The 72,089-nt window shown below is 40.1% G+C and overlaps 2 protein-coding genes, 1 long non-coding RNA gene and 1 pseudogene across 4 annotated transcripts; 2 read left to right on the top strand and 2 right to left on the bottom strand.

Annotated features, from left to right (window-relative positions):
• The first annotated feature begins 12,520 nt into the window (after positions 1–12,520).
• On the top strand, positions 12,521–15,282 carry LOC125246340. 2 transcript variants are annotated; one of them, XM_048157306.1, is made up of 4 exons: positions 12,521–13,170; positions 13,782–13,862; positions 14,086–14,166; positions 14,907–15,282. In XM_048157306.1, exons 1-4 carry the CDS (start codon positions 13,019–13,021, stop codon positions 15,241–15,243), a joined length of 651 nt encoding a protein of 216 aa, XP_048013263.1. In that variant the 5' UTR covers positions 12,521–13,018; the 3' UTR covers positions 15,244–15,282. The 2 variants fall into 2 exon arrangements, with proteins under 2 accessions (XP_048013263.1, XP_048013264.1); XM_048157307.1 differs by lacking the exon at positions 13,782–13,862.
• Positions 15,283–17,548: 2,266 nt separating this feature from the next.
• LOC125246364 lies at positions 17,549–42,175 on the bottom strand (annotated as a pseudogene).
• A 10,381-nt stretch (positions 42,176–52,556) lies between these two features.
• On the top strand, positions 52,557–58,710 carry LOC125246386. Its single transcript, XR_007179833.1, has 3 exons — positions 52,557–52,648; positions 57,864–57,867; positions 58,698–58,710. It is a non-coding gene; the product is annotated as an uncharacterized LOC125246386 (long non-coding RNA).
• On the bottom strand, positions 52,759–62,007 carry LOC125246296 (tripartite motif-containing protein 16-like). The gene is made up of 6 exons (XM_048157242.1): positions 61,361–62,007; positions 56,941–57,036; positions 56,621–56,854; positions 54,586–54,745; positions 54,385–54,432; positions 52,759–54,149 (listed from the first exon to the last, which is right to left on the bottom strand). Exons 1-6 carry the CDS (start codon positions 61,931–61,933, stop codon positions 53,623–53,625), a joined length of 1,638 nt encoding a protein of 545 aa, XP_048013199.1. The 5' UTR covers positions 61,934–62,007; the 3' UTR covers positions 52,759–53,622.
• Between the last annotated feature and the right edge of the window lie 10,082 nt (positions 62,008–72,089).

The raw sequence follows: 72,089 nt of genomic DNA, 5'->3' as shown, positions 1-72,089 counted from the left end.
TTTCATCCCAGGGTGCTTTTCCTTTTTTAATGTGAGACGCTTAATGAAAATATTCTTTATTAAAAGCATGATTCTCTCTCGAATGTCGCCATCATATCTCTAGATGCTGAAAAGGCATTCGACCAAATCGAATGGAATTATATTATTTCAGTGCTCCAGGAGTTTGAACTAGGTGAAACATTCTCTCTGGGTGAAAATGCTTTATGCTAAACCCAGGGCCTCAGTGCTCACTAATTTCGATAAATCATCACAATTCACGCTGCATAGAGGCACTAGGCAGAGGTGTCCACTTTCACCCCTGCTTTTTGCCATTGCTATAGAACCCCTCGCGGCTGCTATAAGAAGTAACCCACTTATTTTATTTCCCAAGATAGGTCAATTAGACCATCTCTCTATGCCGACCACATTATTCTTTACCTTGTTAATCCAGGGCGGTCTATCCCACCCCTATTAGATTTGTTGGAGACTTTTGGAAAGTTCTCTGGTTACTCTATAAATTGGCAAAAGAGTGAATTTATGCCCGTAACGAACAATATTGACCCAGGATTTATACAAAACCTTCCTTTTAAAATCGCAGCGGACAGTTTGAAATATCTGGGGATCATTATACCAAAAAATGCAAAGGATATATATAAATTAAATTACTTAACTATGAAAAAACTATGAAAGTTGGAGGACCTTCCCACTGTCTATGGTAGGGCGCGTGAACACCATCAAGATGGTGACATTGCCCAGATTTCTGGACCTTTTTCAAAACCTGCCAGTTTCCCTGCCCAAAAGTTTTTTTTAACCCTCAGGGGTCTGAGGCTGATTTGGGGCCTGGAGAATTTTTGACATGCCCTGACATTTGGGCTTTTTTCAGTTGTTCATAAACATATTAATGGAAAAAGTGTCATTACACTGTATTCAGCACAAACTAGGCTACAATAATATGTAAGGAACATGTATGTACATGTTTGTATTTTTGAAGGAATAACGTTTATGCGTGGTTATTGAAAAAGCAAAAAACTTAAGTCACTGAAATAAAGCCAAAAAATATATATTAAATCTGTGTTCACAAGACTTCTGGGTATTGGAGGTTGTAGACTAGTTTTTACTTCAAAATTATGTAAAAATTATCATTCCTACTCCTTCATATAAAACAATAGAGAGATTTAAATTTTCTAAAACATCTTTGGTCAAGAAACACAGTATGTGTGGAGGTGTGAATAATCATGAATAATGGGTGATTCTCACCTGAGAAGACAAAAGAATCGCATAAAAGAGCTCTAATGACCTGCATAAATAATGAGGCCTTTCAGTCAAATAGGCTGTGAAAAAACCCTCTGTTGATCATGTCTCAAGCTCATCATAATGTAAATCAAACATACAGAAAAAACAGCAATACTGTGAAATATTATTACAATTTAAAATAATGGTATTCTATTATTAAAATATAATGCATTTCTATGATAAAAAGTGTCTGAACAGTTATGTTACCTCTATGGCATTTCATATAGGCTTTTAGCTTAAAAGCATGCACATTTGGAGAAATATTGATGGATTCTCATGTTTATGTCAATTTTCTATACAGAGGAGTATTTATTCATTATTTATTGTTATCACTGTGAACGCTGGATACTGTGTTACATACTTGCAGCCGGAGGGCGCTCTGTGCACTTTTAGTCCACAAATGCCAATGCTAAAGAAGAATAGGCAATCCAGGAAATAACTGAACTAACAGAGGCCAGAGATCGCTAACTATGGCTATTCAAAACACTTTTCAAGACAATAAATACACGATTGAGACAATGTATGCATGTATTGACTGAATTTGCCTCTGAATAGTGCTGGCTCCGTGGGCATGGCCGCATTAGCGGATAATGAGCTGAATCAAGGACTTCTGACATGGCTCTCTTTTCATACAGATTACATAAACACAGAATGTTTGTTTTCGATTTGACTTACACGATTTAAAACCTGACATTTCAACGTTTCTCCAGACACAAGTCTAATTTTTTTGTGATTAGTATTCACTAAGTTACAGTTCATTTTCTGAGAACTATCAGATTGGACTTCATTCAGAGGGAGACGAGAGATCACGCATCATGTTAGTTTTCTTTATTTTACAAAAAGCACAACATGTTGTTTTTACTCTGAGTGTACACAAATAAAAGAAGATATTCCAGAGATTAAAATGGTGTATAGCTCTTAATTGTATGTGCAACATTGACGGAGTATTTTGAGTCTCTTTCACACTGGTTCGAAAAAAAAACGCGGTGATCACGCCGGCGTGACCGCCGACCCGAGGGAGTTAACACTCTGAGGTCTGAAAACGCGCCGGCGCGTTTTGCAGGTTTTTTTTCACATTGCAGCAAAACAGACTTAAAATACTCCGTCATTTTTTGTCATAGAGACATAAGTAATATATCAATTGAAACTATAGAATATCTTCTTTTATTTGTATACACTCAGAGTAAAAACACAATGTTGTGCTTTTTGTAAAATAAAGAAAACTAACATGATGCGTGATTTCTCCTCTCCCTCTGAACGAAGTCCAATCTGATAGTTCTCAGAAAATGAACTGTAACTTAGTGAATACTAATCACAGAAAAGTTAAACTTATGTCTAAAAAAACGTTAAGATGTCAGGTTTTAAATCATTTAAGTCAAATCGAAAACAAACCTTCTGTGTTTATGTAATCTGTATGAAAAAAGAGCCATGTCAGAAGTCCGTGATTCAGCTCTATCCGCTAATGCGGCCACGCCCACGGAGCCATCGCTATTCAGACGCAAATTCAGAGGCAATACATGCATTCATCGTCTCAATCGTGTATTTATTGTCTTGAAAAGTGTTTATCTGGATGTAAAAGTCATGGTTAGGGAGCTCTAGAAGACATGCAGTTAGTTCCTGTTTTCTTTTCTTCTACAGATGAATTTTAGATGAGTTTTTGTTTCTTTAGCGCCCTCCGGCTGCAGTATGAATTGGAAACTCCATTCATGGAATAGCCTCTTCTTCTTTTAGATGAATTTGTGGACTAAAAATGCACAGAGAGCGCCCTCCGACTTCAAGGATGAATTGAAAACACCAGCGCTCATAGTAATGACAATGAATATTAAATAAATATAACTTCTCTGTATAGAAAATTGACATAAGCATATGAGAATCCAATATTTCTCCAAATGTGCATGCTTTTAAACTAAAAGCCTATATTCAGACTCTTTGCATCACAGAAATACATTATATTTTAAAGTATAATATAAAACCATTACTTTATATTGTAATAATATTTTTCTGTATGTTTCATATATCATGATGAGCTTGAGACATCACAGAAGGTTTTTTTCACAGCCTACCTGACTGAAATGCCTCATTAATATGCAAGTAATTTCAGCTCATTACTATCCAATTCTTTTGTCTTCTCAGGTGAGAATGGCCCATTTTTCAGTGGTGATTCACGCCTCCATGCATACTGTGTTTCTTGGCAAAAAGTGTCTTACAAAAACTAAATCAATATATTGTTTTATATGAAGGAGTAGGCAGCATAATTTTTACATAATTTTGAAGCAAAAACTCTAGTCTACAACCTCCAATACCCAAAAGTCTTGTGAACACAGATTTAATATACTTATTTTGGCCTTATTTCAGTGACTTAAGTTTTTTGTTTTTTCAGTAACCACGCATAAACATTATTCCTTCAAAAACACAAACATGTACATACATGTTCCTCACATATTATTGTAGCCTAGTTTGTGCTGAATACAGTGTAATGACACTTTTGTCATTTATATGTTTATGAACAACTGAAAAAAGCACAAATGTCAGAGCATGTCAAATCTTCTCCAGGCCCCAAATCAGCCTCAGACTCCAGAGGGTTAAAGCCTTGGATTCGATTATATGGCCATTTGCGTGGGGCTTTAAACCGTACCGGATTTCTAAACTACATGTATGTAAACCAAGGTCAGTGCGTGAATGCAGCGCTGGCTCCTCTGAGACTCCAGGGCATTCGCGTACTAAATTATATCGACAATTGGTTGATTCTAGCTCAATCAGAAAGCATGGCGGTTCAAAAGCGAGATGTAGTTCTTGCCCATATGAGAAGGTTGAGTTCAGGCTCAACGGCAAAAAGAGTGTCCTTGTCCCATCACAGACAACCACTTTTCTAGGTGTGGTGTGGGACTCGAACATGCGGGCTGTTCGAGGTCAGAACAGAGACTGTTAGGTCTCATGGCAGCAGCGTCCAATGTGATACCTTTTGGCCTACTGTACATGAGACCTTTGCAGTGGTGGCTCAGGACCAAGGGGAAATCTTTTTTGCATAATCAAGGTCACGCGGCGATGCCTTCGTGCCTTAGTCATGTGGAAAAATCCTTGGTTCCTGTCCCAAGGGCCTGTGTTGGGAGCTCCTTGTCATCGCGTAATGCTAATGACGGACGCTTCCCTCAAGGGTTGGGGAGCGATCATGTGTGTTCATTCAGCTCAGGGTCTGTGGAAGGACCATCTACTTTCCTGGCACATAAACCGTCATAACCCAGACGGACAACACAATGGTTGTCTCTTATATCAACCATCAGGGGGGTCTGAGGTCACGTCACCTATGCAAGCTGGCCCATCAGATCCTCCTGGGTCTCAGAATCAGGGAGCAGACGTCCTGTTGAGGCAGGAGCCGAGGCCCCGGGATTGGAGACTCCACCCCAAGGTGGTCATTCAGAAGTTTTGGTCATGCAGAAGTAGACCTATTTGCATCTCGGGAAATGACTCAGTGTCAGTTATGATTCTCCCTCACTTATCCAGCTCCACTGTGGCTGGATGCTATGGTACAGACATGGCCGAGATGGCATCTGTATGCAATTTCCCCCGATCGCTCTGCTCCCAGGAGTTCTGGAGAGGGTTCAACGGGATGGGATTCTGGCCAACCAGAATATGGTTTTCTGACCTGACGTCCCTTCTAGATGGTTCCCTTATGGAGATTCCAGTCAGACAAGACCTCCTGTCACAGGCAGGAGGTACGATATTTCACCCTCACCTGGAGTTGTGGAAGCTGTGGGTGTGGCCCCCGAGGGGGCTCAGCTAATAGATTCAGGTCTCTCCACTGAGGTGGTAGAGACCATTGTAGGGAAAACACCCTAGGAAGTAAAATTAGCTCAAATGAAATAATTTATTAGGGAATTATAAAGAGTTGTAAGTTTACAACAGAGCAACTGAGTCATCCAGCGTTCATTTGCTCGAGCCGTAATAAGCTCTTGTAGCAGATATAAATATCCAAGAATCGTGAAAACACTGATTAAAGCATGGCAACTTAAGATCACAGTTTCAGATATTAAATTTTAGAAGCACATAATACAAGACACGTTCTTTTAAAAATCTACAAGAGACTTTATTATAACACAAACTAATCTAACACAAACACACACAATTATACGCGTTGCAGTAAGAAGGAAATGAGAGAGAGAGTTTTAAGAGAGAGAGTGATATGATTAACAGAATTCCTAGCAATGCGCTTCAAAGACCTGAACGAACCATGAATCATTAATTTAAATGCACCAGTTCAGTTTTAATCTGGAGGTACTTGCCTGCGTCGACTTTAAAGGTTAATCTTCCCGTCGGCGTGCAGAGAAAGGTTTTCCAAGTCAATGATTTGTCCAGGGTCTTAAAGGTCTGTGTGGAACAATGAAAGGAAGTCTCTTTGTCACTGGAGTTAAAGTTGAAGCGGCAGAAGTCGTTGGTTGAACTTTGCGGAAAAACTTAGAACACAAGACTTTCAGCGGAAAAGAAAATTAAGTAAAAGCAAAGAAAAGTGTGAAGAGTGAAAACGTCTCAGGTTACGTATGTAACCATGGTTCCCTGAGAACAGGGAACGAGACTCTGCGCTGACTGCGCTAGGGGAACGTCCTCCGTGACCCGTGCTTGAAATGCCAAAAATCACCACACTCCAATCCTATTGGCCGGCGACAGCCTATCACGTCAGACGGCGCGAACCATGACGTATTAAGGGAGCGCCTGGGGAAACAGCCGACATCTTCTTGTCTTTGAGCGACTGTAGCAGGCATCCCGCAGCATGGCATGAAAGAGTCTCGTTCCCTGTTCTCAGGGAACCATGGTTACATACGTAACCTGAGACGTTCCCTTTCGAAAGGGAACTTCTACTCTGCACTGACTGCGCTAGGGGAACGATATACCCACGCCGCCATGCTAGAGGAGAATGCCAGTCCAAATGTCTGGACACATATCTGGCAGTTCCAAGGAAAAACCGGGGGCAGAACTCCAAGGCTGTCAGTGACAGCATTCCCTACGGCCAACAGCCCAAGCTGAGCCTAAAAGAGGCCTTCCGAAAAAAGCCTACCAAGGCTGCTCGAGCATCTGGAACCAACACCCCGAGAGGGGGTGGTCCCTTTAAGGGAATGTGGCCAAGGAACCAAAGGAACCTCGGCCAGTCACTCGGGGGGAAAATCCATCCCGCTGCCACCAAGGAGGCCTAGCCAGATCCAGCGAAGCTAAATCTGGCCTAGCCAACCTTGTCTGATATACAGAATCTCCAAGCGCAAACTCCAAAGAGGAGAGCAGGAAAGAGCGACTGCGAAAGGCAGTAAGCAACTCAAACCCACACGCAGAGATGGGCATCCTGGAGAGCGGAACTCAGCTAAATGCTATGGACCCTCGAATGAGGGGAGTACAACCACTCATCCAAGGATCTACTCAGCCGTTAACAAGGTACTGAGGAGGCTGTGCGCTAAAGACCCCTGACCCAGGGGAGCACAAACCAGCCTGGGGGCCGGTCTAAGGGAGACTTCATAGAAGTCTACAACCAAACCAGCTTAGGGAGCTAAGCACAATTATGCAGTTAACCCCGAAGGGAAGTACAAAGCTCAACCTAACAGACAGACCATAAAGCGGGCACATAGTCATGGAGGCCGGGAAAAAGGGCCTGCAACATAACCAGAGTTCACCAGAGAACTGAATGCAGACGGCGGTAGCCCAGGATGGCCTGTAGGGCCACACCCTATTGCATATCAAGGTGGAGCAAACACCAAGACATAACAGCTGCAAGTGCCCACGAGACAGCCCGTCCAACACAAACCAACGAGCAGTGCACTCGGTGAAGTACCTTTCTACTCTTTAAGCAAGAGGAGTACAACATACGCCATCATGCGCTAAGGAAAGGCCCCGTGGGCCTATAATCCCAGCAGGCACGTGGCATCAGCTTGTGGCAGTGTTATCAGGGTTCAGGCAGAACAGACCGACTACACAGGAGGTCATAGTCAACCCGAGACCCGGCCAGCCGGCGAAACCATCCCTTTTGCTGTCGAAGGTCAGCACGCTCCACAGGAGGCCTTTACGGCCTACCCGTCACACGCGACATCAGGAGTATCAAGCTAAACTCCGACATGCTAGCAAAGGAAGGCCTGAAAGCGGCCTGTAACCTTAAAAGCGCGCTGCGATAGCTAGTGCATTTATTCAATCATGGAATGATGCCCGTACACGACCAGCGTAGCTGGGCCAACAGGAAGCTATAAGAGAAGCCTGGAGAGGCCTGCTGCTTAAAGAACCACGTGGCACCGTCCCGTGGTCATGACAGGGCCCTAGCTACAAGGATGGGCCAGTATAACCTAAAATGACAAATTTAAGGGAACTAGCTACACAACCTGAGCCTAGGCATACACATTCCAGCAGGCAATGTAAATCATGCTAAACAGCGTGAGCGTAACCAGGATCGTAGACCAACAGCGCTGTATCCAAACAAGCTAAATACAGAGAGGCTAAAAACAAATAGCCAACAATCAAACAGCAATGAACCCCAGATGCTGTGGTGCAAACGACCGGGAGAGGTCGGGTAAACAAAATTCCCTACACTCATCCTGAGTGTGCGATCCAACAGGTGATGCACTCAGTGAAACACAAACCCTAACCGGGGAGCAGCGCAAGCGACAGCATTAGGTGGCCGAAAAACCGGCCAACACATAACTGACAATAGTGAAAGCTAGTTCTAGCTATACACAGTATCAGCCACGAAACTACACCAACGCTAAACAACAAAGCGGCCATAAAGGGCCTGCCTGTAACAGTCAGCCTAACATACAGTTATTTGCCCAAATAACCCCTTAAAAACATGAACAGATGACAACTATATGCACGGGAAGCTATACAGGAAAAGCAAGGTCTATATTGAGAATGAAAAATGGACCTGGCTTATCTCCTGCGGCTCGTAGAACGCAGATTCCTCCCCGATTCGTCACACGGAGGGGAAAATCCAAAGTCCCATAAGCCCAAAAGCACTTTCACTATCAAGCCAGACGGCGGGCCGTCAGGAATAAGTTCATCATAGGCCCGCAACATCAGCCCGACTGTAAAGCCCGCAGCATATAGATGTCACAAACGCTACTGGGAGGCGAAGGAAGAGCGAGGGCAAGAAAAAGCCCTCGCAAGAGAGGGGATCGTTTACCGGCGCTGCTGGCGCCGCTCCTCGATCACCTCCCTCAGGTCTTGCTTCTTCCTTCTAGCGTCTCGCCGTCTCTGCGACTTACTCCGAGGAGGAGGAGGCGCACGAGCGGCAACACTTTCCCTCTGGGCCTGCCTCTGAGCCTCGGCTCGAGACGGCCCGGGATCTCCCGGCTGTCTGGGCCCAGAGCTGGATCTGAGCGGGATTCAAGATCTAAACGCCGCGGAGCGCGTCTTCGCCTCCCTGATCAAGATCCATAAGCAGATCAGCCTGGTACACCAGAAGCACCGTCATAGTGTGCAACGCCGCACCAGCCTGACCTGCAGCGGCGTAAGCCCTGCCATTCAAACATGACGTCACCTTCAACGTTTTGGATGGCAGGGCCCTCGCCGGAGTTGCCGGGCCATGGGTAGAGAGAAAACGATCGTCTAACCTGCTGCGAGCGGGTTCCCTCCTCACGCGCTCCCAGGGCAGCTGCAGTCTGCTCGAGGCACATTCCATAACCTCCAGCAACTCCGAAAAACGCCGCGCAGAGAGGCCGAGCGGGAGCCGCAGGCTCGCCCGCTTCTCCCACCTCGGCCATCTTCTGCTCTCCGGGGCTTTGGACCAAGAGAGCGCTCGCTCCTGGGTCCGAGGATGATAAAGATAAAACATCATCGTCATCCACCAGAAGTGCATCCTCGTCAGTCGCTTCAGCTTGAGAAAGATAGACACCCCTCTCAAATTCTTCAGCGAGTTCCACCTGCGAGCCCCATGATTTCAATCGCTGCTAAGCCTCAACACGAGCGGGGCCGGAACCACCAGGCAGCGGTGGTGGCACTTCTCCCCTCGAGAAGAGGGCCAAACGAGAACAGAGCGTTTTCATAGAAAACGCTCACAGTTAGCACAGGCAGCACCCTCGAGTACTGACCATGCGTGCTCCTTGCCCAGACAGAAAACGCACAAGTTGTGTGTGTCCTCCGGTGTCAAAAAACCTGGGACAAGGATCAGCACACTTCCTGAACGATTTAGCACATATTTTCTTTTGGCAGAGTGAAAAAGGCACGAGCAAAAGCAGTCGCGAAAAGACAAAAGGATATCGGCTGTTTCCCCAGGCGCTCCCTTTATACGTCACGGTTTGCGCCGTTTGACGTGATAGGCTGTCGCCGGCCAATAGGATTGGAGTGTGGTGATTTTTGGCATTTCGAGCACGGGTCACAGAGGATGTTCCCCTAGCGCAGTCAGCGCAGAGTAGAAGAACTGAATGGCTTGAATGATCTGCTTGTCTGTTCTTCTTGTTACTCCATAGTTGTTGGTACGTGTCTTTTTCTTGGTTCTATCTAGAACTCGGTTCTTTCTTCAACTTTGTCTTGACTTGACTGTCTTCTTAAACTTAGTTGTTTGTCACATCTCAGAGGAGTTTTGGCCAATCAGATATTGTCCTGTTTCAAAAGGTGTTCACATAGGTGTTACATCCCGTTTCTGCTTTAGCAGAGAGTGCCATTTTAACATTATTTCTATTAAATGGAATACGATACATTTTAAACAGATTTCTTTCAAGTCAGGATTTAGAAAAGAGAAAAAGAAATAAATAAAAGTCCAAATAAGGCATACTTTCAGTCAGTCATTCAAGAGTTATCACATTTACATGGATTGTGTGTGTCCTAAAGCATAATTGGTTACAGGTACTATTTGTGAACACATAATGCAAAATGTATGTAGTTAAATTGTTTTATAAGTCAATTTAAAATAGTTTGGAACAATTTTGATGCAGTTTTATTTGTAGAACAGTCTCCGTTGGCTTTTCTGTGAAGTAAGGAAACAAAAGGTCTGCATTGTCTCTCTGTTTCTTTGATCTGGTGATCAAAGAATCTTTATCTTCTTGGGTGACCATTTGGTTTGTCACTTCTCCTGCTATCAGGAAGCATAGGGTGTCGTAAAAGTAATCAGCATTGGTTTCTCTGTAGATGAGCTGGAGTCGGAATTTCAATTCTGAATTAGAATTATGTTTTGAAAGAATCATCTGAATGATTCATTTGTCTGATTCGTCCATGGTTCCCACACCATTCTCCAATCCAGAGCTCCTTCCACGAGGAGATTGCATGCCATTAAGTGGAGGTTATTTTCTTCATGGTGTGAAGAACGACATTTAGACCCAGCTGTTTGTGCTGTGGGTCCTATTCTTGAGTTCTTGCAAGAATGATTCTCCACTGGATTATCCCCTTCAACTCTAAAAGTATATGTTGCAGCTATTTCTACTTATCATTTACCCATTGATGATACATCTGTGGGGAAGAATCCTTTGGTTACATGATTTACCTCACATTGAGGCTGAGGCTTGCTCAGCGCACGAGAACACCGACTTTTGGTTCTAGCCATCGTACTAGAGGGTCTGACCCTGGCTCATGTGTTGGCTTGGTTTTCCATAAAAGCAACAACATGCAACTTTTCAGTTGTCTCCCGATTGTCTCTCGATTACCTCGTGCACGTCTCTCCCGGACGTCTCAGGTGACCGCGCTTCCATCACGCGCACAGCTTCTTTCAGGACCACCATCTCCGGCGAAACAAACTTTCTTGTTCAAGTCCTCAGTTCAAACCTTCCTGTGGAAACGGAAAAAGCTGTGCTGGCTCTCAAGGACTGTTAGTAAGTTTTGCTACTTGTCTTCTCTCTTTTCCTGCCTTTACTTTCGCTCTTGTATATATGTGTATATCCTGAATTTAGATGTATAACCTCTGTAGTAGTAGTTTTCATATATTAAACACATTATATCCATGCTTGATTGTTCTTTTGCTCATTCACTAAAACCCAGGTCACTTTAACGTTTTTCTATCCGGCACCATTGCTTTATGCTTTGATGCTGGAATATGAGTCTATTCTCTTGGCCAGAGAACAACCTTCCTTTTATAATCTGTGAAAACTAACGGTTTGCTGGACAAACTCAGATAGTTTCTCTAAACAGCTAAAACTGGTCATATACGTAATTGATTATAATTCGTTGTAATTGATTCACATATATGTGCATAATTTCCTCTTGGGTCGATATATGCATCATAATTAATCATAAGGCTTTATGATTTATTATATTCATATATTTCACCCATAAATTGATTAAATAACTGTAAAATCGCTTCAAAGAGATACTAAGTTCACGAAAATCATAGAGAAATAGAATGCCGATGATTCTAAGGCAATTCCTGCAGCGAAAGAAGAGGAGCAGGGACTTTACAAATGTCTCTGTTATAGGAGCTGTCAACGTGGACAATTATTTGTATGTACTTTTAGTTTAAAAACAAAAGATCCTCAAGCAAAATGGACGCTACCTGGAGTTGCGCTGAAGTAGAACACACCACTTCCCAGAACCTCACTGCTGACATTATTGGTGCAAAATTTAACGTGCTGCATATTTGTTCGCTCAAACACACCATTCCAAACATGCCACTATCCATGTCCAAAGTACACTGTGAAAAATGTGACACATTTTACAAATCATCATCTATAAAGTACACACACAGCAAAACACAGGAAAAGGAATGGAACAACAAACATTAAATAGACGAGGACAGACAAGTAAGTGCAGGAGGAGTGAGTCTTTTAAAGGGAGTGCTGATGAGGAAGTGCAGGTGCAGGGAATCCATGATGATGAGCGGACTGGGTGCAGGTGTGGATACAGAGGGATGCTGGGAAATTGAGTCCGGGGAAGGTGAGACAGACGGTGACTGTGACAGGATTAGGACTGTTTGTGATTTGGTCTTAGTGACTTAGGAGTTCTCTTGACTACTCCTAACGTTTCACAGATTTTTAGCACTTTTTTTTAGCAGTTTTAGCACTAAAATGCTTTGTGAAATACTCTTAGAGCAAAAATTTAGGACTCCTAAAATTATGACTGAGACGCCCATTATTTTTAAGAGTTTCTCCTAAATCGGCAAAAGCTACTTTCAGCCTTAAGATGTTTTCTGAATACGGCCCCAGATCTCAGGTGTTTTGTGTCAAATACCCCCACAAAACCCTCATAAACATCCATAATTCCATACTTAATTTAACACTCTGAGGTCTAAAAACGCGCCGGCGCGTTTTGCAGTTTTTTTTTCACATTGCAGCAAAACAGACTTAAAATACTCCGTCATTTTTTATCATAGAGACATAAGTAATATATCAAATGAAACTATAGAATGTCTTCTTTTTTTTGTGTACACTCACAATCAAAATAAAACTTTGTGCTTTTTAAAAATAAATAAAATATACAGGGTGTGCTGTCCTGCCATCTCCGTCTCTGCAAACATCATTCTAAAACGTCACTAAAAGTAACTAAAATAGACGGCTTATACATGCTACATGGAGATGAGAGATATGTCTTTGCAAAGCTTTAAGTGTCTACTTTTAAACGAAACAAATAAATTCTAAAAAAAATATTCTCCCTTTATGTAATCAGTATAAAAGTAAAGAGAGGTACTGTTTCTCCTGTCTTACCTAATTATCTTTAATGTGTGCCCGCCCACGCGCAGAGCGCTCTATTCATAATATAATGTGCTAAGGCGATCTATGCAAACTGTAAACGCCCCTAACAGCGTCTTAAAAAGCATCAAGTTTCATCAGATTCATTCGCTTTCCTGCGCGTTTGGAAGATGGCACGCTACTCAGGTGAGCAGGCTCTTCAGATGGTCCTGGACAGTGAGGAAGAGTTCACTTTTTCCTCGGAAGAAGAACACGACTCTGACGATGAACGTCTGTATTTTGAAGAGCGACTTGATCCAGCTGAAGATACAGTTTCTGATGAGTAAGTGATTTAGTTTTACTTAAATTATTTGACGTGTTTTTTCTATATAAGCGTACATATATATTTGCCTTATATTTACATCTAGGCCTATCTATATAACTCTATATAACTTTATCTCATAAAAATGCTTATAAATAGAATGCTTTTCTGTTGATATAACGTTACTTAAATTATTTGACGTGTTTTTTTATATAAGCGTACATATATATTTGCCTTATATTTACATCTATCTATATAACTTTATCTCATAAAAATGCTTATAAATAGAATGCTTTTCTGTTGATATTCGACTTGTTATTAATATGCATAGATACGTTGGATACACGCGTTAGATCGATTAACTGCATGCAGTTGAATAGCATATTATGATGAATGTGCTAAAATATGCTTGGTTGTGAAATGCGCGAACGTGTTGCTATTCACTAAATGTGCTAACTGATATAGCAGACTGTAACGTTTACACATTCGCACACTTTGTCCGGTAATGGCCAATTGACAGACATATACAGCATGCTTGTATACCTGTTATTTTCCTGTCAGTTATGCATAGCTAATGGTATGAGAGTAGTATCTTATATGCTAATAATAACAGTTTTTTTGTTTTGTTTTAGAAATGTGGATCCATCACTCTCGCATTCACCTGCAATTCTCACTAAGAGGGCACGCAGCAACACAGGCGATAATGAGAAAGAGTAAGTACATGTTCACCCACTATATGTGCAAACTGATATAGCAGACTGTAACGTTTACACATTCGCACACTTTGTCCGGTAATGGCCAGTTGACAGACATATACAGCATGCTTGTATACCTGTTACTTTCCTGTCCGTTATGCATAGGTAATGGTATGAGAGTAGTATCTTATATGCTAATAATAACAGGTTTTTTTTTTTTTTTACAATTTGTTTTTTTTAGGAATGTGGATCCATCACTCTCACATTCACCTGCAATTCCCACTAAGAGGGCACCCAGCAACACAGGCGGAAATGAGAAAGAGTAAGTACATGTTCACCCACTATATGGTAGGCCTATGTACACTACCGTTCAATAGTTTGAAATCGGTATGATTTTTCATGTTTTTAAAATAAGTTTTGTCTGCTCACCAAGGCTACATTTATTCAATTAAAAATACAGTAAAAACAGTAATATTGTGAAATATTATTCCAATTTAAAATAACTGTGTACTATTTAGTCTACAGTGTCACATGATCCTTCAGAAATCATTCTAATATGAGGATTTGCTACTCAAGAGACATTTATTGTTTACAATTGTTCAGAAATGTTTCTTGAGCTGCAAATCATCATATTAGAATGATTTCTGAAGGATCATGTGACACTGAAGACTGGAGTAATGATGCTGAATATTCAGCTTTGACATCACAAGAATAAATGACTTTGTGAAATATATTTAAATAGTACACAGTTATTTTAAATTGGAATAATATTTCACAATATTCCTGTTTTTACTGTATTTTTAATTAAATAAATGTAGCCTTGGTGAGCAGAACGTATTTTAAAAACATTAAAAATCTTAGTGATCCCAAACTTTTGAACGGTAGTGTATGTATATATGTGTCTGTATGGCTTTCTTTCTTATGCGTGCACAATATATTAGCATTAGTGCTTGGTAATGTTAATATATACAATAATAAACATTATATTAGTATTAGTTATTGATGATGCAAATAGTATAGCTCCTTGTGTAATAACCATCTCACTGTTTTTTTTTTCTCCAGCTATAGCCCTAATGAGAGTGCTCCAAAACCCCTTGCAAAAAAGGCCAAGAAAAACATTCAGACAAGCAACAGGCATTCAGCTCTGTCATGGAAAACAGATAATGACACTGACATGGTTCCACAGACTCTGAGATTCCTACCTGCACGGGAACCTGGACCACAGCTGCGTCCTGCTGATGAACACACTCCTAAGAGTCTCTTCAAAATGTTCAAAATGCAAGGAATAATGCCACCGCTGGTCGTCGGAACTGCATGCTTTGCAAAGTACAGCTTGGTAAAAGGCAAGACACACCTTGGAAATGCCAGGCATGTGACATTTACTTGTGTCTTCAGTTGAAAAGGAACTGTGTTCAAAAATGGCACACAGATGTGTGACTGTTCAGATTCTCTGCAGCCCAATGGTCAGTGAGAGGTGGTGAACAAAGATTATCTATATGTGATCAAGCAGGTTATGTATAGGGTGTAAAAGTGGGCTTTTTTTATAAACCTTACCTTTATTTGCCTGTATACACAAAATGTGCCTTTGACCCTAGTTTATATGTGGATTATATTGTTAACTTTATTTTAAATAAAAAAGAAAAAAAAACAATGATATGTCTTGTCTTTGCATTTTCTTAGTTGACTCAGTCACATTCCTGACTGAATGGCTCATTATGCGGCTCATTAGGGGCAGGGTCTTAATCTCCCCAGGTGTAAATCACTTCATTATTCATGAAGAGTCACACCTCTTCGCATATGCCCTACCTAAACAAAAAGTGTCTTAGAAATTTAAAATCAATACAATGTTTTATGTGTCAGAGTAGGGAGGATCATTTCCACATCATTTTGAAGCAAAAACTCTACACTAAAATATACAATTCTCAAAAGTCTTGTGAAAAAACATTTAGTATGCATTTTGAGGTATTGTTTCAGTTACTTTTTGTTTTTGTTTTTTCAATAACCACGCATAAACATTATTCCTTTAAAAACACAAACATGTACATACATGTTCCTCACATATTATGGTAGCCTAGTTTGTGCTGAATACAGTGTAATGACACTTTTGTCATTAATATGTTTATAATCAACTGATAAAAGCACAAATGTCAGAGCATGTCAAAACTTCTCCAGGGCCCAAAATCAGCCTCAGACTCCAGAGGGTTAATTTGCACACAAAGATCATGACATGAGATGTTTGATGATGTTTGAAGAACTGGCTGATTCAGGGCTTCTCCTCATGTACTATCCCCCAAACCATCACTTTTCTGAAGAGTGGAATGTCACACTACAGAGAAAGAGACGGATGAATCAAGATCATAATAAAATGTTTGAGAATTAATGGTGTGAACCGGAGTACTGTTGCTTGATCATGTGCCTGTCTGAAAGTGAGTGGCTTTCCTTGAGAAAGGAATTCTGCATAATTACAGGCAAAAACACCACAGTCATTGCCATTCAACTGATTAGGAATTGCCTAGACACAATTTTAAGCTGAGCATTTAGTCTTGAAAATGACACTTAATTCAGAGAAGATCCATATAATTCATTATATGGTGTCATACATAAGTTCTCATTCGGCCAATGGTCCACCTGGAAGCCTCCAAGATGCAGCCTTTCTTGACCTCTGTGAGGTAATTTCTGTAAAGGATTAGTTCACTTTCAAATGAAAATAACCCAAGATTTACTCACCCTCAAGCCATCCTAGGTGTATATATCTTCTTTCTGATGAACACAATCAAAGAAATATTAATGAATACCCAGACACATCTGAGCTTTATAATGGCAGAATGCGTAACCAAACGAGTATGGGCTGAAGAAAGTGTCTCCATCCACATCCATCCATCATAAACATAAAGGCCTTCTGACGCGAAGCAATGAATTTTTGTGTAAAAATGGCGATGAAACACTATAGACTGAACATGTAATACGCATGTGTATGACATCATCGTTTCCACAGTTTCACATTTTTGTTGTTTACACTGAGACCATATTCAAAAACTTGCACTTTGAAACCCGTTTTTAAAAGTTTGCATTTTCAGGCACCCAAACACCATTGTTCTGTAAATGAATGGCCAAAATGCATAAAAAGTTTTATGAAAAAAACATGTAGTAAGAAATACAGACAGAGGTCATAATTGAGTGTGATTGGCTCATCTTTCAGGAAGGTTCAAAGGTCATGGTTTAGATCACATGAGTCTCATCTCTGAAGGTGCTGCTAGATGCAGTAGAAGCTCATGAGAGTGTTTGACATCCTCTATTGAAACACTTCATCATTGACTCTCTTTGCTCTGATGAAAGTGAAGTATATTAATATATTGAATTATTTGTGTTCATTACAGCACTGAGAGCAGCAGCGGGACGATCACATGACAGATATAGAAAGAAAACACTGACATTATTCACCACAACACTACATGATGAATTCAGAGCATGGTATTACCACAGTTCATGTAGAAAAACATGGTTTATCATGTCAGGATACTTTCTAGATCAGGACAAGCAGCATGAACCACTGAACAAAGAAACTCCAACAATTCTGACATTTACAGTAATGATGAGATTCATCTGGACTGATTTCAGAGTTCAGCTCACAGTTTTCCTTCTTTCATATCTAATATATTTCTGAGTTATCTGGATTGAACTGATGATGATTGACTCGATCCTTGTTCTTCAATAGCAACTTTATTTATATAGCACAATTAAAACAACACAAGTTGACTCATGTGCTTTACAATATCACACAGAAAAACAAGCATCACACAGGCAACACTGATTTTAAGCTATGAAAACGTGATTTGAGTTGTGCTAATACCCATTAAGAGTCTAGCAGCTGAGTTTTGAACATTTTGCAAATGAGAAATAAATGACTGACTAATTACCTTATATATGGCATTGCAATAGTCAAGTCTTGATGATATCAAAGCATGGATAGCAATTTCAAGACCTTTAAATGTCAAAAACATGATTTCATCTTAGATAGATTGCAAAAGTGAAAGAAACAGAACAAAATTACAACAGAATGTATCTGTTTGTCAAGTTTAACATAGCTGTCAATATACACACCTTCATTTTGAACACATGTATGACAAAGAGCCAAAATCTAGATTTTGCTGTACTGAAGGTAGCTATGGATGTAGATATCCAAGTTTATTTGTTTTATGAGCCTTTTAAGCCATGATTTTTTTTTCTCAGATTTGTCAGAGCATCTGTGGCCTGTTGCATGAAGCTAGTTGAACAAACTCTGAGTTTCATAGTAAGTTTAGAGTTGACAAATCCAGATAAATCCAACCTGGTTTAGATCAGGATCAACTGTTGCACAACGCTCTGTATAAACTTTCTCTGTCAACTCAGGTTTAATCCAGAGTTTGCGGTTAATTCTGAAGAGCGTGTACCTGAAAGTGTGACACGTGCAGCAAACAGCCAATCACACAGAACATGCAGAGTGTCCGTTTGATTCACTTCTCGCGAGAGAGCCACTCAATTCACTTCTGAAGATTAAGAGATCGTTATGAAAAATATCATGAAATTAAATGCATTAAAAGCTTTATATATCGATGCATGCATATTTATATCAATTTTAAAAGCAAAGTTAAATATTAATTGCCAATTAATATAATAATTATATGAATATACGTAATTCATATAATATAAATATAATGAATAATTAACAGCAAATGTTGAGCAGTTTGGCTCTAAAAATGTTTTCCCTATAAACTGCTTTAATTTGGAGCAAAAGATACAGGGGGAGTGGCTTTATTGCATCAGATGCCTCACATCTGATTGGTCCAGTTTGAGTTTGTGATCTCTAACTCAGAATAAAAACTGCTCCAGAGCAGGTTAGCCGTGTAGCGTAAGTTACCACAGCAATGAACCCCTGCTAAAAACCAATCCAACTTCATGAGCCTGAAAAAACAGAGTTTGCTCAAACTAATCTTGAACAGAGTTTGCTCAAACTAATCTTGATTGATTTTGTGATCTAATCTGATTTCAGAATCTGTTTTTTCCTTTTGAACAACGCATTTTCATGATTTGATCCAATTCAATAGCCGAAATCTGATCAGATTACTTTTGTGTACACATGGTATTCAACCAGTTGTGATTTATGGCAGGAAATTCAGTTCAGTTCAGGAGGAGGTTTATTTAAATTAAACTGGATTAGATTAGAATAATTGTGCTAATTCTTTCACTGATGAAGAGTTACAGTATGATCACAACAGAGTTTCACTGATGATCCAGCAATATAAACCCCAAACCCAGGATAGAGCGGTTGAGTGAATGTGGTCTGGACTGTGTGGATGAGGATCATTGTGTCTCCAGAGACGCTGTAGAAGGACAGAGTTCCTGCTCTGTGATCCACATACACTCCTATTCTACTGCTAATGGACATTACTGGGAGATTAGACTCTATGTTATTGTGTCTGAATGAGGAACTGGAGGAGAGCAGAACAAACTCCAGGACTGATCATTATATCCAAACCAACACTCTTTACCCTCACCCTTCCTGCTGATGCTCTTATATGAAACTGATATATCCACATTCCCTCTCCACTCAATCTCCCAGTAACAGCGTCCACACACACTCTCTACACACAACACCTGCTCCCAATAATCAAATCTGTCTGGATGATCAGGATACGACTGGACTTTGTTAGTGTAAGTAATCACAGTGCTCCTCTCAGACAGACGGAGGCGTTTATGTGCTGTGTTCAGATCCAGAGTGAACTGATGGGAATCTGATGGAGATAAAACACATTACAATCAGGAATTATCAAACTGTCTGATCTTTTAGGGCCAGTTGTTCAAAAATTCAATTTCTATTTATTTATATCTATATAGTTATAAAACACAATTAAACACAACTACCATTAACAGAATAAAACAACAACAAAATCACAGATAAAAACTACAAAACATCAAAACAGGACAACTGCATCAACCATCATATATTATAAGACAGATCAAATAAAAAAGTTTTTAACTTAGATTTAAAAATGGACAGAGTAGGAGCAATTCTAATTTCCGTAGGCAGAAGAGTTTAATCAAGATCAGATTAACGCATAGTTCATAGAAAAAGTAGTTTAGAAACAGTGATTTAAAAAAAAAACCACTTTAAATCAAATATAATATTTTTGACTGATATTTACAGCTGTTTAGGGATTATTTTATGCAACCAAAATTTGTCTTTTTACTTTACAGTAGGCTATCAAATGTCCAAATATGTAGCCTAATGTCTGTTTCTAATTTATTACTTTTACAGATAAACTAAACAAGACCATAATAAAAAATGTGTGTATATTATGTGATAACATTTTTTTTAGTTTTTTTAATAGTAATTTTTTTGTTTTATTTTTTGCTGCGATCAATATAATCATCCCAATCGTACAAATTTTGTGATCTAATCTGATTTCAGAATCTGTTTTTTCCTTTTGAACAACGCATTTTCATGATTTGATCCAATTCAATAGCCGAAATCTGATCAGATTACTTTTGTGTACACATGGTATTCAACCAGTTGCAATTTGTGGCAGGAAATTCATTTCTGCTCCTGAGCGCTAAGTGGTGCTATAACCATAGATTTTCACATGTTATGGAGTGGATGTATCACAGCTCGTTTTCGCGAGTAGCAGTCAACTGCGTCATGTGGAGATGAGAAAAAAATCCTATCAATAAGATTTTTAAAAATCACATGCACACTACATGTAGTAAATGTAAGCATTTGTGTAAACATTTGCTGTATAGAATGAATTCGAACAGGACAGTAAATGTCAAAATTATGTTTACTTTTTTCATGGACTGCGCTTTAATGCAGTACTAATGCCCTGTATTTCTTTTTATAAAATAGTTCTATGTAATAAAATTAAAAAATAGAAATGAGAATTATATAGACTACACATATTAAACATTTGTGTAGTAAGAGTGATAGCGTAGTTTTCCCTAATAGGCTACATGAATAAGTAGGCTTTGTGTGCAAGTTTTAACAGCAGTGAAAATAGGCTAGTGGATAATGCCACGACACATGGCTCAAGCCAACATATTATTTGGTTTGAAATGTACATTTATTGATCCGAAAACGATCTTTGTTATTAATTTTCTGTCATTTTTATTAGTATTAGGCTGTTTATTTTTAATTGATAATAACAACATTGTAAATATTTGCTCTTACCCAATGTTAAGTTTTACCATTCTGGATGCTTATGAAACAGCAGATTGGTCAAGCGTTTGGTTTTGTGAATCACTCATGAAATTGAGATGACTGACAATGATAACCAATGGATAAATGATAAAGCAACAGAAGAAAAACCAACACTTTTCCAAACAGATCCATACATCAAACAAACCAGTGTTGGCTGATTATGTTTATTACAGCTTTAAAAAGATTTGATACACTTTTGATGACTAAGTGACTAAAAAATAAAACAATAATAGCCTAGGCTAATTAGTGCTTTATTTTTAAGGTAAAGTCTCTGGACAGTAGCCTATTTATTTATTTACAGGTGTTTATTCCCTGTGCAATTTTCTGTAAAATGAGGAATACAGAATCTTATTCTTGTGACATTTTACATTTGTATTGCCAAATAACTTGCTGTGTACAATTAAAATAGTGCAAAATGAAAATAGTACAAGCAACAAGTTAAGAACAGAAGTTTTTCTTTTCATCTCTCACTGATCCGCTGGATCTCTTTCAGCAAGTTTCTGTCTCCCTTGCTGATGCACGATTTACACCTTTAGCTTGTATTGTCCTGCACCTCCACCGTGAAGCTACTGAACTGTCCTATCCCAACCTCCATATCTGCGTATCTGAGACTAAAAACAAGAGAAGTCGCAAAACAACAATTTAGACTTAAATCGTTATTCTATTAGCTTTCTGGATAACGAACCCTATAAAGTTTTTATTTATTTATTTATTTATTTATTTTTTACAGAACTGCTGTTTGTTATACAAATGTAAATACAGTCTGTTGGATAATATTTGTTGCTTGGTGTAAAATGGAAATGCATGGCAATTTTATAGGCTATAAATGTAAGCAGAAAACTTTGGTGTAACAAATAAATGTTTCAGAACTGCAGGACACACATCTCAGTAGCCCGTGTTTGTTCAGGGTTTGAGGCTGTGTTATTGACGTTTTTGTCCAACACTCATACCATTAGACTACGAATTACTTTGCCCAGATATCCTGTGCAAATCATCATTTACATGATCAACTATAAAACTCTTCTGTCATATTTTCTTAGTGACTTACATTGTAGGAAGTCGTTCCTGGTTCTGGGAACAATGTTGGAGAAAGTGACTGTGGAAATCAACAGACATAAAGTGTGATTATCATGTCAAGAAAAAAATGATCCCTGCATCCATTCCTAAGACATTTCTAATATGGTCTTCTACGTGATATGAGCTGATGGAGGATCATTTCTGAGAGCAGATGAATCTCCAGGACTTTACCTCTGTCAGAGATCTTCTTGAGCTCCTCTTTGCAGAAATCCTCCAGTTTGTCTCTCAGCTGACGGACAGATTCTCTCACGCCATCAAAAGAGGAGAGAGAACTGAAAGGATTGTCATTTACGTCTGTAGATTCAGGAGGAGCTGAGAGAGACTGGAAACTCTACAGAAAACAGAAATCAAAGCTCATCACCTCCACACTTCAGCCTATAACCTGCCCTCACTTAGCCTCCAGGAAGCCCTCACTAGGCCCACACTGGACCCTTGAACGCTAACGTCAATAGGGAATAGGGAACGAGACGCTGCGTCGAGACGCATTGGGATCACCTCTGCGTGATTACGTATTGAAGCACTTGTGAAATCGAACCAATGGTGTGACGGAACGTCAGAGGCGGGTGACGTCATGGACCAGCTTCTGATTGGCTGAAGCAAGACACTCACAGGCATGCAGGGAGTATGGCAAGGTGACGCAGCGTCTCATTCCCTATTCAGGGAACCAGGGTTACATACATAACCCGAGACTGCGTCGAGAAGCATTGGGATCCCTATCCCAACTACGCCATAATGCCTAGTGCCTGTCTGTTATCCTAAGACGAGAGCACAGCAGACCCCGGAGTGGAGTCTAAGTCAAGGTTATAAAACCTGATGAATGTATGCTGAGAGGACCACCCAGCCGCATCATATATATAATGGAGGGGAACTCCCGAGGTATCAAGGGGTCAAAGCCTTTGAGGTAGCCATACCCCTGGTAGAATGAGCCTGGACAGCCAAAGGAGAAGGCTGTCCGGAGGACTCATAAGCAAGTGAGATAGCCTCGACTACCCACTTGCTCATTCTCTGCTAAGATGCAGAGCCTCCTTTCTTAGGAGACCCATAACAGACGAACAGTTGTTCAGATTTACGCCACAGGGCAGCTCTGTGGACAAATTCCAAACATGAGGGAGCAACCGAAAGTGCTTGAAGATATAGCCAACATGAAGATTTCTCAGAAACCTCCTCTAACAGTTCAAAGGTAGCTGAAGCTAACCCTTCCAGCATGATAGCCAAGTCCCAGGCCGAAGTTCTTGTACGAAGCAAAGGCCTCAGCCTCTGAGTACCATGAAGAAAGCCTATGACCAGGGGGTCTCTTCCCACAGAAGAGTCCCCCAAAGGAGCATGATAGGTGGAAATAGCTGCTACATAGACCTTAAAGGTAGAAGGAGATAGACCATTTGAGATTTTTTCTTGAAGAAATTGCAGCACTAGCCTGACAGAAGAATGGACAAGGTCCAACTGACATTATCTACACCAGATAGAAAACAACTTCCATTTATATGCATACAGCTTTCTTGTGGAGGGAGCTCTGGAGTGGAGTATGGTCTCCACAACCTCAGTTGGGAGACCAGATTCTATGAGCCCAGCCCTGTCAGAGGCCAGGCCCACACTTTCCACAACTCCAGGCGGGGGTGAAGTATCATGCCGCCCGCTTAAGACAGAAGGTCCTGTCTGATGGGAATATCCATAGGAGAGCCATCGAGAAGAGACACCAGGTCTGTGAACCAAACTCGGGTCAGCCAGAACGGGGCTATCAATATGAGACCGTCCCTGTCCTGGAGAACCCTCTCCAGAACTCCTGGGAGCAGAGCAGTCGGGCCTTGGCCACGTCTGTACCATGGCATCCAAACCCAGAGAGGCTGGAAGAGTCAGAGAAAACCACAATGGGCAGTGAGATGTTTCTTTCAAAGAAAATAGGTCGACTTCCGCTCGACCTAAGTTTTTTTTATATGAGCTCCACCACCTCGGGGTGGAGTCTCCATTCCCCGGGCCTCAGCCCCTGCTTCGACAGGATGTCTTCCCCCACATTTTGATGGCCCAGGATGTAAGCTGCTTTCAGGAAGAGGTGCTTCCCCTGGGCCCACAGGAGGATCCGATGGGCCAAATTGCACAACTAGTGAGACCTCAGGCCCCCTGGTGGTTGATATAGGCGACAACCAACATGTTGTCCGTGCAGACCAACACATGATGACCCCTCAGGTCTGGGAGGAAGTATTTGAGAGCTCGAAATATAGCCATCATTTCCAGCCAATTTATGTGCCAGGAAAGTAGATGGTCCTCCCACAGACCCTGAGCTGAGCGACAATTCATGATCGCCCCCCAACCTGTGAGGGAAGCATCTGTGGTTAGCATTACATGATGACAAGGAGCCCCCAACACAGGTCCTTGGGACAGGAACCAAGGCTTCTTCCACATGACTAAGGCATGAAGGCATCACTGCGTGACCTTGATCATGCAAAAAGGATTTCCCCTCGGAGAAAACCCCTTGGTCCTGAGCCACCACTGTAAGGGTTTCATGTGCAGCAGGCCAAAAGGTATCATGTTGGATGCAGCTCCCATCAGACCCAACAGTCTCTGAAACTGTTTTACAGTGAGTGACTGGCCTAGTTTCACCCCATTCACAGCTGAGAGTATGGAATTCACACGAGCAGGAGACAGACGTGCCTGCATCGTAGTGGAATCCAAGACTACCCCCAGATAGTTGGTAGTTTGAGCTGGAAGAAACACACTCTTCTTGGCATTGAGTCTCAGCCCTAATCTTCTCATGTGGGACAGAACAACATCTCGATGTTGGACTGCCATGTGCTCGGATTGAGCTAAAAGAGTAGATATAATTCAACATGCGAATGCCGTGGAGTCTCAAAGGAGCCAGAGCTGCATCCATTCATTTTGTGAAGGTGCGGGGTGAATGTGCTAGGATGAAAAGAAGAACCCTGTATTGATAAGCTTCGCCCCGGAAAGCAAATCTGAGGAATTTCCTGTGCTGAGGATGGATGGATACATGAAAGTAAGCGTCTTTCAGATCTATTGTCACAAACTGGTCCTCAGATCTGATCTGTGGGATGATCTGTTTGAGTGTAAGCATCTTGAACTTGAGCTTCTGAACAGAACGATTTAACACACATAAATCTAGAATAGGACGCAACCCTCCATCCTTCTTTGGAACAATGAAGTATTGGCTGTAAAAACCTGACAGCTTGCTGGGAGGAGAAACCCTTTCTATAGCTCCTTTTTGCAAGAGTGTCAGAACTTCCTGTTCCATTACCAGAGACTGCTCGTGGTCCACCACCGTAGGGAGGACCCCGTTGAACTGGGGCGGACGACACCCAAACTGAATTCTGAAACCCTTTTCTATTGTGAGCAGCACCCATTGAGAAATATTCGGAAGAAGTTTCCATTCTGCCAGAAGTTCTACTAAGGGAACCAGTCTCTCGAGACTGGCCTCTGGTGTTTTTTAAGCATTCGACACGGCGCCCTGAAGCGGCGAACCGGCAGGGAACAACTGAATCAAATGTCCTCGGAGGCTCGGTGGAGACCGCTGTGCCCTGAAGCACAAGAGGTGGCAGGGTTGGCAGAACGGCCCCCTGAGGGCACCGAAGAGGGACAGATACCATGTAATGTGATATAGGACCCTCTCCAGAAGGGGCTGCCCTCAAAGGTCCCACGCCACTGGCGTCAGGACCTCTTCGAAGCCTTATTAGTGATAATGACAGTCCTCAGATCTGTCTTACCCTTCGAAGGCTTCGGCTGTGTCGCCCGTCCTTGTCCCCAAGCTCTTTGCGGGGGAGCACGGGTGGCGACACTTTGTTTTTGTTGCGCTCTATGCACTGAGGAGCTGGCTGACGGCCGAGGCTACTCCCGCTCAGCAGCCTCGGATGGTTGAGAACAACGGGGAAGAAATTTCTGGAAGGCCGCTGGCTGCTTTTTGGTCTCCTGGAACCTCTCGACGTCAGATGTAACTGAGTCGCCGAAGAGGCCCAGGGGGAACAGTGGTGCATCCATCAATATGTTTTTATCTTTCTCTTTAATTTCAGAAAGGTTTAACCACAAATGTTTCTCTGTAGCCACCAGGGCTGCCATAGAATGGCCGATTGTTTTAGCTGTTTCCTTGGTGGCCCAGAGAGAAAGATCGGTGGCCTTCCTGAGCACCTGAATCGCTTCAAAGCTCGCTTCCCCACTCTCATCTATTTCCCCCAGCAGGTCAGCCTGGTAGGCTTGCAAGATAGACATTGTGTGTGACCTGCTGCCATATAAGCTTTGCCCACCAGCGCTGATGTAGCTCTTAGCGGTCTGGTGGGTAGCGTCAGGGATTTGAGGGACGATGCAGACTTGGGCGAGAGATAGCTCACAAGCGTCTCTTCGACCCGAGGCATCGCCCCATAACCATACTGTTTCAGCCCCACGATGTTTGAATATGTAGTGGTTTGGGGGCTGAACACTCTGTACTAAACCGGACTTTGACCCGACTTCGACACCTCAGTGTGGTAGTCGGGAAAGATCGTCAGTCCCCGACGCTGAGGCTGTGACTGGGCAGGCAGAAAGTGTTCATCAAGCTTACTCTTCTGGCGCACTTCATTTCTGTCAGTGGGCCATTCAATATTTAATTTTTCTACTGCCCTGGTCACAACCTCCAGCAGCTCCTCATACGCTGGAGATGAGGATGGCGAGACCTCATCTCCATCATCAACGCTGACCACACCCACCTCTTCAGAGCTGGATAGATGAAGCGCTGTGCCTCTCTCCAGGGGGAAGAAACCGCAGCGTGTGTTTCCGCCACCAGAGGAGAGGTACTGGGTCTAGCAGGTGAGGGCAGAGAAAGGGCTGGGACCGACTCTAATCATTCTGTCAGATCCATCTGTGAACCCCACGAACGAAGCCGCCGCTCTGCCTCAGCAGAAGCGGGACCCGATCTGCGCTCTTTATTATCAAAGAGTGCCCGGTGAGAACGGAGTGTTCTTAATGTTAGTTTCTCGCAATGCACACAGACAGCTCCCTCGAGAGCTGCCTGGGCATGCTCCACTCCTAAACAACCAACGCACATGTCGTGTGTATCCCCACCCGTGATTAAACGAGGGCAGGGATGAACACACTTGACAAACTGCTGTTTGCCCGCCATTTATAGTGTCTTTGTGTGTGTGGTGTAACAAGACACTTTTGTCCTCAGACAAAGAGATCATTTTCTGTATATATACCTGACAGACAACACCAAATACACACAATAACACAGAGCGCTTGCTGAAGACACAGAAGCTGGCGTTCTTTGTTCTCGGTATGCTTTATAGTTTCCTGGTCCGTGACGTCACCTGCCTCTGACATTCCGTCATGCCATTGGTTCAATTTCACAAGTGCTTCAAGACATAATCACGCAGAGGTGATCCCAATGCATCTCGATGCAGTGTCGATGTTCCCATGAAAAGGAATGTAAGTTCCTCTTGCAATTCTCAATTCAGCATGAATGGCCTACAATGGTGACATTTTTCACAATCACGACAGAAAATCAAAATACTGCCCTAACGTCACTAGCAGAAAGGCAGCGTGATATAAACAAAACAGACTAGAACTTAACACAGCATGACGGCAGCTTCACATTCTCTATATCTACCTCCTCGATGGCAGGCAAGTCTTTTAATTCAGTAGAAAAATCGCTCCTCCTCATAACATAAGGTTCATGTCCAACATATGTTATGAGTTTCTGTTTATACCTTTCTAAACCAGCACAGTACAGACTGTTCTCCATCTTGTCAATTCTAAATTTTACTTCTTGTTCTCCACCTGAATTTCATGCATCATCAAAATCTTGTGATTGAAAACAAGCTGTAGGCTTTTTAAAGTAAGAGTTGTTCATTAGTTTTTAAGTGATCATGCGCTGTCTTGTAGTACACTATCCAATGTAAATAATGGATTTTTTTCTTTTTATTCCTTCTGTGCAGTGTTATAAATGGAAGGTCTTAATGAATTTCACATTCAATTTTAAAAAGCAACTAAATAGAGCTTAAGAAACAAAAGTGGGCAAAAGCCAGCATGGGCCCCGCTGGGGCATGTTTGAAGGGTGACTGATGATTATATAATAACCGAACACACAGATCAACACTTCAGTCAACGGCTCATTCTGCTCTCATGAAATGTTTCTCTGTGAGTCTCTTGCTCAAGTCCACTATGATCCTGTTCTTCTAGATCTCTGTTACCTGCAGGAAATGGATGTGATCCTGTGTGTGTGAAAGCTGCTCCAGCTCAGCGTCTCTCCTCCTCAGATCATTGATCTCCTGCTCCAGTCGCTCCAGTCGTCCTTCATCTCGACTCACTGCAGTCTTTTCCTGATCTCTTCTCTCAATGGAGCGGATGAGCTCAGTGAAGATCCTCTCACTGTCCTCCACTGCTGTCTGTGCAGAGCGCTGTTAGGACACACATCACAATCACACAGTGGCTTCAGTGAGTCCTGACTGAGACTTCTCAAACTTCTCTTCTTGTCCAGACTCACCTTATGAGACTCCACAGCCTCTCTCAGCTGCTGAAGATCTTTCTCTCTCTGCTGGATCCTCTGCTGGAACAACCTCTGCGTCTCCTTCAGCTGGTGCTAAAGGACAAACCAATGACAGGAGAAGCATCACTTAAATCATCAAGTAAACAGATATGAATCCAGTATCAGTGAAGTGGTGAGATTGAGGGGTTAAATATCTTGCATGGTAAGATTATTTTGTCAATCAATCATTATTTCATCAATGTCTAGTTTTATAGGGATAGTTCACCCAGAAATGTAATTTTTTACATTGTTTACTCATCCTCATTTCTTCCTGAACTTCTTATTTTCTCTTGCATAACAAAAAAGAAGAGCCCAAATTAAATATGTTGACTCGTTAATAACATCAAACCTTATTGGCACATACATGTCATGTGACTAAACATGCCACCATATTTGATTTTTCTTGTGGCTTCAGAAGACTTAGGATGCGTTCCAGTTAATTTTTTTATGACCTTCCCTTGCTAACTTCTCTCAGTCTCATTGACTCAGATGTACGTCATTGCTTACATTGCATGAGTGCCCACTACTGGTGGAACCTTTGCAATGGGTTGAATTGGAATGTCCTAAGCCCTTGATCACTTGGAATCCGTTATAGAGTTGATTTATTATTTAATTTTTTCCGCTTACAAAATAGTTCAATGCAGCATTCTATATATATATATATATATATATATATATATATATATATATATATATATATATATATATACAGTACAGTCCAAAAGTTTGGAACCACTAAGATTTTTAATGTTTTTAAAAGAAGTTTCATCTGCTCACCAAGGCTACATTTATTTAATTAAAAATACAGTAAAAACAGTAATATTGTGAAATATTATTACAATTTAAAATAACTGTTTTCTATTTGAATATATTTCACAAAGTAATTTATTCCTGTGATGGCAAAGCTGAATTTTCAGCATCATTACTCAAGTCTTCAGTGTCACATGATCCTTCAGAAATCATTCTAATATGCTGATCTGCTGCTCAAGAAACATTTAATGTGTACAATTGTACAAAATATTTGTGTACAATATTTTTTTTCAGGATTATTTGATGAATAGAAAGTTCAAAAGAACAGTGTTTATCTGAAATCTAATCTTTTGTAACATTATAAATGTCTTTACTGCCACTTTTGATTGATTTAATGCATCCTTGCTGAATAAAAGTATTCATTTCTTTAATTTCTTTTCAAAAAATAAAAATAAAAATTCTTACTGACCCCAAACTTTTGAACGGTAGTGTATAATGCTACAGAAGCTTTGTATTTCAGATAAATGCTGTTCTTTTGAACTTTCTATTCATCAAGGAATCCTGAAAAAAAAGTACACAACTGTTTTCAACATTGAAAATAATCATAAATGTTTATTGAGCAGCAAATCAGCATATTAGAATGATTTCTGAAGGATCATGTGACACTGAAGACTGGAGTAACGATGCTGAAAATTCAGCTTTGCATCACAGGAATGAATTACTTTGTCAAATATATTTAAATAGTACACAGTTATTTTAAATTGTAATAATATTTCACAATATTACTGTTTTTTACTGTATTTTTAATTAAATAAATGTAGCCTTGGTGAGCAGACGAAACTTCTTTTAAAAACATTAAAAATCTTAGTGGTTCCAAACTTTTGGACTGTACTGTATGTATGTATATCATGCGCCTGTGGTGCTTATTTCCCAGATAAAGGACTTTTTATTTCCCAGATAAAGGACTTTAATCAAACTTTAACTAGCAACCTAAAAGAAATAAACAACATTTTTAGAACCTTTTACTCCTCATTATATACTTCCGAATTTCCAACAGATATGGAAAATTTCTTACATAATTTAGATATTCCTACTTTGCAAACAGATAAGGTGGTAGATCTAGAACATGACCTTGAGATTAAAGAAATTAGTAGGGCCATTATGGCAATGAAGAGTAGGAAGTCTCCGGGCCTTGATCAGTTTCCTAATAATTTTTATAAGAAATTTAGGGAGAAATTAAGAAATTTAGGGAGCGCCAATTCTTCTTCATGTTTTATAAGGAATCGTTGGAGGCAGGCTCCCTGCCTTCAACTTTTTCGCAAACATCCATTTCACTCCTTCTTAAAAAAGATAAAAATCCTACCCAGTGTGAATCATATCACCCGATATGTCTTTTAAATACTGACAAAAAAATATTAGCTAAAATATTATTAGCATTTCGTTTAGAACCTGTCCTTCCCTCAATAATTTCAGATGATCAATGAGGATTTATTAAAGGTCGTCAATCTTTTTTTCTTATTCGTAGCCTTGCTAACATAATGTATCTTTCTGATCCTTCTCCACACCCGCAGGTAGTTCTTCCTCTGGGCTCCATCTTCAGAAAACATGGTGTATCATTTAACCACTATGCAGATGATACCCAAATCTATTTACCTCATAAATGTTACACAAATGCTGCTCTGGCATCTCTTTTGTATGCCTACATGAAGTGAAAATGTGGTTCTCTCAAATTTTTTTGTTTTTGAACGAATCAAAAACCGAGGTTTTAGTCTTTGGCCCCCATCATAGCTCTGGGAGCAGAAGCATCGATCTTGACTACATTGCTTCATTTACCTCATGCATTAAAAACTTTTCTGTGATTAGTTCTTAGTTTTTTCAGCTATGTCTTCTCTCTAAGATTAGATCCTCGCTCTCTGAGAAAACCTTAGAGATTGCGATCCATGTGGTTATTACATTTTGCTTGGATTACTGCAACTCTCTTTACTACGGTATGTCCAAATCCTCTAATCCTCTTTCTTTTTCTTCGCTTTATGTTTTTGTTCAGCACTTTGGTCAGCCATGCACGATTGCCATTGTGATTGAGACTCTTTTAATAGCTTTGAAAACAACAACAGCGTTCCAAGGAATTAAGCGAGGGGTTTTGAACATTGTGTGTCTTTATATGCCGATGACCTTTTGCTTTACATCAGTGACCCTATATCTAGTTGTCCTTTAATTATATCATTATTAGATCCATAGGCGTAATTTGGGTGGGACATGTCCCCACCACTTTTTGCCAGGGCCGATATTGTCCCCAAAATGTTTTGAAACATCTAGACATCTAACAAGGATGTATACTAATACAAAATAAACATCTATAGTTGATTAGCAATTCAATCATTTATGTTAAATAATAGGCGATTTGGCACCTAGATGTGTTGTTTTTGAAATCATGTTGAGTGCTCGTTGCCACTGTTATTAGTGGCGCAACAGTGTTCTCTTGGCGCACATCCACAGTGCAAAATGCACATAAACGTGTCCCTGCTCTTGATATTCAATCACCGATGAACATCTTTGGTTTTAATGAGAAAAAAAAAAAAAAAAAAATAAACAAGGGTGGATTAGAACCCAGAACCTCTGGCACACTAAATGAAAATTCAACAACTCGTCCATCAGGACAATCTAATAGTAAGCGCGGATCCATGTATTTATTAACTAACTTAAATACTCTCAATACAAACAATATATTCTATTATAATAGATGTAAGGACGAAACTATCATATTAAACATGATGTCAATACATTTATTATTGTAATGATACAATTCCAATACACCCCCACATTCCTGTCCCACCCACTTTTTAAAAGTTAAGTCACTGATTAGGTAGGTTTGGTACCTTTTCGGGATACAAATTAAATTTCCAAAAAAGTGAATGTTTCCCCATTAATAATTTGGCCTTACAAATTCAACAAGAATAATTACCCTTTCATTTTTCTCCAAATGGGTTTAAAAATCTTGGAATTCTATGACATGCTCCTTTTTTTCTTTATTTGAAGCCAATTATAAAGCTTAGTTAAAAGAAGTAAAGGCAGAGTTGGAAAGGTGGCATAGTCTTCTACTTACTTTAGCTGGAAGAATACTGTGACGAGCAGGGCGGGCGGGAGCCGTGAGGGAACTCGAGTCTCTCACGGAGGAGCTCCGGAAGCATAAAAGGAGGAGCGACAACAGTGAAGGACAAGAGAGGACCAGGCCTGGACGTTATTTTATGTTTTATTATGTTTGTGTGGCCCGCAGACGTCCGCAAGGGTCTGCCGGCATTACTTTCATTTTGTTCTTTGTTTATTTTATATTAAAGTTTGTTTGAACATTCGCCAGTTCCCGCCTTCTTCTTCCCATATTTACGAACTGTGTTACATTGGTGCCGAAACCCGGGAGGAAGGAGGGGACATGCTGTCGGAGAGCCCTCGCTGCTGAGGGGGATCGCGGTGCTGCGGAGTTCAGGCAGCGCGGGAGTGTGAAGACCGTGAGAGGCTGCCCGAGGCGGTGGTGCTGGAGCCTATCAACAGGTGGGACGGAGAGCTCGCTGCCATGCTGCTGGGATGAGGTGGGGTGGCTGCCATCCAAGAGGGAGGGGAGGAGTCGCTGCCGTTCGCCGTGGGCAGGAGCCTGCTGCTGTCCACCATGAAGGGGAGGAGCAGGGAACGGGGGACTCGCTGCCGGCTGCCCTCAGTCAGAGGAGCCATCGCCGGCCGCCAGGGGGTGGAGGAGGATCAACCCGTCCACCGAGCGTCCAGTACCATCGCATGGCACCGCGAGGAAGAGCCTCTCGGCTGGCTGAGGACCGAGCGGCAGTGTGTCCGGGAACTGGACCAAGAATTTTTTTTTTCCTCTCTTCCCTCTCTCGTTCTGTAGCTCCCTGTGCTTCCGTCTCCTTTTCTCTCGTCTCGTCTGTCTTTACCCCCAGGTGTTGCGGCCGCCAAGATAGGCCACAGGGGGAGTAGAGCGCAGTCTCAGGAGTACCACCCAGCCTGAAAGGGGCGATGGGGGTATGTGACGAGCAGGGCGGGCGAGAGCTGTGAGGGAACGGCGCGAGGCCAGTAACACGAGGGTTAATGATCTTCACCTGTGAAGTCGCACCGGCCTCGAGTCTCTCACGGAGGAGCTCCGGAAGCATAAATGGAGGAGCGACAACAGTGAAGGACGAGAGAGGACCAGGCCTGGACTTTATTTTATGTTTTATTATGTTTGTGTGGCCGGCAGACCCTCGCGGACGTCTGCCAGCCACACAAACATAATAAAACATAAAATAAAAGCATTACTTTCGTTTTGTTCTTTGTTTATTTTATATTAAAGTTTGTTTGAATGTTCGCCGATTCCGCATCCTTCTTCCCATATTTACGAACTGTGTTACACATACACTCAGTGAAAATGACAATTCTTCCTAAGTTCCTTTATTTGTTTCAGTCCCTACCAGTTTTTTTGACCAAATCCTTTTTCCGTTCAATCAATCAAACTATATCCTCTTTAACTTAAAATAAAAATAAGATCCCCAGGGTTAACAAACATATTCTTCAGAGGACCCGTGATGTTGGTGGTTCAGACCTCCTAAGTTTTACCCATTATTACTGGGCATCAAATATTCAGAAGATATTATTTTGGCTTCATTGCCCAGAAACTGAAACAATTGGTGTTTAATTGAAGCACAAACATGTCACTCTTCTTCTCTCCCTGCTTTAGTGTATTCTTCCTTACCGCTGAAAGCTTTTTGATTCACATCCAATCCTGTTGTACTTCCTACTCTCAAGATCTTTATTAAGATTAGTTGTCACTATAAATTTACATTAGCATCGGTCTTTGGGTCCTATTTACAAAAATCATTTATTCCCTCCCTCTACACTGGACTCATCATTTAGACTGTGGGAAGTTTCCGGGTTGATATGCATCAAAGATTCATATACTGAAGGTTTATTCAACAGTTTTGAGAACCTCTGCAGATTACATGACCTCCCACAAAACCACTTTTTTAGATATCTTCAGATTTGCAATTTTGTTATAATATGAAAAAGGGAGTGAAAATGTCACTTTCATGGTTGTAATGATTGTTGCTTTACCTTTGAATTTTTTTAAATTGAAGGAGTAAATGAAGAACAATTACAATTTTAACAACATTTCAAGTATAATTTATGAGATTGTGTGATGATTGTGTTCTAAACTAAAACATTTTCGAATAACACTCAAAAAACAATGATGTCACTACCAAAACTTCACCACGTTTCAGTTGTGACTGTTTCAGTAATCAAGCGTATAGTGTCAGTTCTGGCAGACACGTCATTCAAGCTCGCGTCAGCTGACATTCAGCTGATCCATACCATCCAATAGGAATACATTTCAGATTAGACCGCGTCTTTCAAATACACCTTCCAGCATTCAGATGCTGCTTGATCGCCGTGCTGCACTCGTTATATGAGATGGATCTGCACTCCTGCATGAAGAAGGATATCAAGAGAGATCAAGCATCCACACCGGCTATTTCATTCTCCTTCATCCTTGAATGTTTTCAGAAACAAGCTAAGTTCTTTTTAATGCTCATTGTTTTAAAGCTATCAGGTTATTGGCAACATGCTGTTGCTAAGGCTATCCGACTTGCTAGGCTTCTTGTCATTGTCAGAAAAATGTTTGTGCTAGGCTTTTGCAATCGTATTGGCAATGTGCGTTACTTATCCATTGTCATTGGCAACTTGCTCGATCGCTGCACACGCTGATCAGGTCGTTTGGATAGCAACGTGCTATACATGCTGGTCGACTCGCCTTTGTATAATGCTATACATCGCAGATTCAAACAGCTTTACGGTAGAGACAGGAAACAATTATACTTAGTGCAAACTGATTATTCTGCTGTGGCGCAGCAAATAGTAAACATGTTCGTTCTTAAAGCAATAGTCGCTATCGAAAAAATGTTCAGTCTTTAGTTATAGTTGCAATTGGGAACAAGCTGTTCTGAAGCTGTAGTTGCTCTTAGTTGCTATAGAAATAAAAATATAAAAAATGCTTGCTTCCAATGCTTCTAGTGTTATTTCTGCTACTATAAACACATGCTGCAGTAAGTTTATTCAGGTACATGCTATCTTAAGCTGCTGTTTTAGACTTTATGTTTTATGCTCCTTATGCTATCCAAGCATATTGCATACTATTTTATGTATTAAGCAATGGGTGTATGCTTCCCTGACCAGATTTTTTCAACATGCTTGTTGAATCAGATTTGCTGCCGCTAGGGGTGTAAGCTTCCCCATTAGTGAAGAAAAGCCCATCCGAATTAGGTTTTCATGCTTGTTGCAATAAAGGCTCATCTGGGCTCAGTAACATGCTTGTTACTATTGCTGATTCATGTTTTGGTAGCATGCTTACTGCCTAGGTGCACGATACTCAATTGGCAACATGCTTGTAGCTGTGCACTTAGCAACGTGCTTGTTGACAGAATCATACCACCTCCGGCTGGATCGTTTAGGATGCTATGCGCAATTTACATTTACATTGCCGTCTGTAATAATCACGATCACTTAAGGCTGCGTCATTTATTATGGTTGGGGGATGGTTTGTTTTGGGGGAACTGTATCGCTGCGCTCCTTGCTCTGTCCAGGCATGGCTGCTTGAATGAGCGGGGAGTTTTGTCCAGAACAGTTCCATACCACCAACCTTAAATTGCTATTGCATATTACTATCGTTGTTTTATTGCTAACGTTCTTTATCATTAATAATCTTTGACGATAGTGGTCTGACAGAAGTGACAATTTTAGATACTCTTGAGTCTAGCTCAAAGATGCTAATCAGTATATTGTTACCTAGCACAGTTCTGAACAGTTGTACATACATAAAAAAATACGTTTTATGGAATAAAGGTGCTTGGTAGTGATGTTCTGTAAAGCTACATACAGATTTTCAGAGTTTGGAACACATTTAATGCAAAATGATGGTACATATCTACTATGAAAGAGAGGCTATGAGCCTGATCAAAAATGTAGAAGTGTGGTTAAAATCATTCTCAGCCAATGGACTAAAACATACACTGTTTCGGTAGTGACGTGAAAATGCGGGACACATTTTATTACATAATTAAAAAAATAATAATTAAAAATCTAAAACATATTTTTAAAAGCAACAATGGAAAAAAATATTTCAATATCATTTTCACAAGTTGTAATTTAGGGGTTTGGGACAGTCACCTCCCAATTGAAAGCACCAAATAAATTATGATTTATATACATATATATATATATATATATAAGTTTACTGATATTTTAAAAATTATTGTGGGCCTCAATAGATAATAGAAGGATCCTAGTAAACAGTTAAAATTTGAAAACTTAAATGCTTTTAGAGATGGTATTCATCCCTCCCGGGATGGTGCTGCTCTTCTCTCTAGTAATATGGCACATAGTCTTAGAGCTGAAACATGACAAACTACGGCCCAGGTCAGGAAGCAGACAGACTGGCTAAACCGACCGTCTGCTAGCTGCCTCACGTTACAGAAGTCAGATAAATCCCAACACATAGAAACTCTTGCACCTAGATATTATCAAATAGAGACTGTGTCTGTACCCCGAATTAATAAAAACAAAAAACTTCCAAACCCATTTAATGGAAAAAATTTAATTGATGTTCAACAAATAAAAAAATCGAGATAATAATGATAAACAAATGATAAAGCTTGGATTGTTAAATATTAGATCACTTTCTTCAAAAGCACTTATTGTAAATGATATTATCACAGACAATAATCTAGATGTGCTGTGTTTGACAGAAACCTGGCTAAAACCGGACGATTACATTACTTTAAATGAGTTTAGCCCTCAAGGTTATGATTATCGACACAATCCTCGACAGAAAGGAAAAGGGGAGGTGTTGCTGTAATTTATAGTAATTTTTACAGTATTAGTCAAAAGTCTTTCAAATATAATTCCTTCGAAGTGATGGTGCTTTACGTAACATTATGTAAGTTGACATTTGTGTTGGCTACTGTATACAGGCCACCAGGACACCATACAGACTTTATCAAAGAATTTGCTGATTTTCTATCAGAGTTAGTACTAGCTGCAGATAAAGTCCTTGTTGTTGGTGATTTTAATATCCATGTAGATAATAAAAAAGACTCATTGGGATTGGCATTTACGGACATTCTAAATTCTATTGGTGTTAGACAACACGTGTCAGGACCCACTCATTGTCGTAATCATACTTTAGATCTAATATTGTCACATGGAATCGATATTGACGCCGTTGAAATTCTGCAGCAGAGTGACGACATCTCAGATTATTATCTAGTCTCGTGTATACTACATTTAGTCAAAGAGGCTAAACTGCCTCCCTGCCATAAATATGGTAGAACCATCACTTCTACCACTAAAGATCACTTTATAAATAATCTTCCTGATCAGTTTCATCACCTTAGCATACCAGACAGTTTAGAAGACCTCGATGTTGCAACAGAAACTATTGCCTCTGTCTTTTCCAGCACATTAGATTCAGTCGCTCCTTTGCGTTTAAAAAAGATTAAGGAATTTAATCCAACACCATGGTACAGTGAGCAGACTCGGGCCCTAAAAACTGCAGCCAGAAAAATGGAGCGTAGCTGGAAGAAAACAAAACTAGAAGTATTTCGCATTTCGTGGAGAGAGAAAATGATTGAGTACAGAAAGGCCTTAAAAACTGCCAGATCTGCTTATTTTTCAAAACTCTTAGAAGAAAATAAACACAACCCTAGGTATTTATTTGATACAGTGGCTAAATTAACAAGAAATAAAGCTTCAACTTCTGATGTTCCCAAAGAGCACAGCAGTAATGACTTTATGAACTTCTTTACTTGCAAGATTGATAATATTAGAGAGAAAATTATAACCATGCAACCGTCTACTACAGTATCGTGTCAGACATTGCATTGTAGTGTCCCTGAGGAAAAATTAATTTCATTTACTGCTTTAGGAGAGGAAGAATTGTCTAAACTTGTTAAATCATCAAAATCAAAAACATGTATGTTAGACCCTATACCAACTAAGCTATTGAAAGAGATGCTTCCAGAAGTCATAGATCCCCTTCTTAATATTGTTAATTCATCTTTGTCATTAGGATACGTACCAAAAACTTTTAAGCTGGCTGTTATTAAACCTCTTATTAAAAAACCACAACTTGATCCTAAAGAATTAGTCAATTACAGGCCGATCTCAAATCGTACTTTTCTGTCAAAAATACTAGAAAAGGCAGTTTCAACGCAACTATGTTCCTTTTTAGAAAGAAATAATATCTGTGAGGATTTCCAGTCAGGATTTAGACCATACCATAGTACTGAGACTGCTCTCATTAGAGTTACTAATGATTTGCTCTTATCATCAGATCGTGGTTGTATCTCTCTATTAGTGTTACTGGATCTTAGTGCTGCATTTGACACTATTGATCACAATATTCTTCTAAACAGACTCGAAAATTATGTTGGCATTAGTGGAATTGCATTGTCATGGTTCAAATCATACTTATCTGACCGTTATCAGTTTGTAGTAGTAAACGATGAGATATCATATCGATCACAAGTTAAATATGGAGTACCGCAAGGCTCAGTACTAGGACCGTTGCTTTTCACTCTGTACATGCTACCCTTGGGAGATATCATTAGGAAGCATGGCGTTAGTTTTCATTGTTACGCTGATGATACTCAGCTCTATATTTCTTCACGCCCTGACGAAACTTACCAATTCACAAAATTAACAGAATGTATAGCTGATATAAAAAACTGGATGACCAGTAATTTCCTACTACTAAATTCAGAAAAAAACAGAGATTCTAATTGTTGGACCAAAAACTTCTTCACGTAATAACCTAGAATATTGTCTAACACTTGATGGCTGCTCTGTTAAGTCTTCGTCGTCAGTTAGGAACCTGGGTGTGCTCTTTGATACCAATCTTTCATTTGAAGGCCATGTTACTAGCATCTGTAAAACCGCTTTCTTCCATCTTAAAAATATATCTAAACTACGACATATGCTCTCAATGAAGAATGCAGAACAGTTAGTTCATGCGTTCATGACCTCGAGGTTAGATTACTGTAACGCTCTACTGGGTGGTTGTTCCTCCCGCTTGATAAATAAACTACAGCTCGTACAAAATGCAGCAGCTAGAGTTCTTACTAGAACTAGGAAGTATGACCATATTAGCCCAGTTCTGTCGTCACTGCATTGGCTTCCTGTTAAACATTGTATAGATTTTAAAATCTTGCTAATTACTTACAAAGCACTAAATGGTTTAGCCCCCCAGTACCTAAGCGAGCTCTTAATGCATTATAGTCCTTCACGTTTATTGCGATCTCAGAATTCAGGCCAGCTGATAATACCTAGAATATCGAAATCAACCGCAGGTGGTAGATCCTTCTCCTATTTGGCACCTAAACTCTGGAACAATCTTCCTAGCATTGTTCGGGATGCAGATACACTCTGTCAGTTTAAATCTAGACTAAAAACGCATCTCTTTAACCTGGCATACACATAACACATTATATATTTATATTTTCAAATCCGTTAAAGAATTATTAGGCTGCATAAGTTAGTTCAGCCGGAACCGGGAACACTTCCTATAACACCAGATGTACTTGTTACATCAGGAAAAAGAATGGCATCTACGCTAATATTAGTCTTTCTGTTTATCCCGAGGTTTACTGTAGCCAACCGGATTCGGGGCCGTTTCCAGATGAGACCGAGGACCTTGACACGACCACAACGCAGCCCTGTATCAGCAGAGATCGAGTCGACTAGATCATCCATTGTGAAGACATCATCGACACGACAGCCAGTGCCACAGTTTCCTCAAAATTATAATCACGATTATTAATCATGTTTATTCTATCAAAAGAGTAAACTATGGCTATTTTGCAAGTTCTTTACCAACCTACACTTCACCCAAAAGGCCTGTAGGTGGCACAAAGACTTAAATTTAACCAACTATGATAACTTCGTTAGATGGTAAATCAATACAAAACATGGTTTTGGTGAGCGCTTTGTAATATGTATTCACATTAGATTTTAAAGCAACACAATTCGTTTGCAATAAGACAAACCAGATTCAAATTGCCCGGCAAATTCGTAAAGCAAAGAAAAATCATTTCTAGCTGATCAACATTATGAAAACTGGTAAAACCTTTAGGAACTTCAAAAGATAAAACAGCGAAATTCCTAATATTACTTCCAATATTTCCAAATTATGTTCATTTTCATAGAGTGGGCCAATATCGTGACGATTATTTAAAATCAATCGAGAGAAGCAGATATCGTTATCGTGATAAAATTAAATCGTGCAGCCCTAATTTAATTTAATTTGACTTGACATTTGATATTCAACAGTATCCTTGACATTTATTCAACAGTGCTTTTGATCTGCCTGCATTGACACTATTCTTTAAAAGGAAAAATTATATACCAATTATCAATGTAAAGCTGCTTTGACACAATCTGCATTGTAAAAAGCGCTATATAAATGAAGGTGACTTGACTTGACTTGACTTTTTAAATGTGTTTTTTGGTTGTGGGACAGCAGTTTGCACCATTTCTGTAGAATGGCCCATAATTCAGCCTCAATCTTTTGTTGTATTCTCACCATTTTCATAACAACTGCTTTCTGAAACATTGAGTTTGAGTCAGATGTTATAAATGAAGTTACAAATGTAGGTTTGGGAGGAGCCTAATCATTCAGTCCTGTCAACCATCATTATGAGCATATATAAGCAGCAGTCATTGTGCCGTCTCAGTGTCAATCCTTTCGGCATCACTCCACCTCCCCATCACCGTTTATTTTAAGGCAATTAACATTTCTGACACACGCTAAGCAGTAGACTAATGACAACAATGTAAATTATAAGTTTTTTGAACATTAAATGATGTACATGTATTCTAGTAGACCTCATAAACAAATTTCTGAACCCATAAGACATCGGTCACATAGTATGTTTTTTTTTCTGGAGACGCCAGGCTAGCGAGTGTTTACATAATAATAATAATAATAATAAAAAAAAAAAAGGATCTCTAGACCTTGAGCTTTTTTTTTTTCTGTGTGAACCGGCCCTAAATGAGCATAATGGGACCTCTTTAAGTTCATACCTGTTTCTCTGTTCTCTGTGCTGCAGCTGATACAGTGTCGTGGTTTTTATGTTCTTCCATCGTACACAGCAGACATATACACTTCTGATCAGTGCGGCAGAAAACCTCAAGGAGCTTGTCATGTGTCGGGCAGATCATCTCCTGCAGTCGTCCAGTGGCTTCAGTCACTTTATGTGGCTTACGTGAGTGAAATTCCTCATGACGGTCAAAATGAGCTTGACAGTAAGACTCCAGACACACCAGACAGGACTTGACAGCTTTGTGTTTTCTTCCAGTACAGACGTCACAATGCACATCTCCAGCTCCAGCGTAACACTCAGCAGGAAGTTTAATCTTCTTCAGTTTCTCCACCACTTCAGCCAGCATGGTGTTTAAAGCTAAAGCAGGTCTTGAACTGAAGGTCTGTCTGCACTGAGGGCAGCTGTAGACTCTCATCTGATCCTCCTGATCCCAGCAGTCTGTAATACAGCTCTTACAGTAACTGTGTCCACAGGAAGTGGTCACTGGATCCTTCAGGAGATCCAGACACACTGGACAGAGGAACTCATTCTGATCCACTGAAATTCTGGCTTCTGCCATTTTACTGCATGAATACAGAGACACAAACACACAACAGCTCAACTACACTTCAGGTTCAGTTTCTCTGAACCGTTTCCTGTTTCCTGGTACCTGTGTTTGAGTGATGTGCAAAACAGGAACATAAATCTGGCTGACAATGTGAATCACACAGAGGTAAGCCTTAAAGAGAAGTCCAAAATCAACTCTGAAGACATTATAGTTTTTTTTTTGTTTCAATGTCTTACAATTGCTATCATGGACCCTGTAATTTTAAAATATATTGGTACACTATAATTACAAAAAGGTAGATAGTGTATGTTCTCGAAAACTGCTCCAAAAGTAAGACTGTTGTATCATAATACACTGCTCAAAAAAATTTAAGAAACACTTTGAAAACACATCAGATCTCAATGGGGAAAAATATGCTGGATATCTATACTGCTATGAACTGGGTAATGTGTTAGGAACTAAAGGATGCCACATCGTTTGATGGAAATGAAAATTATCAACCTACAGAGGACTGAATTCAAAGACACCCTGAAAATCAAAATGATAAAATGATGCAGCAGGCTAGTCCATTTTGCCGAAATTTCATTGCAGCAACTCAAAATGGTACTTAGTAGTTTGTATGGTCCCCACGTGCTTGTATGCATGCCTGACAATGTCGGGGCATGCTCCTAATGAGACGACAGATGGTGTCCTGGGGTATTTCCTCCCATATCTGGACCAGGGCATCAGGTATCCATGGATATGTCCCCCCAGACAATCACTGACCCACCACCAAACCGGTCATGCTGAACAATGTTACAGGCAGCATGACATTCTACACTGCTTCTCCAGACCCTTTCACGTCTGTCACGGGCTCGGGGTGAACCTGCTCTCACCTGAAAAGTACAGGGCACCAGTGGCGGACCTGCCAATTCTGGTGTTTAATGGCAAATGCCAATCAAGCTCCACGGTGCCAGGCAGTGAACACAGGGCCCACTAGAGGATGTTGGGCCCTCAGGCCACCTTCATGAAGTTTGTTTCTGATTGTTTGGTCAGAGACATTCACACCAGTGGCCTATTGGAGGTCATTTTGTAGGGCTCTGGCAGTACTTATCCTCTTCCTCCTTGCACAAAAGAGCAGATACCGGTCCTGCTGATGGGTTAAGGACCTTCTACGGCCCTGTCCAGGTCTCCCAGATTAACTGCCTATCTCCTGGAATCTCCTCCATGCTCTTGAGACTGTGCTGGGAGACACAGCAAACCTTCTGGCAATGGCACGTACTGATGTGCCATCCTGGAGGAGTTAGACTGCCTATGCAACCTCTGTAGGGTCCAGGTAACGCCTCATGCTACCAGTAGTGACACTGACCCTAGCCAAATGTAAAACTAGTGAAAAACAGTCAGAAAAGATGAGTAGGGAAAAAATGTCAGTGGCCTACATCTGTAAAACTATTCCTGTTTTGGGGGTCTTCTCATTGTTTCCCATCTTGTGCAACTGTTGTTAATTTCATTAACACCAAAGCAGCTGAAACTGATTAACAATCCCTTCTGCTACTTAACTGATCAGATCAATATCCCAGAAATTTAACTGACTTGATGCTATTCTCTGATTGAAAAGTGTTTCTTAAATTTTTTTTGAGCAGTATAGTAGAATAACTACCCCTTACTTCTAAAATACTTACAGTATAAATAATTTGTTAATTTCCCCAGTTGTTACCCCTTTATTCCCCAAACTTGACATATTGTTCCCTTATACCTACACATACTTACTTTATAGGTACACTATAATTACTGAAATTACGCTGGTAATTTTTTTGTTACGTGCACAGTAGTTTATGGGCTGTAATCTAGAGCTTTACAAAAAAAAATAAAAATAATAATCACTGTTGTTTTGAACACATCACATGGTTGTCTTCAACCAATCACAAATGTTTGTTCTTGACTTACCCAATCACCACACATTGCAATCTTTTGAAAAGCACATAACATTCATCTGTATATATATTTTGGCTGAATCCGAAATGGCACACTTCTATGCACTTTTGTATGTGGACTTACAATGGCTGCGACGTGCGCATGTCCGTTAAATCCACAAGACCGTAGGGTGTCCCATTTATCATTTATCAGAAGGGTGCTTGTGAGCGCCCCCTTTGCAGCTGCTATGCACCTAATCCATTATAACTTAAGTGGATAAAATTATGTTTATTGTGTGTTTTAAATCATCATATTCTTAATAGTTGTTAATAGTAAAACCACAAATAGGTAATATTACTGTTGTTACAATTATTCATGAGATGATATAAACAACCTTATAATGTGTTGTAAGTGTATTATATGTGTGTATTATAACGCATTAAGAATACCCTTATGATGCATTATAAATGCAGGCTTCATCTGATGTTATAATGCATTGTACTCTTAAAAGTTATAACCACAAATAGGTAAGAATTATGATGCATTATAACTGTTGTTACGATTATTTATAAGATGATACAACATATTCTAATGTTGTTTGTAAGGCATTATGCTTGTATTATAATGCATTAAGAATACCCGGTAACACTTTAGATACTGATCCTTCATTGTACGTTTTTGTACAGTTTTGTACAGTAATTCCTACTGATGGATTTGGTAACATTTGTGTAATTACTAGTGGATTACCATGATTTTCACTTTAGAATACTGATCCAAATAATTTGTAGAATGATGTAGTAACTTTTGAGTCATTACTATCCAAAACTGTACAAAAACCTCAAAAGTTTACAAAGACTTCAGTAGTTACTAGAGAGTTATCATGTTTCTCACTTTAGAACACTGATCCAAATAATTAGTAATTCCTTCTGAAGGATTTGATAATACTTTACTAGTAGGTCATTACTAGTAGGTTACCATGACCTTTACTTTAGAATTATACATTATGCATCATTTATGTTAATAATGAACCTGTATATACTACAAGTACTGTTTTTTTCATATCTCCCAGAGAACTACTAGTAGTTCTTAGTAGTTCTCCAGGAGGTATGAAAAAATAGTAGTTACTGATTAGCTAATAGTGAACTACCACATTCAACTGAGTACTATTACTAATTCATTAATCAGAGTTTCTTGTTAGTTAATGGTAGTTACTAGAGTGTTAATAATGCATTACTCATTTGTTCCTGAGTAGTTATTCATTAATTAAGGATAAGTATTTTATTAAATACAGGCTTCATAGAAAGTATTACAGAATTTCGTTTATAACCCTTGCGGTTCAGAAGTTATTAGCATAAACGTAAGTGAAAATTTGGACAGTTGGTGGTGCTCGAGGGATTGAGACTCCAAATTTGCTGTGGTGAATGTTTGGACTGTCATGGACTATATTAGTGTGCCAAATTTCACAACGTTTTACCATACAGTTCTATGGGCTGCCATTGACTCCCAGAGTGGACGAATAATAAATGATGTTTTATTAACAAAGTTCGGGAGGAGCATGTTCAACTGATCTACCCAGTCGGCATAAGAGGAAGACTATAAATACATAGCCAACTCACCTATGTTCCTTAACGTTTTTTTTCTGCATCCCTCCACCACCCTGGCCTCCACCACACTCGCCTGGTTATTATCCAGCCAGAGATACGAGGGAGTATTCTGGGTTTGGGCCACATTCCGAGCTCAGAGCCCTCCCCTGGAAAGCATGCCAAATATGCATACTTTTTTACTCTATCTAATCATTTGTAAGTGTGAACTCATGAATAAGAAAACTTAGTGATAAAATAGATACCATCGTACCTTCAGTGCTTGTCCCCTAATTAAATAACCAAATAAAACAGTAGATCCCACAGTTGCAACAAACTCTTTCAAAAACTTTTGAAATCCAGTTAAAATCTGTAGTAGAGACAGTGTAGCAATTTCTCATACAGAGTAGATTCCAGCTTCTCCTTCAGCTCCTTGTCAATCTTCTCTACTTCTGCCTGGATCTTATGCATGCATTCAGTCATCACATTACAGTCCTCCTGGAGAGTACCATTCTCGTTCAGGGTGGTATGTTCAAAGGAGCAGCTCAAGTGCTTGTTCATAACATCAATTAGTTGGTTGATTGTTCATAGTATCAATTAGTTGGTTGGCAGCTTGGAAGTTGCTCTCTTTAAGAAGAGAATTCATTTTTAAGGTAAGTATAATTAAACAGGCATTAATGCAAATGACTGATAACATTAAGTTAAAGGTACTGGTAGTAAGAATTAGAAAACCCTTGTTATTAGTGACACCGGTGGCCGTTAAGTGAAATGCAGATGATCCTCACTTGCTCGCGAACGTGATCACACTCCATAGGTACATGAGCAAGCATAAGCCCAAAACAGTGACGTGACACACAAGAGACTGAACGCCATACTCTGGGAGAGTAACTAATGTTAGTGGACTCCATTTCCAAGCTAACATTAGCTAGTGTTGCACACTGTTATCACTGCAGAAGAGTGGCAACAGAGGCATTCATCCATCCTGTCTGTGTCTACTGCAGTACATCTTTCATGATTAATTTGAATATTCAGTTCTTTTAGGACTGTCACTTGCTGTGATCAAAGTAAACAAGTGACTCTTATTGTCAAGAGAAATGGAATTATTTTCCAATCAATGAGATAAAAATCCAAATTATAAGAAAAGATATAACAAAAAGCTGAAAATCAAATATCTTGTAGATTCTCTAGGGGCCATTAAGGTTGAATAGCGTGACAAAAACATACTGTGCACGCATGTGTATACCACATCCTGTAAAGATGACGCATGTTGCAGTATATGTGTGTGGGTGAATATGAGTTCTGGGGGAAAGGAGCATTGATGTGTGCCAAATATGAAGACTTTGCCATTGATGCAAACAAGAAATGTGATGATGCAGGTAAATAAAGAAATTGATGTAAGTAATGTAACAATTAACGCACACAGGACGTTAATGCAAGTAGAAGCAACATGTGCATGAATGTAGAGATTATGTGTGTCATTTGTGATTAATGCAAGCAAGCAGCAGCAAGCGTAAGCCAGCTACAAACCACAACCACAGAAGATCAAAGGAGACACCTGACATTTTTAGAGAAGAAAACATATACTGAACAGAGACAGGGTAAGCCTTAAAATGTAATTGTGCATCTGGCATATGAAACTTCCAGCTCAGCTGGCATGGAGTGGTGTATTTAGCTTTTGCCTCTGCAAAAAAATCTAAAATGAGAATGATAACTGCTCTCAAAATCTGATAGTATTGTCTCAGTCTGTTCATTGCTGTGGAGCAGTGTTTCCCAACCCTGTTCCTGGAGGCACACCAACACTACACATTTTCCAACTCTTCCTAATCAAACACACCTGATTCAGCTCATCAGCTCATTAGTAGAGACTCTAAGACCAGAAATATATGGGCCAGATAAGGGAGTCATCCAAAATGTGCACTGTTGGTGTGCCTCCAGGAACAAGGTTGGGAAACACTGCTGTAGAGTAAGAATCTATTTGAGGTATCATGAGAAAAAGATACATTTTTATAGTGATATCCCGACAGACTTTACAAAGTCGGTCAAGGTTGCCAACCAGTCGCAACAGAGTGGGCCGTGGGAGTGCATTAGCAGGCATAGCTGTCCTCTGAGGGCGAAGAGCCAGCTGTGGTGCACTGAACGGAAGGCTAACCCACCCCAACCAGGAAGGCTTGGTTGATATCTGAACCGTAGGCCTAGGAGGTACGGTAGTGATCAGAAGTAGACCCTGAGATAATAAAATCCAAAAAGATAATATTATACACCTAAATGACTCCTAATATGAATAGAGGAAGTGGCTTGTGACCAAGATAGGGTTATGTGGTCGTGATAGAAACAGGCAAATATGTTTCTATGTTTCATTACGAATCTGTCTTCTGTTTCTATAAAAACACATAAACCCATCAGGGCCGGATCTAGGGAAGTGCAGGGGTCCACCTGATAGTCTGCTTTGCCCAGTTCAGCTGGGGACAGGGCGCACTTTGACATTCAATCACTGGCGCTCACGTTTTGAATCAATAGCAGCAAAATTTCCATGAATTGGAAGTGTTTCCCCGGGGGCAGCATCGTTTCAACTAGCAGCAGTGATTCAATCTGCGTCTGAGATTGTAGATGGGTGTTATTTGCGCAAGCACCAGCAGGTGGCTCACGTGAGTCGTCACTGGCAACATTTGACCCTCAGCTGATGACTGTGACTGAACCTACCATAGAAAGAGGAACAAGCCCATCCCAAATATGGTACTCCTTCACCCTGTGTCTAGCTCGCTCAATTAAAATTCTCAGACGGGTCATAGCCTGGGTCTTCTGTGTGTCCTCCAAGCTGAGCTGACGGTATTTCTACAGTGGAGGGATGATGAGTGCCACCTCTGACAGCATCTTCTCAGTCTGGAACCCCTTCAGCCATTACTCCATCTCCTGGTTGAAGTAACTGCAAGATCTGTGATTGCTGAGTTATTTTTATATCTGAGATGGAGCCTATGACCAGTTTGGATACATGTGATAACCCCACATAGGGGGATGCCAATTAGACCTTTAAAGGTGTTGTTATTTTTATAGTTTCTGTTTCAGACTGAAGTAAGAGAGAAGAAAAAACATACACCTTAATGCGTATCATTCATTCATCTAAGCGTTGTCTTCATTACTCAGTGCTGTTTGTTAGTGAGTGTAACGTAGTTCGTAAATACGGGAAGAAGGAGGCGGGAACCGGCGAACGTTCAAACAAAACTTTAATATATAAATAAACAAATACAAAACGAAAGTAATGCCGGCAGACCCTCACGGACGTCTGCCGGCCACACAAACATAATAAAACATAAAATAAAGTCCAGGCCTGGTCCTCTCTCGTCCTTCACTGTAGTCGCTCCTCCTTTTATGCTCCCGGAGCTCCTCCGTGAGGGACTCAAGGCCGGTGCGCCTCCCAGGTGAAGCTCATTAACACTCGCGCCACCGGCCTCGCGCCGTTCCCTCACGGCTCTCGCCCGCCCTGGTCGCCACATACCCCCATCGCCCCTCGCAGGCCGGGGGGTACTCCCGAGACTGCGCTCTACTCCCCCCCGGGCCTGTCTCGGCGGCCGCAGCACCTGGGGGTAAGGACAGACGAGACGAGAGAAAGGAGACGGAAGCAAGGGAGCGACAGAACGAGAGAGGGGAGAGAGGAAAAAGAGAGAAAAAAAAATTCTTGGTCCGGTTCCCAGACACACTGCCGCTCGGTCCTCAGCCAGCCGGGAGGCTCTTCCTCGCGGTGCCATGCGGTGGCACTGGACGCACGGTGGACGGCCCGATCCTCGACCGCCTCCTGGCGGCCGGCGATGGCTCCTCCGGACTGAGGGCAGCCGGCAGTGAGTCCCCCGTTCCCTGCTCCTCCCCTTTATGGCGGACGGCAGCAGGCTCCGGCCCACGGCGAACGGCGGCGACTCCTCCGCTCCCTCCAGGTCCAGGACGGCAGCCATCCCACCTCGTCCCAGGAGCACGGCATCCGGGTCTCCGTCCCACCTTTCACAAGGCTCCAGCACCACCGCCTCGGGCAGCCTCTCGCGGTCTTCACTCCCGCGCTGCCCGAACTCCGCAGCACCGCGATCCCCCTCAGCAGCGAGGGCTCCTCGACAGCATGTCCCTCCTTCCTCCCGGGTTTCGGCACCAATGTAACGTAGTTCGTAAATACGGGAAGAAGGAGGCGGGAACCGGCGAACATTCAACAAAACTTTAATTAGAAATAAACAAAGAACAAAACGAAAGTAATGCCGGCAGACCCTCGCGGACGTCTGCCGGCCACACAAACATAATAAAACATAACATAAAGTCCAGGCCTGGTCCTCTCTCGTCCTTCACTGTAGTCGCTCCTCCTTTTATGCTCCCGGAGCTCCTCCGTGAGGGACTCAAGGCCGGTGCGCCTCCCAGGTGAAGCTCATTAACACTCGCGCCACCGGCCTCGCGCCGTTCCCTCACGGCTCTCGCCCGCCCTGGTCGCCACAGTGAGTTTGACAGTAATTCTTATGAAATGAAGAGACTATAATGACTGTTTACAGTGTAATATCTTTAGAGGTTCTCAATCATCTAAATCATCATCATATCTTGTGGTATTATTCAGAGTAACTGAGCTTCCTGTAAAAGACTTGATTTTTGGATCAGGACCAAAACTTTTCACAGTAATCACAGCTGCTCTGAATCCTACTAACCCGAAAGTTACAAAATAATTGACTGCCACAGAGAAAACCTGTTACTCTTTCTTTTGTAATACTAATATGGCTGCATTTCTAGAGATGTGAAATAGGTTGATACACATGATTGTCATTATAGTTATTTGGTAATAATTTCTCAGGCCCCCCCAAAAAAACACAAAATTTGCCATATGTTATAGTTGTATTTATTGGTAACAGGGTGATTTATTATGGACTAACACAAGCTATATAAAAAAATGCAAAACAGGCTCAATACTCAACCTCCATACATTCTTTTTTTTCTTCATGTGTTTTTATACAAGCATAATTAACTGTTAAGCACAGTAATTATATAATGTAATAAATTGTAATTAATTGTTAAATGTAATGTACTACCAGGCTTAATACCTTTACTCCAGTCATTCCAGGGGAATCTAGACGGCACTGCTACTTTTTTAAATCCTGGTTCATCCACTGGCTGATGTACATAAAGATCTCCAACAAAGGATTTTTAAACTCAGCCCCTCATCTCTTTTAATCGCCCTAGCTCAACAGGCACATATTTCTGCGTACACTGGAAAATCTTGGAAACTTAAATAGGGAAATTTTTGTTTGTAGTTTGAACAATAGCAGATGACTGTGCCGTGCTTGTTGGGTGACCAGACCAGAGCAAATGATTTTGTCTGAGCAACATATATATATATATATATATATATATATATATATATATATATATATATATATATATATATTTACACACACACACACACATTATATATATATATATATATATATATATATATTCATAAATTCATAATAATAATATTCATATCTTTATCATTTAAGTGTAGAATGAGTAAAGCTGTTCGTTGTTAGGATGACAAAAGTGACAATTTTAGGCTGATTAAATTTTTAGGTTGCTCTGCCTCAACGGTCTAACATCGCTCGTCAATGTCAAAATGATTGAGATGGCCAATCAAATCAAAGTAGGTGGGTCTTACTGTCACTGTCACAATGCAACAAGTGATTGTGGAAAGATGGAAGTAGATGGAAGTATTAGACAAATGTTTTACAATAGAAATGTTCAGTGACAAACAGTAATAGACTTTCAAGTAGGGGTGTGACGAGACAGGTATCTCACGAGATGAGATGAGACGAGACTCGAGATTGAGTTCACGAGACGAGACAAGATTTTTACACACTATTTTTAAGAAATCCTCAATGGCGAATACATGACTAGAAAAAATATTCTGCAGGTGTATTTGAAATGTTTTAACTAATCATCTTGTAATGAATGTCATTTCAGTTCTACTTTCTGAGTATGAATTATCATATGCAGTAAAAAACAACAATACTCAAGTACTGTAAAAGGTTTTGCCACTAACTCAACTGACTGACTTCTCTTCTGTATGATTTCAGTCTCTTCAGATCTTACTGTACATGATTTATGAGCTTCTACAACTTTTGACCTTCTCACTGAACTCCTTTCCACAAACTGATCATAGAAATACAAACAGTATAAATGAAAATGGTAACACTTTACAAATAAGGTCTCATTTATTAACATTAATGTATTAACCAACATCAACTAACAATGAGCAATATATTTGCTACAGTATTTATTAAACTTTGTTTATGTTAGTTAATAAAAATAGTCATTCATTGTTAGTTCATGATAGTTCACAGTGCATTAACTAATGTTAACAAATTAAACCTTATTGTTTGTGCTTAATAAGATTAAGATAAAACTGTTATTCATTTTTATGGTAACACTTTACAATAAGTGCAACCATAATCGCATTCAATTTTTCTTTGATACAGAGCTAAGAGATGGTTACTACACTGCCCAGTCTAAGATAGCTTTCATATTGAGAGATATTTGCATTCATCAGGGAGCCGCTTTCAAAATGCGGGGTATTGAAATCGCGTTTGAATGCGCGCTCGCGTTTACTTTCACTTTCGCGATTGCGCGTACTCTGTAAATATGGAGCAGCGGCGACCGTTATCCAACTGAATTAAATGTTTTTTATTTAAATACAAAGCAAAACGACAGTGGAGGCATAATGTAAACGTAGCGGTAGCATATTCTTTCCTAATAATCCTAGCCACTCTGTCATGGCAATATCACGAGACTACTTTTCGCCTCGACGAGAAATCACATCTCGTCACACTTTAGTCTCGTGACACGAGATCTCGTCACACCCCTATTTATTACAGATTTATAATTTCTGATCTGCTTGAATATGTAAGTGCTCACAGCATGGATAATGTATGAAAACACATTTAGAAATGTTATTTGTGATATAGCTTGTTGTGATCACTCTCCGTGTTATAAAGATTTTACGGTAACGCTCTAGATTACAGCCTGGAAAGAACTGCGTAATTACAAAGAATTTACAGCGTAACTTTCAATAATTATAGTGTAACTATACAGTAAGTATGTGTAAGTATAGGGGGAACAATATGTAAAGTATTGGGAATAAAGGGGTAACAACCAGGAAAATAACAAATTATTTATACTGTAAATATTTTATAACTAAGGGGTACTTACACTATTATGATAGACAACAATCTTACGTTTGGGAGCAATTTAGCGAGAAAGTGCACTGATTAAGTTGTTTCAAGGCAAGTAGAAACGACTATTGCAATCTTTTTTATGACATTACGGGCCGTAAATTAAAGTGGAGCTTGTTACACTCTTGTTTCATGTAGTTACAGGGTAAATATGACATTAATTTTGTTATTAAATATAAGAACAAAGAAGCAAATTACACACAACAAATACAAGATCAAAAACAGAAGTTAAAAGTTTTTCAGGTACAGAAGGTTTCTTTAACATTTAGAAATACTGACAGAGGTCATAATTGCGTGGGATTGGCTCATCTTTCAGGAAGGTCAAAGGTCATGTTATAGATCACATGGGTCTCATCTCTGAAGGTGCTGCTAGATGCAGAAGAAGCTCATGAGAGTGTTTGACATCCTCTATTGAAACATTACACTTCATCATTTAAGGGATAGTTCACCCAAAAATGAACATTTTACATTTATTAATTTTACAAATGACTTTTGTATTGAAGAATACATTTTAATGAAAGGTAATTTTAACAGTAATAATAAAAATGATTTATGTGACTACAGTAAGAACTGACTGACTGATTTCCATCAACACAGTTTGATAAAAGCACAGATACACACCGTCACTCATCATGACTCACAAACACACACTGATCTCACTGTCTATATGAGGATTCATTACACACATTTATTCTGACATGATATTTCACTGACAGACGTTCAGCTGTAGTATTAATGTAATGAAGAGAAAATAAGAGACTCTATAACATCTCACTGTTACTGATTCATCATGAGCTCAAAGCATTATGGGTAGAATCTCTCTACAGTATGTTCTGATTCATCAACACATTTTCACTGATGATCCAATATAAATCCCAAACCCAGGATAGAGCGGTTGAGTGAATGTGGTCTGGACTGTGTGGATGAGGCTCATTGTGTCTCCAGAGACGCTGTAGAAGGACAGAGTTCCTGCACTGTGATCCACATACACTCCTATTCTACTGCTGATGGATTTTACAGGGAGTTTAGTCAGTATGTTATTGTGTCTGAATGAGTAACTGGAGGAAGAGCAGAACAAACTCCAGGACTGATCATTATATCCAAACCAACACTCATTACCCCGTCCCTTCCTGCTGATGCTCTTATATGACACTGATATAAACACACCATCATCTCCACTCCACTCAATCTCCCAGTAACAGTGTCCACACACACTCTCTCTACACAACACCTGCTCATAATAATCAAATCTGTCTGGATGTTTAGGATATGGCTGGACTTTGTTAGTGCCAGTAATCACTCTATTCCTCTCAGAGAGACGGAGGTATTTATTCACTGTGTTCAGATCCAAAGTGAGCTGATGGGAATCTAATGGAGATAAAACACATCAGAATCAGGAATTATGAATCTGATCTTTTAATGTATCTTAACTCTTAATGTTCAATATATCATCAGTGTCTCAGTACATTTTACCAGATATCTTGTGCAAATCAGCATTCACATGATCAACTATAAAACTCTTCTGTCATGTTTTTTTCTCCTTATACAGGAAGAACATGAACACACTCAGTGAGATTTTCTGCTTGTTTTCTTAGTGACTTACATTGTAGGAAGTCGTTCCTGGTTCTGGGAACAATGTTGGTGAAAGTGACTGTGGAAATCAACAGACATGAAGAGTGTGATTATCATGTCAAGAGAAAATGATCCCTGCATCCGTTCCTAAGACATTTCTAATTTGATCTTCTACATAATATGAGATGATGGAGGATCATTTCTGAGAGCAGATGAATCTCCAGGACTTTACCTCTGTCAGAAAACTTCTTGAGCTCCTCTTTGCAGAAATCCTCCAGTTTGTCTCTCAACTGATGGACCGATTCTCTCACGCTATCAAAAGAGGAGAGAGAACTGAAGGGATCGTCATTTACATCTGTAGATTCAGGAGGAGCTGAGAAAGACTGGAAACTCTACAGAAAACAGAAATCAAAGCTCGTCACCTCCGCACTTCAGCCAATAACCTGCACTGTCGGATTTGTGCGGCAAGTTAACGTGCCAATAATGCTTTAACAGTTAAAAAAAAATAGCGAAGGTAATGCAGGCTTTATTTGGATGAATCACCCGTAGTTTACAGGTTTATTTACTGTTAATTACAGTGTTGTAGTCGAGACCAGCTCATTCGAGTCCGAGTCCAGACCGAGTCCAGAGAGGGTCGAGTTTGAGTCGAGACCGAGACCAGAGAGGGTCGAGTTTGAGTCGAGACCGAGACCAAAGAGGTCCAAGACAAGTTCAAGTTCACATAAGGTTGGGTCTGAGACAAGACATCTAAAGACCTAAAGGAATATGTATATGTTTGGTGGAAACAATAAAATTGGTACCATACTCATCAAATATACCATGGCATGTACACTATATTTTATTTACTTAGAGTGATATTGGTTTAAAAAATATCAGTTTAGGGTAAAAAGTAGGTGGTGTAAAGGTAATTTGTTAGAAAAGATTTCCATTTTGAATAAATGCTGTTATTTTTAACATTTTTAAATAAAAGATTTTAAATCAATTGACTGAAGGAACTCAGCATGTAATAAAACATATTAAGCAGCACAACTGTTTCCACTTTCTAACTTTGAAAATTAAACAGCATATTAGAATGATTTCTGAAGGATCATGTGACACTGAAGACTGGAGTAATGATGCTGAAAATTCAGCTTTGCATCAGAAATAAATTATATTTTAAAGTACATTCAAATAGAAAACCATTATTTTAAATTGAGTAATAAGAATTTGCTCATTGGTAAAATGTTGACCCCTCAGCGCTGGCCCTACATGGGCAGCCCTCACTTATGAAAGTGAAAATTGCATTACACCGTCCAATTTTTTCCTTAAACAATGATGTGAGTTCCTATTGCAATTCTTGATTCAACATTAATGACCTACAATCACAACATTTTTCACAGTCACGACAGAAAATCAAAATACTGCCCTAAATTCACTAGCAGAAAGGCAGCGCGATATAAATAAACCAGACTAGTACTCAACATGGCGTAACGGCAGCTTTACATTCTCTATATCTAACACCTAGATAGCAGGCAAGTCTTTCAATTCAGTAGAAAAATCGCTCCTCTTCATAACATACAGTTGTAATTTTCTGTTTATACCTTTCTAAACCAGCACAGTACAGACTTTTCTGCATCTCCTAATTTTCATTTCCTGCCCTCCACATGAATTTCACACGTCATCAGAACCATGTGATTGCAAACAAGCTGTAGGCTTTTTAAAGTAAGAGTTGTTAAGTGATTGTGCGTTATCTTGTAGACACTATCCAATGCAAATAATAGATTTTTTCTTTTTATTCCTTCTGTGCAGTGTTAGAGTTAGGGTTAGGGCTTATTGAATTTCACATTACATTTTAAAAAGCAGCCAAACAGAGCATGGGAAATGAAAGTGGGCTGCCTACACAAAACGTGCTTGGGCCCAAAGATACAAAAGTTGCTCTGGGACCTAATGGGCTGGACCACACTGGGCAATTATGGGCTTAATGTGGGCATTCTGCTAGTGTGGGCTGCTCACAGAGAGCCCGCAGTGAGCCAAAAGCTGTGGGCCTCGCCTGGGCAAGCCCGCACTGAGTCTGTTTAGGTTTGATGTGGGCTGACCCTAGCCCACTGTGCCCACAAAAAGCCAACATGGGCCCCGCAGGGGCACGTTTGCAGGGTGACTGATGATTATATAATGACCGAACACACAAATCAACACTTCAATCAACGGCTCATTCTTCTCTCATGAAATGTTTCTCTGTGAGTCTCTTGCTCAAGTCCACTATGATCCTGTTCTTCTAGATCTGTTACCTGCAGGAAATGGATGTGATCCTCTGTGTGTGAAAGCTGCTCCAGCTCAGTGTCTCTCCTCCTCAGATCATTGATCTCCTGCTCCAGTTGCTCCAGTCGTCCTTCAGCTCGACTCACTGCAGTCTTTTCCTGATCTCTGATCTGCTGTGTGGCCTCAGAGCGGCTTCTCTCAATGGAGCAGATGAGCTCAGTGAAGATCCTCTCACTGTCCTCCACTGCTGTCTGTGCAGAGCGCTGTTAGGACACACATCACAATCACACAGTGGCTTCAGTGAGTCCTGACTGAGACTTCTCAAACTTCTCTTCTTCTCCAGACTCACCTTATGAGACTCCACAGCCTCTCTCAGCTGCTGAAGATCTTTCTCTCTCTGCTGGATCCTCTGCTGGAACGACCTCTGCATCTCCTTCAGCTGGTGCTAAATGACAAACCAATAACAGGAGTAATTTCACATAAATCATCAAATTAACAGATATAAATCCAATATCAGTAAAGTGGTGAGACTGAGGAGTTAAAGATCTTGTTTGGTAAGATTATTGTAGAAGCCAGTGTTAAAGGTGTCATGAATCAAGAAATCAACTTTTCCTTAAGCTTTTGATGTATAATAGGTCAACGTACTATAAGAATATCCTGTATGTTTCTAAACTGAAAACTTTCTTGTTAGTCAAATAAAAGTTTTTATTGACACCAGGCCCATTGAACTACTGATCCTGCAATGTGCCTATGTGTCATAGATAGGTGAAATGCCACCTCCACAGAAGAAACCAACGCCTACTTCATCATTGCAACGTTAGCCCCGCCCACTGGCATGTTAGTGAGATGAAGAGCAATACAATAGGTTAAAACGTCTCGGTTCTAGAGCGAGATTCCTATTTGCCGATCTGTCCGACGCCTTGTCTGCCGTAAATCTCCATTCCCTCCTTCAGGGAACCGAGACGTTCCCATTCAGTCGGTCACTTTCGACGTATGTCGGACAGACCGACGAATAGGAGTCCATACCAAAGTGCCACAGGCGCTGCCCCCTTCCAGTGCTCTGTGCAAGCCTCCTGCAGCCCCTTGCCTAAAGGACAATGGGACAGGGCTAACACAGAGAGTGTCGATCACTGCTGTTCCACACAACCCACTCAGTGAGACTACTGGATAACACTGGGAAAACGTGCCCTTTGATTGGAAAGGAATGCTTTGGAAGCCACATCCTTCTCCGAAGGAGTTATGTGGAGAAGTACATATGGACTAACCCCGTAGGGCTGTACTCCACTCCATATGGAAGTTACTGGGGTAACTCCAACCTGATAAGAGGTGGGTTTTCCCAAAGAGAAAGACACGGGCTTCGTTTAGGAGCAACCGTGGAATTACACATATGGGATCCCTGTAAGGTCACACATATGGTACCCAGCCTAAATCCAGTTCTCAAGGATGCTACGGAGTATAGGCCTGGTGCCAGACGCTCCGCCATGTCTGGCTGCCGAAGGGTGATCAGAGGACTCAACAGGGTCTGCCTTATAGGGACTCTCTGGAGCAATAAACGCATGTAAATGCTGCAAGCCGACACTAAGCCAGGACCTCTCCATGTCTCTGACCGGTTGAGGAGAGAATACCGGAGGAGACCGGCACAACACGAAGGCTATAGAATCTAGCAAACGTGTTAGGTGTTGCCCAACCCGCAGCTCTACAAATATCTGTCAGCGAGGCGCCACGAGTAAGTGCCCAGGAGGATGCAACACCTCTCATAGAATGAGCAGGCAACCTGAGTGGGCAGGGCACGCCTTGTGCTTGGTAAGCCAAGGCGATGGCGTCCACTATCCAGTGGGCCATCTTCTGCTTGGAGATAGCCTTTCCCTTCTGCTGGCCTCTGTAACAGACAAAAAGCTGGTCTGAGGTCCTGAGGCTTTGAGATCTGTCTATGTACAGTCGCAAGGCACAGACTGGACAGAGAAAAGCCATGGCTGGGTCTGCCTCCTTCGAGGGCAGTGCTTGCAGGCTCACTACCTGGTCCCTGAGGGGAGTGGTAGGAACCTTGAGCACATAGCCAGGCTAGGGTCTCAGTACCACGTGGCCATCACCTGGCCCGAACTCGAGGCACGATTCATTGACTGAAAATGCCTGCAGGTCCCGTACCCTCTTGATAGAGGCCAATGCAACCAGCAGCAAAGTCTTCATAGACAGAATCTTTAAGTCTGCTGACTGCAAGGGCTAAAAGGCAGCATTCTGGAGTGCTCGAAGCACCAGAGCAAGGTCCCAAGAGGGTATTGAGGGAGGTCGAGGAGGATTTAACCATCTCGCCCCCCTAAGGAACCTGACGACCAGGTCGTGCTTATCAACAGACTTGCCATCTATTTGGTCGTGGTATGCAGATATTGCATTAGCATAGATTTTGAGGGTGGAGGAAGACTACGCTCCAACCCTTGCTGCAAAAAGGAAAGCACAACTCTGATCGAACATTTCCGGGGGTCTTCTCGTGAGAAGAACACTACTTGACAAACAGGTTCCACTTTGAAGTGTAAGCACGTCTCGTAGATGGTGCCCATGCCAAAGGGATGGTGTTAAGTACCTCAAGGGGGAAGTCACCTAGAACCTCCGCGGGTGCCAAAGAGTGCCCCATCTCTGAGAAAGAAGGTCTCTCCTCAGAGGAATGCGCCAGGGAGGGGCTGTCATGAGGAGCATGAGTTCCGGGAACCAGGTCCGCTTGGGCCAATAGGGTGAAACTAACAGGACCTGCTCCTCGTCCTCCATGACCTTGCATAGGGTCTGTGCAAGTAGGCTCACTGGGGGAAACTTATTTGCGTAGGCCCCGGGGCCAGCTGTGTGCCAGTGCATCTGTGGACCCACCGCTTTTCTTGGGTACAATGAAGTAGGGGCTATAGGACCCCGACCTCATATCGGCTGGAGGGACCGGCTCTGACGCGTCCTTCGCCTGTAGGACAGCGATCTCCACACACAAGACATGAGCATCGACAGCTTCCACTGAAGTGAAGTGGATGCCACTGAACTTGGGGGGATGCCGGGTGAATTGCATAGCCGAGCCTGATGATCTGAATGAGCCAGCGAGATGGACTAGAGAGCACTAGCCAGGCTTGCAGAGACCGTAACAGCGGGACCAAGGGGACCGCAGGCTTTCCCGCAATGGTGCAGCGAGGTGGAACGCAGAGACGCAGCTCAGGGGGCTTTTTTGTGAGGCGGCCCGTAGCGGGGTCTGAGTGTGCTGTGCAACACTTACCTGGTTTCAGTGCAGCTTCAAAGGGCTTTACACGATACAGAGGAATAAGGGTCTTATCTAGTGAAACGATCAGTCATTTTCTAAAAAAATAAAAAATTTATATGCTTTAAAAAAACACAAATGCAGCCCATAGCGGGGTCTGAGTGTGCTGTGCAACACTTACCTGGTTTCAGTGCAGCGACAATTACTTCCTCAAGATCCATTAATGTACTAAAAACATATTTAATTTTTCAAAACACTGCTTCATGAAGCTTCGGAGCGTTATGAATGAGCCAAACTGCTGAAATCACGTGACTTTGGCACTCCGAACCGATTCGACACGCTGATTCATAACGCTCCAAATCTTCATGAAGCAGTGTTTTGAAATCGGCATCACTATATAAGTCGTTATTTTTTTTTTTTTTTTTTTGCCGCACCATAAATATTCTTGTTGCTTTATAATATTAATATTGAACCACTGTACTCACATGAACTGATTTAAATATGCTTTTAGTACATTAATGGATCTTGAGAAAGGAAATGTCATTGCTGGCTATGCAGGCCTTACTGAGCCATCGGATTTCAACAAAAATATCTTAATTTGTGTTCCGAAGATTAACGAAGGACTTATGGGTTTGGAACGGCATGAGGGTGAGTAATAAATGACATCATTTTTATTTTTGGGTGAACTAACCCTTTAAAGTTACACACAAATTTTCAGACTTTTGATCACATTTAACTCAAAATGATGATACCTATCCACTATGAAAGAGAGGTTATGTGCCTGATCAAAAATGTAGAAGTGTGGTTAAAATCAGTCTCAGCCAATGGACTAAAATATACAGTTTTGGTAGTGACATGAAAATGCAGAACACATTTTATTACATAATTGTAAAAAAATAAAATATAAAATAAAATAAAAAATTTAACTTTCTAAAAAAAAAAAAAAAAAAAAATCGAAAATATGTTTTTAAAAGCAACAATGGAAAAAATAGAAAAAATTATTTCAATATCATTTTCACAAGTTGAAATTTAGGGGTTAGGATTCGGGACAGCCACCTCCCAATTGAAAGTACCCAATAAATTATGATTTTATATATATTAAGCTTTCTGATATTTGAAATATTTATGGGATTCAATAGATAATAGAAGAATCTTAGTAAACAACTAAAATTTGCTTAAAATTTTTTTGGGGGTTGTGGGACAGCAGTTTGCACCAATTCTGTAGAATGGCCCATATACAGCCTCAATCTTTAGTTGTTTTCTCACCATTTTCATAATGACTGCTTTCTGAACCATTGAGTTCAACGCAGGTCAGATGTTATATAAATGATGTTACAAACATAGGATTGGGAGGAGCCTAATCTTTTTTTTTTTTTACTTTTTCATTATGTAAACACACGCTAGACGGGTGTTTTTAACCGTAGCACTCTTTTTTTGCAGCATCTCGAGAAAAACAAAAAAACATCTCTAAACCTTTTGCTTTTTTCTTCGTTCTGTGTGAACCTGCCCTAAATGAGCATAATGGGACCCTTTAAGTTCATACCTGTTTCTCTGTCCTCTGTGCTGCAGCTGATACAGTGTCATGATTTTTATGTTCATCCATTGTACACAGCAGACATATACACTTCTGATCAGTGCGGCAGAAAACCTCAAGGATCTTGTCGTGTTTCTTGCAGATCATCTCCTGCAGTCGTCCAGTGGCATCAGTCAGATTGTGTCTCTTTCTTTTGAACAAACTCTCATGTTGTTCAAGGTGATTCTGACAGTAAGAGTTCAGACACACCAGACAGGACTTGACGGCTTTGTGTTTTCTTCCAGTACAGACGTCACACTGCACATCTCCAGCTCCAGCGTAACAGTCAGCAGGAAGTTTTCTCTTCTTCAGTTTCTTCACCACTTCAGCCAGAATGATGATTTTAGCTAAAGCAGGTCTTGGACTGAAGGTCTGTCTGCACTGAGGGCAGCTGTAGACTCTCTTCTGATCCTCCTTATTCCAGAAGCCTGTAATACAGCTCTTACAGTAACTGTGTCCACAGGGAATGGCCACTGGATCCTTCAGGAGATCCAGACACACTGGACACAGGAACTCATCTTCAGAAAATCCGGCTTCTTCCATTTTACTGCATGAATACAGAGACACAAACACACAACAGCTCAACTACACTCCAGTTTCAGTTTGTCTGAACTGAAACTGTTTCCTGGTACCTGTGTTTGAGTGACGTGTGCAAAACAGAACCATAAATCTGTCTGACAACGTGAATCACACAGAGGTGAGCCTTAAAGAGGAAGTACATATAATGGGTGCGTGGATCTTTGGTGAATGAACATAAACAAATGTTCAGCAACATCAGATAAGATGTTAGGACAACTGCCAGACACCTCTCCCAGAGCAGGAAGGGGGACCTTCTGCACCCACCAAAACCAAAACCAAGGAGAGGACTTCTCATTGGACGACACATTGACTCTAACCACCAAACTCATTCTTAAGGTTTAACCAAGGACTGCCATAAAAATTCCTTCAGGACCCCCTGGATGAAGCAGGAGGGACTGAAATAAAGAGAGGCCACAGAGATCTATCTAAATCCATTCATACCTATGTTTGGAGGCCTTAATTTGATTTAAACTGCATCACATCCACTCCATCTTTATGCAAAGCACAGTTTATGTTAATGGTTACTGACTGTTAAAATTCAATTCAATTCACATTTATTTGTATAGCGCTTTTCATGATACCTATCGTTTCAAAGCAGCTTTACAGAGAATGCATGTCAACATCACAATTTAAAGAAGAATGCAGTTAGCAAATAATGTAATAATTTAGGCAATTAATTTACAATCACTGTTAGCAGTTTAACTGAAGGTAGAAGCAATGAGCTCCTGGGAAAATGAATTACATATTAACAATGATTAGGATATATATAAATTTGGGAATGTGCATGTTGATCCAGATGATTGCGTCTTCTGAAGTCCTCGCAGGAGTTGGCGCTGTCTCTTCAAAGATGTTGAGGTCTTCTTAAGAGGCTGGATCCAAACTGAAGCTGATGTACTCTCTAGTCACCTCGGGACTAGAGAGTTTGAGAGTTTGAGTTTAAAATTGGTGTTATATGATCATATTTTCTTGACCTGGTAAGAACTCTAGCAGCTGCATTTTGTACTAATTGTAGCTTGTTTATTGAGGAAGCAGGACAACCAGCTAATAATGCATTACAGTAATCTAGTCTAGACGTCATGAAAGCATGAACTAACTTTTCTGCATCAGAAATAGATAACATATTCCGTATTTTAGCAATGTTTCTGAGGTGGAAGAAGGCTGTTTTTGTAACATATGAAATATGATTTTCAAAGGACAATTCGCTGTCTAATATAACACCCAGGTCTTTAACTGTCGAGGATGGAGTAACAGTACATCCTTCTAAATGCAGATTGTAGTCTGAGAGATTCTGTGTACAGGTTTTTGGTCCAATAAGTAATACTTCAGTCTTATCTGAATTTAATAGAAGAAAATGACTAGTCATCCAATGTTTTAATTCTTTAACACACTCTGTCAGATTGGATAATTTAGAGATTTCATCTGGTCGTGTTGAAATATATAACTGAGTATCATCGGCATAGCAGTGGAAACTAATTCCATGTTTTCTTATAATATTGCCGAGTGGCAGCATGTATATTGAAAATAGCAGAGGGCCTAACACTGATCCTTGCAGCACTCCATAGTTTACTGTAGTTATCTTAGATTTTTCCCCGTTTAAATAAACAAAATTGTGATGGTCTGATAGGTACGACCTAAACCACCGTAATGCCTGTCCCTGAATACCAGTGCAATTTTGTAGTCGATCTAGTATTTTATGATCTATAGTGTCGAACGCAGCACTGAGATCAAGTAACACTAGTATTGAGATATAGCCTTGGTCAGAAGCTAGAAGTAAGTCATTTTAACGAGCGCAGTTTCTGTGCTATGATGAGATCTGAATCCTGACTGAAATTTCTCATAGCGTTTTTTTGCAAGAAGGAGCACAATTGGACCGACACCACTTTTTCTAGTATTTTAGACGTAAATTGAAGATTTGAAATGGGTCTGTAATTTGTCAATACATTTGGATCTAATTGTGGTTTCTTAATGAGAGGCTTTAGGACAGACAACAGGTCATGGGACAGACCTGTTAACAGATAAACAAATGCATGGACGATGATAACCATAACGTTTAGTGTCTATCTGTTTCCTACGATGCCTTTAATAATTTGAAAGAGGTATGGTAAAGAAATAATGCATGGTTAAAATGTTAAAGACACTATTTTAACACTGTACTTTATGCTATGCAAATGAGTTCCACACTAGGGTGGGCAACACCGGGGCTGCTTCAGATAACAGTGGCCAATCACACTCCAGGATCGGCAAAGCGCCACATTTCAATCTCCTCCTCATCAGAAAGGGATAAATATGTCCCCCGGGTAGAGACACCAGCTCGACGGGGAAGGAGACATTAACAGACACACCATGTCCTGGGTTTCTGACCTGACGAGGAAAGAGACTACAAGATAGTTAAGGTGAAGCTTTCGCAAGCAAAACCTTTCACATTGCTTCCAGCTGCTCTAGCTGCAAAAAGGGCCCCAGCATTGAGGGACTTCATCTGACCCTTACGGCTCCTACAGCAGCGCAGCCCAGTCCACAAAGGACCTCTGCATCGGCAGACATTGCCTTTACCACACGGCTCCTCAGCGACGCAGCCAGCCTGCAAAGGAACCTGTGAAGATTCATATGACCCAGCTGCCCAGTCCATCCTTAGGACCCTCTTGGCACAACCGAAGTTCAGCATCCTCCAGCCCAGTGTGGCACGACTACTGGAATGCAACTCCGCGCCCTCCCACTGCACGCAGCCTGCATCATCAGTGGAAGATGTCTCTGCTACCGGATTGATCACCCGACTGTGTGGAACATCAATATAAACTTACCAAACCTCTTTTCTAGAGACCTTGGCATTAGTTTATACATGCAGCATGTGTTTTTCTAACCTTTTTAGACAACAGTTTCTTGAGGTCAGCTTGTTACAAATAATAGTGATATTACTTGTTGAATGATAAATAACCAATTATTTATCACCAGTTTACCAGAGCCATTAGGTGGCTCCCATAAGCATTCCCATACGATTCACTTCCATTCTACATTCAGTTCAACAGCATTGCATTTATCCATTCTGTGTTCACTTCATTTATTTGTTTCATCAATTTAATTAGTATTTTCCTTTGATTATTATTTTACTATCTTTTAAAAGTGCATATTCATTACTTGATTATTAATCGTTGTGGTATTTACTCTTGCATGTCTATTGTTAATAAATTTCATTGATTTATTATAACTATGTCTTCCTTGTGTTGATGATCAAAGACTCTACTAGTTGACCACACTCTCTCCAGTTTATAGTAATTCTGAATAATTGAACAACTCTTCTTGGAGTGTTCTTAAATTAAGATAGTATTCTTGACTGGTGCCCTGTATTACAAAGGGGGGAGTGGTCATTTGATACACTCATAACCACACCTTAAGTGACACGTGATCAAAACTCACTACGTCACCGGTGAATGGAGTAAAAATCACTACACATCTTTATATTGTAAGCTAGCAGTCACACCATCATGTTATCAATTTATTTTTGTTTTAATGTCTTACAATTGCTATCATGTACCCTGTAATTTTAAAAAAGCCTAATGTATTTGTACACTATTATTACAAAAAGATAGATAGTGTATGTTCTTGTTAAATTGCTCCAAATGTAAGATTGATGTATCATTATAGTAGAATAAGTACCCCTTATTTCTAAAATATTACAGTATAAATAATTTGTTAATTTTCCCGGTTGTTACCCCTTTATTCCCCAAACTTGACATATTGTTCCCTTATACCTACACATACTTACTTTACAGGTACACTACCATAATTACAGAAATGTTTTTATCTCTGAAAATTAAAGTTATTTTGTTTTCAAGGAGGAAAAGGGAAACAACATGGTTGTACAGCGTAAATGATGCCTTCCAGGTGTGAAGACGCTTCCTTTAACAAAGGACTCAACATCCTAAAAACGTACAGTTACGACTAGCAAGGACATCATGTTAGCTAAAGTTTAGTGCTTGTTAGTGATTTAAAATTCCATAGTTTCTATGATCGCAGTTTTGTGTAAGTTTTAGTGGACAATGAGCTAGAAAATCTCCAGTTGGTGAAACAAGACACGATTGCTTAGTTTAATAGTCTAGTTTTTATTTGTTTTAATTTTAATTTCATATTAAATAAAAGTACTTTGATAATATTGCTCTTTACTTTACTTTATTTACATATGTGACCTTGAAGGAATCCAAAAGTAATCAGATTACATTATTTTCATATTGTGGTGCTTGGATTATGTTACTGACTTTTTATGAAGTAATTTGTAACTGTAAAAGAATACATTTGAAAAGTAACCCTCCCAACCCTGTTTGTGGTCATGTCAAGGCTGGTAAACAGTTCAGGGACAATCTCTGTTGTCAATCTCTGGGATGACCTCTGTGATCACATCAGGGCAGAAAGGGAATTCGGGGATGTCCTCTGTGGGGCAGGAGTAGCCTCTGGAGCAAACTCATGGGCTGAAATGGGTTCTGGAGTGGACTCATGGGCCGGAGTGGGCTCTGGAGCAGACTTATGGGCTGGAGCAGGCTCTGGAGTGGACTCGTGGGCTGGAGCAGTTGACTGCACAGTATGTGTTTATATCATTTTTACACGGGTGCATTTACATCCCAGCAAATCGCGAGCAGCCATAACTTCAATCGTTCAGGATCCTTTACAGTGAATTTGTGAAATGGCGCATCTCCCTTTGATGTTGGCGCATGTAATCACAAGACTTTAGCTTTGTTGAAGCAATCTGGATATTCGTGTGGATTTCCGTTGCTGTACACAACTTGGTTCTCGCAAGACTAGCATATTCTCACCGGAGCTCACGCTGCGCCTGCGTCTTACATCATAAGCTAGGATGCCACTCTCTCGTGAACGTGCGTATAGCGGTTAGCGGAAGCTAGAGATTACAGTTTATAAAGTTTTAAATATGGATATTTTTCTTACACAAATGCATCGCTTTGCTTCAGAAAACCTTTATTAACACCCTGGAGCCCTATGAACTTCTTTTATAATGGATGGCTGCATTTTTTCTGTCTTTAGAATTTGGGGCGCCATCCACTCCCTGTCACAGCTTAGCTTCAAAGAAGACAAAGGCAGAAGATTCACAAAATACAACGAAGTTTAATATAGATCCAACACTGGTAGAGAGGCGACAGCAACAACACTTAACACTGACAATACCGGACAAAGAACTGAACTCAGGCAGGAACTTAAATACACAAAGGTAAATGACGAACAGCTGTGAAGATGATTAGTGTCCATGGTGACTGATGTGTGGCTGGAACTTAGAACAAAGAAGCACATGTGACGAATGACAACCAAAACAAACAGAACATGATGGTGACTGTGACACTCCCATTATAAAGCATGAGTTAGCCTGGACATTATTTATTATAATTCCGATTGTATTCGTCTGAAAGAAGAATGTCAAATACACCAAGGATGGCTTCAGGGTGAGTAAATCATGGGATAATTTTCATTTTTGGGTGAACTATCCCTTTAATATAATTCATTAATTTAATTATTAATACGTTACGAAAAAAAATAATTAAATTAATTAAAAAATACATATAAAACAAGGCACCACCTCTCTTGTAGTATTCGATGTGATTGTTTCGGATCAGCCCAGGTATGGCGTTATATTACTATCAAATGTCGAGAGTGCATTATTGTGACGCGAGAGCACATCAATGTAATGCTCGAGCGCAAATCTCTCCGCTCACCCGCGGATTTCCTTTGCTCTCGCACGAAACTGGATGCGCGCTCTCAAATATCCAGTGCTCTCTTATGAACTGCCTCTCCTCTCGCTCAGATATTGCGCGCGAGCGCTCAAACTGTGTCCTGTGCGCTCGCGAATCTCTCCTTGCTCTTGCACTAGAAATTAATTTGCTTCTGGATTAAATGCTGTCAAAGGTTATCAACCAATCAGAAGAGATGAGTGATCCATGAAAATGCAACATGGAATCTTATTGGCTGAGAGTGAACTGACAATGGAATTCTTTTGATAAAAATGGATATGTAATTTCTTTACAATTTAATAATTATTTAATAATATGGTAACACTTTATAATAACTGCACACTATGAAGCATTAGTTAAGCATTAGTTAATAGTTATTTCATCACTTATAAAGCATTAACAGACATTAGTAAGTAGTTTATAAATACAGATATAATTGCTTTATTCTTGATTTATAAGCATATCTATAATGTGTTTAATAATTGTATTTTCATACTTTATTAATAATCAATTTATCATTTCTAAATTAAGTATTACATTATTTACAAAACCAGTTATTTAGGAGTTGTCAGTAGTTCATTTAGTAAGTGTAAGTAAATGATTAATAAACTATGTAAACATTCATTTATACATCTTATTATTTAGACACATAGTAATAGTTACTTAGTGTGTTAGTAAATGTTTTATTAACACATATTCCTACTGCAATTCATGATTAATTCAGGTAGTTATAAAACATTTAGAAGTGGTCAGTTAACTATTTTTGTGAGCTCATCTAAAGTGAGGACTATTTATGCTTTGTAAAGCTTTTATAAATGAGATTTAAAGGTTCAGTGATCTTCTGCACTGCTGTTCTCTAATGTTTTAAAGTTAGTACTGAGGTAGTTTTGACACTAGGAATATGTTAATAAAGCATTTATTAACACACTGAGTAACTAATACTATATGTCTAAATAACAAGATGCATAAATGTACATTTAAATATTTTATTAATCATTTACTTACACTTCCTAAATGATCTTATGAACCACTGACAACTCCTAAATTACTGGTTTGTGAATAATGTAATACATAATTTAGAAATGATAAATTGATCATTAATAAAGTATGAAAATACAATTATTAAACTCATTATAGATATGCTTATAAATCAAGAACAAAGCATTTATAGCTGTATTTATAAATGGCTTACTAATGTCTATTAATGTTTTATAAATGATGAATTAACTATTTACTAATGCTTAACTAATGCTTCATAGCGTGAGTTATTCTAAAGTGTTACCAATAATATTAATCAAAATGTAGTCCATATCATAGAAATGGCTTGGAATGGGGCACTTGGATGGTTTTTATATTATTAAGCTTGTTTGTAACTGCATGCCACAGGTCAAACCCCACTGAACGATTTACCCAAAATTATCATATTATCCAATATCATGGACCAAAACATTAAATTAAACATTAATTTAAAACAAAAGATTAAACAACTAATTTAATTATATAAATCAGTCTATTTAGAAATGTGTACTATGTTATAAATTAGCCTATTAAAAATATGTATTAATTTAAATGAATTCATTACAAAATCGTTTGAAATTAATGAAGATATGTTTCGTCCAGTGTTTTTAAACGAATCTCTTGAATTAATGATTCTGATACATCAAATACATTTTAACAGTCACTGGTCACCACCTACTGGCAGAACAGTGTAATAACATTAGTTTCAACATTCATTTAGCTACTCATTTTTAATTTCTGAAATCACTGTATATTCAGACTATGAATTGTTGTTGCAATACTTGCGTTATTATTTAATGTTTGCAACACAGAAGTAGCAATAGTGTGTTGTTGAAAACACTTTGTGAAGCTGTTTAAAACATATAGCTTACATGACCACTGCTTTCAGTGGCAATGCAAAAGCAGGTTTAAATATTCCGGTATGATAGTAATTTCAGAGGTTTAATAGACATAACCGAATCGTTGTCATTTAGGAATAAAATTAGGAATAAAAATTTAGGAATAAAATAGGATTGCGTTCTTTTGATTAATTGTGCATACATAAGACCTTAAGTATTTTTGTATGTCATGTTTAACCAGACCTCAAAACAAATTCACTATAGGTGGTATATTTGATCTCCACATTTTAAGTAGGGAATGATGATTTGACCCTGATCTTGTTCTGTTTAAAATCAGAAGATATTTTTTGGTAATACTTTACAATAAGGTTTCGTTAACATTATTTAACTGTATTAGTTAACATTAACTAATAATGAACTGCACTTCTACAGCATTTATTAATCTTTGTTAATGTTAATTTCAACATTTGCTGATACATTATTAAAATTAAAAGTTGTATTTGTTAACATTAGTAAATGCACTGTGAAGTAAACAACCAACAAACAGCTGTATTTTAACTTAAAGATTAATAATTACAGTAATGTATTTCACATTGTTAGTTCATGTTAGATATTAACTAATGTTAACAAATAAAAACCTTATTTTAAAATGTTGCCTATTTTTATATACATTTCAACAAGTACACAAAACATATGACCACAATAACTTTAAGAAACTTTTTTTGTTTGTTTAGATAAATCGGGGTTTGACCTGTAATGTGATGCAGTTAGACTAGGTTACATTTGATTAATATTATTAAATTGTAAAGAAATTAAATATCCATCTTTGTCGTAAGAATTCCATGTGCAGTTCACTCTCAGCCAATAAGATTCCACGTTGCATTTTCATGGATCAGTTGTCTCTTCTGATTGGTTGATAACCTTTGACAGCGTTTAATCCAGACGCAAATTAATTTCTGCAAGAGCACGGAGAGATTCGCGAGCACACAGGACACTGTTTGAGCGCTCACTGTTCCTCGTTTTGGAATTATTACTAAAAGCTAGTGTTTAGTTTTTTTTACTAGCATAAGGTATCTGGGTAATAATTTGAATACATAGAATGTGTAGCCTATTGCTGAACACGAATCTTAGAAATTACATTGAGATAAAGAGGTGTGATCTTTAATATGTTGTTAGATGAAAATATCCACAAAGTTATAGGCTATTGTACATAAATATATCCTATCAAGGCACTCCTTTGGCTAAAATGATCCGTGCTGAATTGGTCTGGTCTGACGCAGTTACCATTGATTGGGTGAAAACCATTCAAACCTACTGGCTGTGGAAATCATGGGCATGACTCATTATACTACAAGCAAAATGCCGTAAAAGACGCGCACTCTGTGCAACCAAAACGGCGTTTTTTACGGCATCATATGGCAAGATGGACGGCGTAAAAAGCGACGCTTTTCATGCACATTAAATACGGCGTCATTGACGGATTTTCACGCATTTTTTACGCAGTTTGTAATCACAACGGCGTATTTTGCGGCGCAAATGCTGTTTAAAACGCCATATTTGACGGCGTTTCACTTTAAACACGATTAATCTATAGCGTAATTCTGACCCTTATGGCTTGCGATACTCGAGCATTACATTGATGTGCTCTCGCGTCACAACAATGCGCTCTCGACATTTGACAGTAAAATAACGCCATACCCAGGCTGTTTCTCATCGTGCTGCTGTGAAATACTGACTGAACGGTGGCTCAAAACGCTCAACTGCTTCATGAACATAGGATACGCAAACTAACTCTCTCAGCTGAAAAAAGAAAACCAGTGTCATTAAAAAGGTTTTGATGGATGACGATTACAGTGACATACAGCAGTCGTTCATAAGGCATCCGCGAGTCCATTATTATGCGCAAACAAACCGCATATTTGGGGGGAGTGTGGGGGAGGGGAGTGTGTGTGTGTGTTATTTTAGACACAATTGTCTATTTTGTTCAGTTTTGCCACTGAAAATTTAAAAACAAAGCCAAACTGTTCATCTCCATGCAATGCACAGCAGTGTTTAATTTCTGAATCCGCGTTGGAAACGAACCGAGTGAAATAAATGATTCAGTGGCCCATTCATAAAAGACGCTACACAGATCAATCGGTGTAGGGAATCAAAGTACAGCGAGAGCGATTCAAAAGCATATGGAGCCGTCTGCTCTCTAATCGCTCTCACAGTACTTTACTACTTTGATGTCATACATGTCATCTGTCTGTGTAGCGCCGCTTCTCTGTATTTACCAGTGTTAGTTTTACATTTTTTTGTTAATAAACCTAATCTGCATGTGGATCTGCCTCATCCTGCTTTCATTCAACCCAGCATTACACTACCGAGGCTTGATTTATAGTGTTTTAAGACTTTGAACAAGTTCATACCACAGATAATAAGTCATCTGACCAAATTGTAATTTGTAATGTAAAAAGTCATTCAAAATGCTTAGAATTTAGGCCAGTCTCATCTTATTTTACCTAACCTGAGAATAATAATGTTAAAGCTGCAGTA

Source organism: Megalobrama amblycephala, linkage group LG14, assembly GCF_018812025.1.
Source record: "Megalobrama amblycephala isolate DHTTF-2021 linkage group LG14, ASM1881202v1, whole genome shotgun sequence".
Classification (NCBI taxonomy): domain Eukaryota; kingdom Metazoa; phylum Chordata; class Actinopteri; order Cypriniformes; family Xenocyprididae; genus Megalobrama; species Megalobrama amblycephala.
The sequence above is the reverse complement of the archived record's forward strand: the minus strand, read 5'-3'. Positions and strand labels throughout refer to the sequence as shown.

Bases quoted from the DNA above. Each gene is read 5' to 3' on its own strand.
- LOC125246296 (XM_048157242.1), bottom strand. From the start codon at position 61,933: ATGGAAGAAGCCGGATTTTCTGAAGATGAGTTCCTGTGTCCAGTGTGT. The intron at 56,855-56,940 runs GTGAGTCTGGAG...GTGTCCTAACAG, and splicing joins AGGCTGTGGAGTCTCATAAG to CGCTCTGCACAGACAGCAGT. The intron at 54,150-54,384 runs GTAAGTCACTAA...TATCTCCATTAG, and splicing joins CAGGAACGACTTCCTACAAT to ATTCCCATCAGCTCACTTTG.
- LOC125246340 (XM_048157306.1), top strand. From the start codon at position 13,019: ATGGCACGCTACTCAGGTGAGCAGGCTCTTCAGATGGTCCTGGACAGT. The intron at 13,863-14,085 runs GTAAGTACATGT...TGTTTTTTTTAG, and splicing joins ACAGGCGATAATGAGAAAGA to GAATGTGGATCCATCACTCT. The intron at 14,167-14,906 runs GTAAGTACATGT...TTTTTTCTCCAG, and splicing joins ACAGGCGGAAATGAGAAAGA to CTATAGCCCTAATGAGAGTG.